Raw genomic sequence first — 72,089 nt, forward strand, 5'->3', positions numbered from 1 at the left:
ACGTGTGCTGGGTTGGTTTGTATAGGTGGGAGAGCATTTGAGGTGGGAAGGATGTAGAGGAAGTAGTAGGGTTTTTGTGTTGTTCATAAAGTAGTCGACGTCGTGCATTTATTCGATCCTTTTGTTGTGCATAAAGAATACGCCGCCGCTTGTTTTTGGCCGCAAGTTGATTGTTTGGTGGCATATCTAAACAAGTACAAGTAATAGTTGTTAGTTTTCGTAAACAAGTAGTGCATGTTTGGTATCTCATTTTATTGGGTGCACATCCATTGTGAAATTGGAACATTATATTTTGAACATAGATTTAAATGTTTCTTAGTTCAACATCGGTGAAGATAGGTAGATTAGGTAGAAGGGAAAACATGCAATTAGGAATGCAATATGTTATTTCAGTATCTATCATTGAGAGGAGAGAAACAAGAATCAAAATATTTCGTTCCCTTTACTTTAAAAAACTTTTGTTTCTTATGTTTGAGCGATAAAATGAATAGCTTAGCAAGCAAGGGATCAGTGTCTAGCATGTAGAGAACGAACGAGACACATAGTGACTCTTTACAAATGTTGATATTTATATTACGTAAAATGTAAATGGCAAACATACATATGTTGGAATGACTGGAAGAGAGTATTTGCAATGAAAACTACAGGTTTCATCATAATAACATGGGTGTGTAATTTACAAAGATGAGACAATTAGTTGTGTGGGAATGTTTCTTTATGTACAAACAGGCGTGGTAGATGAAGCCCTAATAAAAATTTCACATGCGGTGAACAATAGGAAGTTTTGAAGCGGATAGTGCTTGAATGTCAGTGAGCACTTCCTTGCATGGAGAGGCATATTGAATTTCCTCTGAATTGATCAGTATTGGTTGCAAGCGTTGAACACCGTTGAAGTAATCTGTTTTAATGGAAAGTGTTAGCTGGAAGCGATGCCCTGAAGTCCGGCCACAAATTTCTTGTAGATCAGTTGGTTTGATAGAAAGTAGGAACAAGTCTTTAGCCGTGATGCCCATGAGCTCGTTCCCTGCATCATTGAAAACTGTGACGTTCTGTAGATTCCCGGTGTGGTCATGTAGCTCAATTTTGAGTTTGTAACGGTAGTCGCATTCTGGGAAGTCACCGTTACATTTTGTACAATGCCAAATATTGTTAGAATGCTCCACAACCTTCTTCATGCATTGTTTGCCATTGAAATCTAGTGGACATGCTAGAAAGTAGAAGTCATCCATATGAAGAGCAGTAATTGTTGCTCGAACTGAAACCCAGACCGCTTTATCAGAGGGCTGCATGCAAGCAATTTCATGAAACGTCTTTCGTGGCAGGGCACGTTTCGAAGCAACACCATAGTTTCTACTCAAAGATGGAGAAGAAGAGCTATAGCCGGTTTCACGGAACCATGCATGTAGTTGTTGAGTTTCTTCAACCTGTGGATTTATTGTGAGAGTGCTCGTTGGTATTGTCCCTATTGTGGTGCCATTAAATTCAGACACGCGGCCTCCTTTGATTGCAAGAATTGGTGGGTTGTCAAAAGAGTAGAATTCAGAAAGATGTTGTCCAATATAGTCACAGTGGTCTCCCCATAATGTTACATCAATGCTAAAACCCGACATGTCCTTTAGTATGAGTGTTTTCATTAATGTCTCACTTCCATCTTTTCGTCGAATTGTTGATGCAGGTGACGTGGAAGTAACAACACCAATGACATCTACATTTGTATTTGGAGTTGCATTTCTTACTTCAGCAATATTATTGAAGTGAAAGATTTGGTAGGGAAACGTTGGATCATCTGTAGGACATGGATTGATAATGGAAGCAGCAGACAAGTAAATCTCCCATTTGTTCTTGAGATGGTTGTAGTTTGGATTTGCTTCTCTTACTGTGCCATTTGATACAATGTATAGTTGCCCAACCTGAATTAGATTGTAAAGGGATTCGGCCAGTTCAGCAAATGCAGAAAGGTGGATCTCTTCCTTATCACGGTTGATAAGGTCAAATCCGAAAACTTTTCCTGAGCCTCGCACATTGTTGTATGCCTTCAATGATGTCTTCGCAGATGCTCTACCTTGGATAGACCAATACTTTCGGTAAGGGTTGAGTGCCGTGAATGGAATTGTTGTAGTTGTTGCCGTAGGTGGTGGAGTAACTAAAGAGGGCAAGGTATCTTCAGCTGACAAAGAGCTAAATTGGGTTGAACCCGCCTGTGCATGTTGCAGCGTCGATGTGTCCTTCATCAACACTGCTCAGCACTTCACAACTTCAAGCTCGACGACTCAGATGGACCTTATGTAAACAAGTATGAAATGAATTAATAAAGATTGCATTTTCCTTCTTTTGTTGCAAAAAACGGCTAGGCGGGTAAAGTAAAAGAGGGTGATTTCAAATGGTGGGTCTTACGAGGAGTTTTGGAGCACTGTGCAAGCTGCTTTTTTGAGCAGAATTATTGATCCAATTTGGATGTCTCCAGAGACAACTTGTGGGCCATATGCGGATGGTAGCAAAGTCTTATGTTGATGTGCTCCATCAAATAGAGTAATGTGGAAGTGCGAGGATGTTGTTTTCAATGAGGTAACGGAACCTACATCGATTATCTGAAGTAGTGGTTGAATCTCGGTGCAACCATTCAGCAATAGAGGAATGGCATTCGGTGTCAAGGTTGTCTCCATAATAGAACAAGAGGTTTCTTTTTCTTGTGATAAGAGTACCTGCAATTCATCAATTTTACCACAATACAGAATTCTAGTCAAAGAAGATGTGACATGAATGCGGAATCTAATCTAAGAAGGCTAAATGTTGATGGGCAGTTTATATTTATTTGCAGCTTCGCCAACCCATCTAAATGCAGCGATCTGGAGAAGAGGAGTAAATCAATTCCCATTTTCTTTTTGTACAAAGTTAAAAAGAGGCAAATGGAGTATGATGTGAAAGGGGAAAGGATGTGGGCAGTTTCAATATAATTTTAGCCTTGCTAACTTATGTAATTTCATGCACTGAAATGAAGGGCTTCCGATGACCTCGCCTCCTACCTATCCTTAGGTGTGGACCATGGAAATTTGCTCTAAAAATGTGTGCTCACACCATGTTTTGTCTATTGGTGTTGTTAGTATGTCAGTTTCTTATGCACCACACATGCAGAATTCAGAGGTGAATGACATGTGTTGAAGAGAAATAGGGAGGAGCCTCAGCCCAATAAATAGATAGATCATGAGAACATGCCCCTACTACGGACTGTGTTCTCCTTGAAAACCAGCAAATGTTGATGTTGGAGACATGTTCACCACAGAGGAAAGTAGGGGTGAGGGAATAACAAATGCGCTGACAGAACAGGTGTTAAGTGAGGATGATATTGAAACTACTTAAAATCGTTTCAACTTAAGCCCCGTACTGTAAGGGGGAAAGTTGGAAGAAAAATCTCTTGGTTATCCATTTACAAATGTTGTCTGCCATTTGTGTTTGCATTGCGATACACCATATTTCTTAGGTGACCAAATTCTAGCCCTAGCTGTGCCCTGGAAAAACAGGAAAATATGCCTCTGAACAAAATAGGGAGCAGCCTGCAGGTAATGTTCAAAAAAATTTAAGCAGCTAGTACAGACCTCCCAAGCCATGGTGAGAACATATTGGTGCCTAATAAACATGGAATTACATCAACTTGATGTGAAAGTAAAAGTTCTAGCATGGCTGCAGGCATATACACTGGCAATCAAGGCACCATGGGTATTATTTTGTTGGTCCTAGTGACACCCGGAGTCCTCCAAATCAGCTCAACACATTACTTATAGCACAAGTGAAAACATATTCTCACCGATACAGAGCATTACATGCAAATTGCTTCCTCAAATAACTCTTAATTTCAAGGTAATAACTCTTAATTTCAAGGAACTTAGTTAAATTGCCACTATATGTGTTAGAATGATTTTCCTTGACTTTCGCTTTCTGCAAAGTGTTCATTGTTTTGCTTTCTTATGGAAAGTTCAACAGTTTCTACACAAAATTTATCCTCAACTGTTTTCTGACAAGTAACCTTTCATTTAAGAAGGCAGTGTCTACGCAAAATAGCTTCAAACCTAAATAGAACAGAAGGTGCAAATTTAGGAATGCAATACTGAGTCTGTCCTTTACATGCCTGCAAGGCGAATAGTACGAAGGTTTTCTTAAATATCTTAACCACAAAAAAGAGATCTAAAAAAGCTTCTACACAAAATTTTCAATGTTTAAAGTATATAGGTTATGATGGATATATGCCCATTTATTTTGTTTGTTTGGTCAACACTTTTATCTTGGTTTATGTATGCACATGATATATGTGATATACCTTATTTGCTTTTTCGATCAGTTTTTTTCCTGGTTTATGCATGCATGTCACAGAAGCAATAAATCTTTTGCATTAATTGTAGAGTGCACCTCATTTCTCTTAATGCAATTATGTTTTTTTGGAAAAACTCATAGAGAAACTTCAGGTACTTTCTCTTGCATTTTGCAGATGGTACATAATATAAATTCATCAAAATAAATTATAGTACCTGACCTGGTAGAATAAATTATAGTACCTGACCTGGTAGAGATATCAAGTGAGGCATGCAACAGAGACAGCCAAGCTGGGATCTACCCAAAAACTTTGTGCAAGAAGCTTAAAGCACTCAACCACTCAAATTAACCCATCTGACTAAATCACTCAATTATGAGAACACAATTTCAAAATTGCCTATTAAAAAATTTAATAAATCAGATTTAAAAAAACTGCAAAAACTTGCCAATATAAAAACCTGGAAATTGAAATAGATTTAAGTTGCACAAGACCAAAAAGACCAAAAAGAGGACTTCCATGACCACACAAAGAGTTGAAAAAATAATAGAACGGTTGTTGATAAAAACATAATCTACCATTTAGCTCAACCAGCTGCGGCCAATGTTGCTGGTAATTCAGTTAGCTCAAACCCCTCTGTATTTGGCACACGAGATGCCTTCCACAAATGTGGGGAAATATCTTTTGGGTTTCACACGACATATTATTTGGAAATTTTGGAAAAGAAAAGGCATAAATCTATCCTATGAAAGCCAACTAAATGAAAATTCAGAATTACGCCGCATCCAAATAAATGGAAAATCAGAACTGTAGTACACCCATATAAATGAAAATTCAGAATTAGATTGAGATTAAAGGTATTACTGCATGATCAGTTGGTAAAGGTACAAAGTTCAAATCACTCTTCCTGTTAAAGTGGGTATTGTCCTGTATTATGAAGTGGGGTTCATATCTCCTAGTGTCTTAAGCAAAAGCATACTTATCAAAAAACAAAAAAGATAAAAAGTGAGTACCTATTGTTGGGGCGACTGTGGCTGGTCAGCTCTGCGAATGAGCTTGTGCTGGTTGACAAGGTATCGGTAAAGATGTTGCCGCGACATTGTCATGATTTCTCTAGAGAGATTGTGCTTGTTGTTATGAAGCCAATCTTCGATCTCATTGTGCATGACATTCCTCCGCCTGGGCAATGTCATCAATCCTGCACGAGCTGCTTCCCACCCATCCTTCTTGATGTTACTATTGATCATTTTGGCTTCTTCTTAAGAAGCAGAAACAACCACATCTCCATCGTTATTATTATCACCACCAGCATCTCCTGGTTCTGCAAGAGGGCATGGAGCCTCAATGGCAGACGAGTCCGGGGCCTGTACATCCTTGTTCTCTTCCCTTGACATCATCATATGTTCTAGTGGGACTACAAGTTCAATCCCAACAAGTGGTGAAAATCTCTGTGACAATCTCGATCACCTAGATATCAAAAGGCCTGTGAGTGTTGTTTTCTTAAAGACTAGATTTCAAGGCTGGCCATACCCAAATACCCATATTAATTTCAAAGCAATTAGAAGCTTATTCTCGAATGCCCACATGGATTTCAGATGAAATTGAAACAAAGAAGGTAATATTAAAAGCACCCGAATCAATTTTCAGACGATGCCTTTGCGAGTTATCCACATGATAAGCCCATGTGCAGTTTGAGGGCCATGGGAGAAGTAAAGTTCCGACCTTCTATGTGCAAAGTGAACCGTAGGGGCAGGGTTCGTAATCACATTGAAAGCACTGGCGTATATAAATGGTAATTAAAGCATCCGACACTCCTAGGTAACTCTTAGGTGAATTTGACAGATTTTAACACTTTATCCACCCCACGAATTACAGTTTTATCGACCGCATAATTTTTTCAGTTCACATATTCACACTTATTGATTAAACAGTCCTTTTTAAAGTCTCCGTAATGTTTGGAAATAGAACCATGAAAGCAACAGCATAGGTTGAGAGAAAAATAGAAATAACCTAATTGTAAAAATAGGAGAACTTTCCATCTAATGCTTTGAGGAATCAGATTAAATCAATACATTATATAGTTTATTCTGGGTTTATTTCAGAATAGGTAAAGAAGCATCCGAGACAATAAAGCTTATGTAATCACCAAATTGGTCCAAAAACCATGGACAGGAACAATAGAAAGAAACACAGGCACGGCATTTGCGCTTAAGAGCACTAACCTGCAAGGCAAACAGAAGAATTCTGAGAAACTGGGAACTTGGGCGAACAATTTCTGAACCTGGAAACAGCTCTGTCCCTGCCAGTGAAAAACACAGAAGAGAACACTAAGAAAACACTCGAATAACAGAATTCTGAGAACAAGGCCATGGCTCTTCTGCAAACCAACATGTCAATGTACATCTCTTGGTAGATAAAGATTGAAACTTCTAATAAATGAGACAGATGTATAAACTTTTTTTGGTTTTAGTCTACAACGGAACATCCTGATTTACAGCGCTCTGGAAGTTAGGAGTCATAAAACATGAACATGTCACTGTAAATGAAGCTTTGAATTTTTTTGAAATAAAACGAAAGTTTTGGGGAAAAAATAAAATACTAAAAAGGAAAAAAATAAGATAACTACCTTCTATACTAAGAGAAGACATATGGATTCCACAGCTCATGTGTAGCAGCGCAGTAAATCAACATGTAAAAGGTCGTGTTTACCCAGAAACAAAAAAATTGAGCATAAAATAAATATATGTAGAGGGCATATCTTATGTTCATTCAAGTTTGGGAGCATCAATGGCTCTTACCCTTTTATCAACTATTCACTAAGCCTATTTCCTCTTCCATTTGCAGCAAACCATTAACTTACTGGTTACAAGTTCTTATTATTTTTTTTCCTCTGGAAGAGATTCTGACGCTTCCTTCCATAATTTGCCTCACAGAGTTTACGAAATTTTTTGGCCTTGCTTCAGCTATTTCATAGGTAAAATTATTACCTTTTCTTTATTATGCATTGCTAAAAATGGATCTTACCCTTTTATCTACTATTGACTAACCCTATTTCCTCTGACATTTGCAAGTTCGCTGCAAATGAATTTTTCAACTCTCTTTTGTGAGTTTTCCAAGTTCTCTTGCTAACCCATCCCCTTTTGTGACAGGTCCTATTGGCCATCAAACCATTAATTGGGGATTTCAACCAATTCAGCCACGTTATACAACACTTTCTTTTGTCTGTAATGGGAGTATGAGGGTTAGAGACTAAACCATTTTGGCTTATTTATTTTTCACGAAATTCCTAATCTCAGAGTTCAGCATTTAAACAGTGACTTCTATATAAGTATCAACATTCTTTGATCACGGCGCTACAAACTTATAGGCAATTTATTTAATATTTTGTCACCCAACCATTAAACAATGAATATAACAGCTGGGGTCAAAACCCTCTTCAACTGAATGGATTTAAAAGTTCTCATTCGGTTCCTGGATTCAAGAATTATATCAATATCGTTTTCATTATTTATTCTGCACTTATATGGTTGGAAATGTACGCAACAACCACCAAGTCATTTACTTTCAGTTCTCTATAGGGTTTTCACATATTTCTGCATCTGTAAATATTAACACCTGCTTATGCTAGTTTTTTGATTCAGTAGTTTTCTTTGTATAATGCAATTAGTAGACACCGACCATACACATATTTTATTGTCTGATCATTAACATTACAAATAGAAATTTTGTTTTAATGTTGTTACTCTCGTAAAGAACTATCCTGGCTTCCCTTTGATTTATAATTGGAAACCATTCTTAATTAAATTAGTGCAATTTGGTACAGGCTATTAATTCCTGCATACAAATTTCTTCTGTTTCCAGGTATTCTTGTTCTTAGAATAATGGATCTTTCCTTGCCACGTGAACTAATATTCACGTGGAGGTTATGGAATCTTCATTAAGGATAGATATTATTTCTGGTTTCATGATTTGTATTATGCAATTACAGAGTGTTAACACTGTTAATGTGTAGTGTATACGCAATCATGTACATTGGCATTTCAAAACGGCTTCGCAAGTAAACCCCCAAAATTACCAAGGGTTTAGGGTATAAATCAAACAAAGAAGAGCACAAAAAATTTGTGAAATCTGCCAAGAATCCTGTCCAACCCAGCAAAGAAGCAACGATGCCCATATGGACTTCTAAAAAATACCAAAGACCCAATTGCATAAACCACTCCCAAGAAACCAAAAATCAGCTCCGTTGCCCTAAAATCCGGAATATAAAATGTCCCCAACCCCCAAAAAAACCCGTTAAAAACCTATTTCAGATTCAGAGATTATGAAGCTAGACATTAAAAGGCAAAAACTACATACCTTGGATACCGGATATCGATGCAGTGAGACGTCTCAGGAGTTCAAATTTGCTGTGGCAGGCTTCAGGTCGAGGAGGAGCACAAAGATGCGGAGAAAATATGAAGTTTAATATCGCAGGGGATCATTTGTTGCTAGTTTGAACCAAACAAAGACGATCGGATTGGAACCGAATAGGGAAATACGAATAGGGATTTAATGGTAGCGGGGTGATGTCGCTTCTCTCCACGCCTCATCAATAAAGAAATGCTTTAAGGCGCCTCAAGGTGGCGTATGGAAGATGATAGTGCGAACGTGACAAGTGGTAACCGGGTGTTTTCTGTTCCGCCAGGCGCGGGCGCATCCTTCAACTATGCCAAGGCTCAGTCAGTGAGGCGGCGGCATCCATGAATACCTCCGCCCCTTCTTTGCAGAGAGGCCGATATGCAGGCCGATATTCAGGTAATGAGGTAGTCGTTTCCTGAACAAAGACGAAGAGCGCCAGGTGTCTGAGGTAGTCGTTTCCTGAACAAAGACGAAGTTCGCCAGGTGTTAGCGTCTAGTCGTTTCCTGAACAGAGACGAAGTTCGCCAGGTGTCAGCGTCAGAAGGAGTAGGACGACGAAAGGTCCCTTTCAAAGAAAGGCCTATCGCCCTAAATATGATTATTTTAATGATGGTTAATAAAACAAAACTTTTCAATTTAATATTTCTTTCTTATAATTGTATCATCGATTTGAATTTTCAATTTGATATTTCGTTCCTATCATTGTATTATCTATTTGAATTTGTACTTTTAGAAACCAGTTCTATGCGGTTATAAGCTTCGTCTTTTAATGCTGACATAGAACATAAGCTATCATTATTTCAGAATGGTTATACAACTAAATAATTTACCAATTAATTCATTACTAAAAAAATCTTCACTCATTAATTTATTCATGTTTGAGAATCTATCAATCTTTTAATTCGATGCAAGTCCATTATACTAGAAAGTACAACTATACTCCATCATAAGTTGGATTATAGTGTAGTATTCCATAAACGGAAATACTCCATCGTGAGCCTAACTATTAGAGTTACAAATTTTGGAAAAGATCCATGAAAAGAATTTCAATTCAATTAAACCACCTTCATTGAATTTCAACCTCATTCAAAGCTTGGAATCACACATTTGAGATCGTCTTTTTTAATGGATAATAAATATAAAATTAATTTTAAAAATAAATAATGTGAGGATTTTTTTTTGTACCATTCTATTTTTTTTAATTCCAAAATAAATTAGAGATGACTTTTGTACTTTTTAATGGTTTTTATAGTTATAGTTTTAGTACGCATTACATTAAAAATTTATTTTTAATATTTTTATTTTTCTAGAAGGGATGGGCGGCAGTTAGGTTTTTGTATTTCATTGATCAATACTGAAATCTAGTGATTCAAAGAAGAAATTTATTTTTATAGAAGGAATGGTAGCTCAAGTCTCCGTTTCGTATATTGCCACACTGAAATCTGGATCTATTCAATCAGTGGTTAAGAAGCTTATACCCTTAATGTTCATTTAAAAGAGGATGCTTTTAGCTGTGAAAAAATCTTTTCAGATCACGGTTGGGTCTGTATATTTAATGGGTTTTGGCCACGATTGAAGGATCTCCACAAATGGATCTTTGACATGTGGAAACCTCTTTTGATTGATGATCTGAATATTTACCCCTTGGCTCGAGTTTTTTCGTTGTGGTTTTTGATAATATTGAGAATAAGCAGAATATTTATGAATTTGGACCCTAATTTTGGGGCAATGCTAGCCTTTTCATACAACCCTGATCTCTCACCTTTGATTTGGGTTACGACATCAATCTCCACGACTCCTGTTTGAGTAAGGCTCTTGAACCTTCCCATGCATCTTTAAATCCTCCCAACATTATCATCCATTAGTAATGCATTGGGGAAGTTTAATTGTCGCAACCAAGAATCTGAAATTTTTTACTTGTGCTTGAATATTTGTTGATATGGATTTCAACAAGGGTTTTCCTATTGAGATTAACCTAACGGCTCTAGAATATGTGTGGGTACAAAAGATCGACTATGAAAATGTTTCATTTTGATGTTGAGCATGTTATGAAACAAGGCATGTAATAAAAAATGTCGTAGTTTAACTAGCAGGAGGAATTGCCTGGAAAGTTATGGAAATTCCAGTCATATTTAGAGAAATTTGGCAAGGATTTTTATAAATCCAAGTTATAGTTGTTAAACTCCAAAATTTTACGTGTCCTAGACGTTTTTGATGGTGTTGAATCCATTTCCACCATCAAAAACACGATTCAAACACTGTCTCTACAAAAAAAATTGAAATATTTTTACTCGGATTCCAACCACTTTTGGCTGTCCGAGAAACTCCTCCGCCTCGTTAGACGACTCCATAAAAAATTGTCCAAAGCATTTGCAGAATAACAGAGTCCAAAAAAATAACCAAAGGCCCAAATGGTGGGAAGGAGCTCAAATTGAACATTATATGGTATATAAAGAAGAAGAGACTCAAGGTAAGAAAGAAGAAAAGGAAAAATAGGAACAGGTTATGGTCAAAGATGATTCATCAAAGGAAACAAAAACTAGTTAGGAAGAAGTATATGAGGACCTTCCAGATTCAGCAATAGTGGAAGTGTAGCATACTCTAGTGAAAGTTGGACTCCCCTCTGAATCTTCAAGGGAAAAAGTTGGAAAAACAACTTCTTAGGCAAATCCAACAAATAAGGAAGAAATGAAGACAACAATGCTCACTCATTGAAGGGTGATCCATCGGACACATGAGAAAATGTGGTTTGGATTCAAGTGGAAAAGAAGGGAAAAAAGAAGGGCGGAAATATTTTGCCAAGGAAAACGAGAAGCCAGTTAAAAATAAATAAATAAAAAATAGTGAAAAATAGAATGTAAATGTATTTGGATCTTAGGAGTATTTTAGAAAAATATTAGATGGAACGGGACTGAAGTTTTTGTATCATGGGGTAATCACTTGAGGGATTGGATTGAGCCTTCATTTTTAATCTCAAAACAACAAGGAATATTGGTAATTTTGAAGAAATCTAACGGTTCTCAGTTGTATTCTAGCTTTATTTTTTAATAAAAACTCTCATTTGTTTCTTTGAAGAAAAACTATAGTTTTATTGTGTCAAGAAGCACTCTCGATTGCAGAATGGAAGAGATGTTGTAATGTAAACATTATGACTTGGTCAAATAAAAATAAAATAATAAAATAAAATTAATAATTTACCGTTAGCAGTTTTTGGGCTCCAAGTTTTGACAACCCATGATTTTTCTCATGGTATATGTCCATGGTATTTGTTATGATGAAGCATGATATTTAAAGTCTTGAGGAAACCCATTATGGAATGCAAGATTACTAGTGTAGATCCATCTTAACTCTAGAGTTGATCCCTCTCAGTGATTGGTAGATCTAGATTTAAGATGGATCTAAGTTGGCATTCTATAAAAATAGAAGTTAGCATTATTTAAGTGGTATTTACTATTTGTATAATTTACCATGTATTGTAAAATTTTATTATGAACTCTTTGTTAATATGTTTAAATTATATTTTAACGATATTTATTATTATTTTTGTTTAATATAATTTTTTTGTTAGTATTTTAATGATGTTTATTTTTATTTAATTAAATCAAATTTATTTTTTGCTAAGTTGTGTCTCATGAGAAGACTGTATGCTTAACCTTTGGCTTGAGAAACCACGATCCAGGGGCATCTAAGCCACCAAAATCACATGACCTAGGCTACACCGGCCCTTAACATCACTAAATTTTTTCCCTCAAAGTTTCAAACCAGTGACCTTCACATCACAGAGTGCCTTAACAATACACCCCATAACCGTCTATTCTACTCCACATGGGCTATTTAAATAAATCATTTATTATAAAAAAATTAGTGATTATATATATATATATGCACACACACATTATAGAACAATTTTTTAGAAGATTTACAAGTTAATTATGGATCTAATGTCTAAGTGTAACTTGAGAGGTGTAAATGAGCTAAATACCACAATAAAATTTTTGATAGGCATTTTAGGGACTCTGCGATATGAGGGTCACGAGCTAGTTTTTCCATGGGTCATATGGGGTGAGATTACCTTGGTATATATTTTCCCCAATCGCATAGCTTAAGCTTTCTCTTTGCTCCGATGAATGGTTCCCACTGCCCCTTTTCTTCAATTGTCATTTTATGAGCCTTTTACGGCCTCCCCTTGTCCATGTGATCCACAAAATGTACCTTTATGACTATGGATATGGAGGAGGATCATCTCAATTTTTATAACAACCCACATCACTCTCTGGATTTTCGATCCCAGATGATGTGTTACGCTCTAATGTGTTTTCCTTGATCTTGATGTTAGCCCTTGACATCTCTCTGAAGCATCCCTTGTAGTCTTTGAAGCAGCAGCGGTAAGGAGTGTATTATGTTCCTTTAGTTTCAAAGGTGAAGAAGGTGGGGGTCATTACAATGCATTTAATAAACCTAAGAGTGGATCTAGTACCTCCTTCTCCATCCTCCCTGGATGGATTACATTATTCCTTCCCTAATACATCTTCACCCCTAGCTGAAACCCATGAACTATCTCAAAAGAACTCAACCGCATTTTAGGCTAAAAACTCTAAAATTATCAAGGCCGAGTCTTCATTGATCTCAATGGTTGTCAAGTGTGATGTCATTCTAGAGGTCATCCCTCAAATCCTTGGTGAAACCCTAGTGGGTAGATTCTATAGAAACTATTTTACATAAAAGACACTTGTGGAATGAACTAAATCCAATTGGAAGTTGATTATGAGTTATTCTTTGTCATGTCACCTTTTGGTTCAAGGCTATATTGCTTTCATTTTTATGGTAGAGAGAAACTATGAAAATATGTTGGCATTGCTTTAGAATAGGGATCCTTCAGGGATTAATCCAATGCCCTCGACCATATATTTTAATCCATCAAGAAAGTGGATTTTTGTTCAAAAATTATAGTATATCCTCCTTGAGCTTCCCCTTGTCTTTTGGTTAGAAGAAACTATCATGGTCACGAGGGGTAAAATCAATTTGTTTCTCTAATTGGAATCAAAATGGGTAGAAAAAGTGGATCGAAGTTGGTTATGGATATAGGTGGAAGTGGATGTGAGTGATGGACTCATAGGAAAATTTAAGCTAAATTTTGAGTATATCTCATGGACTCAAAAAAATCATTGTTAACACCTTCCCTTCCAGTGTTTCATTTGTCACGAAACATGCCATTTGTAGGCCAATGCATAAAAATTGGTCCATCAACAAAAGGTTTTTAAAAAAATCTAAAGAAAAAAGGCCAAGTAGGGAAGAAAGGGATTTGATTCTCTAGATTCTCGACTAAGAACCTCTATGGCAGTTCTTTCTAAGTCAATTCCATCATCTCAAAAGGAAGACATTATTAGGACAATTTTCGACTTTGCATCCTCCCCTAGTAATACCCCTCATATTGATTTTCCTTGTCACCCAACTGTTAATTATGTTCGTGGTTTTATTTCTCCTTCTATCATTGGCTCCCTTAATTCTCCTCCTTTGGAAAGGGCAAGTGTCCCCCTCTCATCATTTGTTCCAAGGATTTACCCTCTTCCCCTCTCGAATATTGGTTCCTCACTTTTCAATCCTCCTTATCCTCCTGGTGTTCCTACCTCCATAGATGGCTCCACTTTGGTAGAAGAAACTTTTCCCAAGTTAAATGGCTTGGATAAGTCCTCCCCCCCAACCCAGCCTAAAACCCTTATATTTTTAGGCCATGCTCCAGGCCCAATGAGAGCCTCCTATTTGAAGGGGGTTTAACTTTACACCCAGTTTTATCCAATCCAATAGGGTGTAAATCCCACCTCCTAAAATATCAACAAAAGGTAGTTTTAGGCATCAGTAAAGGAAAGAATCAATGATTTTCATGGGCCTTACAACAAGTGATCCGGATCCTTTTAATTCAAACATGCATATCGAATTTCATATAAAAGAGCATGTAACCATGAAAGCATATCACATGAAAAAAATGCAACCATGATAAGTAAAGACACAACAGATTGGTAACGGAGTTCACCCAGCGTGGGCTATGTCTTTGGGCTCTGCTTAAAGTGGGGAGGCCTCTTTCATTAAATGGAAAAGAAAATAAATTACAATCAATTACATAAATGACCCTTATACCTCCATTTTCCCGAATTGCTTGAAAATGCAAATCTCAGTTACAGAAACAAACATCACTATTGAATTTGTGGCACGAAATCGTGTCAAACAACTATAAACTCGACCCCTTTCTAACACCGCCAAATCTAGACCCTCGAGAATCTCAAAAATTTCCCAAAGATTCCTTCTTGTTGGTTGATTAGAGCTATGCTGCCCATATCTGAACATTGATCACACCATCAAACTCTTGGCAAAATTATGGTTCGTTTGAGTATAAACTTGGTATGATTTTGTCACGGTGAATTTTTGCCTTCTAGGGAATCTTTTAGATTTTTCATTGATTATGCATTGAATATTATGTGGAATATTCCCTTGAAATATACTCGTCTCAAAAAACCCGCTCGTACCTAGTTTTGTTGTGTGGCTCTGCCTTTGTTCATCCTCTGTCCCACTCCCTCTCCCGTCAAAAAAATGGTTGAGGATTATATCTAGGTTCACGAGCGGACAGACTAAGGTGAGGTCGCTTGGGCCGTTAGAAAGTGGGCTTGTTTGATTATGGGTTTGTCGAGGGTCGAATCCCGCAACTCTTTATATTAGCGTGTTTTTATGGCAGTTGTTTTAGTCTTTGTGTTGTGGTGGAATGTGGGGCCACCTGTGGGCGGGTCGGTCAACCAGTCAGGTGGGCTCGAATCCCGCTGGCCCCATTTTATATGCATATGGTGGATGATTGGTTAAGCGGGTCCAATGTTGGGTGGCCCTCCCACCATATATAATACATATATGTCATTTGGTTGGCGGGGTTGGTGGCTCGCCAACCAATTTTTATAATTTTTTATTTTAAAAAAAACTATTCAAAATTTGTTTAGAAGATTTTTAGGGTTATTTGGAAAATTAAAGAGGCAAAAAATTTACCTGTTCCGGCGGTCGAAATCCATGCGTCGATAAATGCCAAATTGTTTCCTCATTAGTGGCTTCTACTGAGCCTAATTTGACCAACCATAACTTTTACATATGAAATTGGATTGAGGTTTCGTTCACATCATTAGAAAGCTCACATCGAGATATTTGATCTGACCCTAGTTCCACTTCAATCCAGTGACTTTGATTTTTGAGCTTTGCAAAGCCACTTCTGAATCTTGAGCATTTCTAGAGCCACCTAGAACATTACTCCCCATTGAGGAGCTTTTGGTCCTCCAAAAGGATGAACACATTCTGCATTCTACATGTGTCCTTGTCAAACCACACTTTCAACATCTGCATTCCATGCAAATCTATGGTACATTCTTTGCAATCAAATACAAAACCAAACATGACTCAAACAACCCCATACTTGCCAAGAGTTTATAACACACACTCTTTGGTCAATTTTACATCATAATAGAAACCAATACCCCGACTATCAACAAAAAGGCCAAAACATCATTGTTTCTTTAATAAGTGATGGAAAACACATCATCACTTTTACAATTATATCGCAACACATGATTTACAAAATGTGGCCATGACAAGCTACTATATCTAGTAAAACCATCTCTTACTCAACAAAGTGAATGGGTCATCTCATTGTGGCGGATTCACTTGTTTAACATCTTCACCAATCGGTTCCTTCATAGGTGCTTTCTGGGCATGGAGTATATGACCTGTGGCTCTCTGGTGTCAAACCTCGTTGTAGTGAATACAATGATTCTTTCTCCTCCAAACTTTCTGGATCGTCTTAGAACACTTACTCCTGGTGCACTCTCCTAAGTGCCCATGGAATCTTCACTATCGCTGGAATGTGAAGAGGTGCTCGCATCATATGTCATTGGTTCGTCACTAGCTACCTTAGAGCATTCCCCAACCTCCTTTCTAACATATCCAAGTCCTGCATATCGAGGCAATTCCTCCACTTTGATGGGATTCACAATGCCTTGGCCATTAATGTCGAGCCCTTTCCTTGATACCCAATTTTCTTTAAAAAAATTCATCCAATTGTTGTAGTATGTTTCTCAAAAGCAGTGAAATCATCATCATAAAAAGAGCATGATATTGAAGAATCACTTCTTACCTCAGGCTTGTTATGCTACAACTTTTCCAAGGCCTCGTCCCTGGCTTGTAACTGATGATGCACCCTTTGTTTCTCCTTCTCTACTTCTTGTAGGAGTCTCCTTAGTTCAGCATTCTTCGCCTAAATGATTTGGTTGATTTCTTTGAGTTCTTGGAGCCATGCAGCATTTGGTCCACTCTTCATTTTTGGCACAACATCTGCTGAAATATTTGTCTCATCACCCAAATCGGAACCCAAGTCAATAGGTCCATCTTCTTCAATCCCGAGAGTTGTGATCTTCATTTCATTACCTAAGTTCGATCCAAGGTCAACTGGTCCAACACCTGCAAATCTCGCAGTTGTGATCTTCTCATCATCCTTTGATTCGGATTCTTGATCTTGTTGCATAGTTGCAACTGTCTTCTGCTTCCATTTTCTGTCATTCCTTTTTGGCCTCAATTATGGATGTAATTTCCAGCAATGTTCCTCATCATGTCTTTCTTTCTCACAATGAGTGCAAGAGGGATTTGCTTCCTTTCTCTTAGCTATTGTTTTCCTCTTTGGGCAATCTTCTTGCTCATGCTTCCCCCTACACACTAGCTTCATCAAGAATTTTATGTTCAAATAATAGCAATGAATGACGTAGATAACTATGCAAAGAGCCAATATATTTCATCAACGTCTCAGACGTGTCTAGTGGAACATTCAATGTTAATGCTTGTTTCCTAAATTCCTCTGTAAAATTTTGAACACTCTGACCTTTACTTTGTTTCAAATGTTGTCATTCCATCATGGCCTTCTGTTTGTAACCCAGTTGGTGAAATTGTCCTCTTAAATCATAAACGAACTCAGACCAAGATTACAGAAGTTTACGGCTACTCTTACCACCTTTTTGTAGTTTGCCTTCCCACTAGATGAGAGCAGAGCCACTCAATCGAAGGAATGCTAGTTGGATCTTGGCTTCATCCTATTTGATTTGTTTTATGCGACAATACACTTCAACCTATTTGATCCAGTTATCTAGCTTGTCTGCATTAGATTCCCCACTAAACACGGGAAAATTAAACTTGACATCCAACTTAAAAAATGCCTTTTTAGATGCATTCCTATGATGCCTATTAGAATGACAAGAAGAGGAAAAAGAAGAACTTTCACTGGAGGATGGAGAGGAAGGGGGTTCTTCTCCTCCACCTTCATGATTTATCGAGGCATGATCATCTAGTTCTTTCTTTTCTTGCTTCATTATCTTAACCGAGCATCTTCATCTTCCATTTTCCCTCTTCGTGTTGCACGCCTCGCTTCTAGATCAAAATACTTAAGTTTTCCTTCACCTCTTTGGAGGTTTCTCCTGGCTATCATACACTTGCAATCCACATCAACAGAAGACCCACTCTGATACCAAACTGGATCTGGTTCATTTTACTTCAAAGATGCATAAAGAACTGCATATAAAAGAGCATGTAACCATGAAATCATATCACATGAAAAAAATGAAACCATGAGAAGTAAAGAAACAAGATATTTGTAATGAAGTTCACCTAGTGTCGGCTATGTCTCTGGGCTCTTCTCAAAGTGCAGAGGCCTCTTTCATTAAATGGCAGAAAAAATAAATTACAATTAATTACATAACTGGCCCTTATACCTCGATTTTCCCTAATGGTCTGAAAATGCAAAGCTTAGCTGCAAAAATGGACATCACCGTTGAATTCATGGTGCGAAATCGTGTCAAATGACTATTGTAACACCCTCCTCCCACATCTACCCAAGCAACCAGGCAGTAGGGGTCAACATGCGATGAGAGGCCATTATGATATGATTCAACCTCCTAAGTAATGTTAAGGAAGTGGAACCGATGGAAACACACCATACAAACATTCAACATCAACATTAGGACCCTCAGGAACCAATCCAACCTTTCTGCCAAATAGCCCCTAGAAACCACTGAGATTTTGGACCACTTGATATGGGCATGCTAGCGCCCAGGGACCTTTGGACGCTCTTAGGGGCCTGCAAGCCAGTGTCTAGGGCTATTTTGCAAAGTGTTGTGCCAGCATCCTCGGAATTTGAGCCACTTTTTCAAGCCCAGAGCCCAAGTCACTGCCCAGAATTGAATCATATCTTCATAACAGTAAAATAACAAGGAAATGACAGTGTAAATGAAATCATTAGAATGAGACCTTGACTGGACCCCTACTAGCCATGATAGGCATTTTGTCAAACATATCACGAATATGTAATCTATAGATGTAAATAATAGATCTAAGCATTGGGATCAAATACTTAGTTAAGAATTGCTAAGTAGCATTGATTCCTCAACACATCAACTTCCATTTCATCCATTAGGTCATAGATACATTGTCCATTCATTTACAAGTAAAAACATAATGGAAACCATACATAGCTATTGTCATAAACCACATACATAATTAGCATAATAGCAACAGAAATACCAATGAAATCATAGTTATATAAACCACATATAATCCAGTATAATGTTCATAGAAATATAAGGAGAAATAACCTCATATTGATGAAGAAAAACCCAAACCCGGGATGGGACTTCCACATTCCACCTGACTGTAGAATGGATGAGACAAATATCTCTCTTCTTGCAAGGTATATCATGTCAGCTGAACCAAATCACAATAAACCAACGTACCTTAGTATAGCTCAGGGAGGATACCTTATCTGCAAGATCAACAAATCAACGTGATACATGTATAACATAATCATGACAGCATATAGAAACATAGCACATAAGCATGTGACCATGAAACCATCATTCTATATAGGGTCCAATCATCAATGCATGACCTTAACAACAACACACATCACGACCTCATGCATGACAACAACCACTACATCATTGTACACTTGACCACATGCAAACATTAACATGCATAAGCAATGCGTAACCGACAACACACATGCATAAACGCATGTAGTCAAACATAAAATAACAATACTTGTAACCAACCTACCAGAATGATACATGCAACCAAGCATATAAGAATGTAACCAAACATGCAAGAATGTAACCAAGCGTACAATAATGATAAATGTAAGCAACATGTAACCAATCATATACTCATGACGATGCACTCCACAATAACAACATGGTGACATCACTACAACCACGATTAACATCATGCAAATGCAACAAGCACATTGAATGTAAGTGTAAGAGACGCACATGCAACTGACATGCATGCATGACCAACACATAGCCCATCCATTCCAAGGGGTGAACCATGCTCTAATACCACTTTGTAACACCCTCCTTCCACATCTACCCAAGCAACCGACAAGCCAGGGTGAACATGCGATGAGAGGCCACTATGATATGATTCGACCTCCCAAGTCATGTTAAGCAGAATTGAAGAAAACACACCATATAGACATTCAAAATGGGCATTAGGACCCTCAGGAACCAATCCAACCTTTCTACCAACCAGCGCCTGGGTCCCACTGAGCTTTTGGACCACTTGACCTCTAGATGCTCTCATGCTATGGGCATGCCAACATCGAGGGACCTTTGGACACTCTCACAGGATTGCAAGCCAGTGTCTAGGGACTATTTTTCACAGTGTTATGCCAGCATCCCCGGGATATGAACCACTTTTTCAGGCCTAGAGCCCAGGTCACTGCCCAAAATTGAATCATGTCTTCAGAACAGTAAAATAACAAGGATATGACAATGTAAATGAAATCATTAAAATGAGACCTTGACTGGTCCCCTACTAGCCATGATATTGAATTCATCAAACATATCACAAATATATAATCTACATGTGTAAATAACATATCTAAGCATAGGGGTCTCATACTTAGCTGAGAATCGCTAAATAGCATTGATGCCTCAACACATCAACTTCCATTTCATCCATTAGGTCATAGACACATTGTCCATTCATTTACAAGTAAAAACATGATGACATCCATACATAGCTACTGTCATAAACCACATACATAACCAACATAATAGCAACAGAAATACCAATGAAATCACAGCCATATAAACCACATACAATCCTGTATAATACCCATAGAAATAGAAGAAGAAATAACCTCATATTGATGAAGCAAAATCCAAACCTGGGATGGGACTTCCATGTTCCACCCAACCGTAAAATGGTTGAGCCAAATCTATCTTCAACCATTCACCCTCGTGCCATATTCCAAGCATGAATGTGGGATCTCATAGAACACATTAATCCAAACCATCTAGGGCTTCCAAAGGCCATACACCTCAACCCATCAAACAGTGATTCCACCTCACAGTCGGACATCACAAAAACATCATCAAATCAGCCTTTATTCAAGCCTTCCAGGGCTCCAAAGCATTTGTCCAACCAAGGCTCTAAGACTAGTAACACAACCCACAACTTTTACCGGGCTCCAGTTCATTTGTCCAACCAAGACTCTAGGACTAGTAACTCAACCCACCAAGGGCTCCAGAGCATTTTTCTAACCAAGGCTATGGGACTAGTAACTCAACCCAAGATGTTACAAGGCTCCAGAGCGTTTATCCAACCAAGGCTACGGGACTAGTAACTCAACCCAAGATGTTACAAGGCTCCATGGCGTTTGTCCGACCAAGGCTATGGGACTAATAACTCAACTCAAGCTAAGGAAACATGAGAAATAACCAAAAAAAAACAATAAAATAAACCCACAACCTCCATGGCTATCCCATAAATGGAAAGGTTAGGCAGTCCACTGTCAATCCCAACCATCCTCAATGCCAATGATAGATCACAACCAACAAACCACATGCATGCCAAAAATAGTGAGGAAAACATACATGCAACTCAGTACCTACAAGAAAATCCCATTGTACCTGTTGATCCTGATGTCCTCTTGTGCTTCTTACTCTTCCTTTGCCTTCTTGCTCCAAAATCCAAGTACGCCACACCCTCCACGAGTGCTCCAAGAAAACTCTAATTCTCCAAGAATATGAGAGAGAGAGGGGGAGAGAGAATAATGAGAGAGCTCCAAAACTGAACTAACAAAAGGTTACCAACTGATCCTCATAAGCCCTTTTATGAATAAGGCCTCTATTTTCTCCATTTTCCATTATTTTCCTTCATTTTCCTCCTCACATGCAACCTATGACCTTTCACCTCCCTTTTCTCCTAATTTCCATTATTTTCATAAATAAATGTGCTAAAAATACCATTTTTTCTTTTCAAATCCTTAGTCATTGCCTTTGCTAATTTCCTTAGCCATTAATAACCAAATGAACACCAACACTAAGATGTCTTTCCCAACATTCAACTTGGAATAAGTGTCCCATAAACTATGGTTATTATTTTGCCTTTTTTAAATTTTATTACATGGGATTTTCACCAAGGTTGTTACAACTATAAACTTAACGCATTTCTGACAATGCCAAAATCTGGACCCTCGAGAATATCAAAAATTCCCCAAAGATTCATTATCGCTGGTTGACTGGAGTTCTGCTGCTTAGATCTGAAAATTGATCACACCATCAAACTCCTAGAAAAATTCGAGTCCATTTGAGAATAAAATTGGTATGATTATGTCACTGTGAATTTTTTCCCTCCAAGGAATCTTTTAGATTTCTCACTGATTTTGCATGGAATATTCTAGGGAATATTCCATTGAAATATACTCATCTCAAAATATGCACCCACACCTAGTTCTATCATGTGACTTCGCCTATGTTCGTCCTTCGTCCCGCTCCATCTCCCTCCGAGCAAATGGTTGAGACTTATATCTAAGTTCTTTAGTGGACAAACCAAAGTGAGGCCGCTTGGGCATGCTGACCCTGCCGTGTACACCTACCTACAAGTCAGTGAGAAAAGCCTTCAACCCCATAAGGTGTGGTTGGTGGCAGGGAACTCAAAGAAGGGGTTGTCAAACTAATCCCGACTCTCTCCATTTGAGCTATCTCCTAGGTTAACTAAGGGGGGTGGTCCCTAATGAAAAGTTAAGTTTAAAAGGATGCAAGTTTCTAGAAGAATTATTAGAGTTAAATATATTATCTCTTTAAGATTTATAAGCAAAAGCCGATATGAGAAATAACCATCATAAGATAAGCATGAAATACATAAACAGCTAGTGCCTTCCAAGTATTGCTCTTTAAGAAATGAATTGTACTTGCTTAAAATCAAGTGAAATGCTTTCAAATGGAAAGCCAAAATGATCGTGAAAAGTGAAAGAATAAATTGCTAGCACAAGATATTATAAATGATTTCAAGATGAGTAAGTCTACAAATTAAAGCATGGAAACTATCTTGCTCAAAAAGATACAAAAAGAACTCAAATGTTAAACCAAGATGACAACATGCAATTAAGTTTGCAACCCAAAATAATAGTACTAGAAAGTGAAATCAACCATTCATGACAATATGCAATTAAACTAAAATATGAGTCAATTTCCAAGTACAAACAAATTAAACTTGTTGCAAAAAAGAGATTATAATGCTTGCATCCAAAGTGCCTCTTGAAATAAGATTTGCATGTGAGACTTTGAACCAAAGCAAATGTGATGGAATGTTCTTGGTTCATTTTATTTGATTAGTGCTAAGGCAAAGTTACAATTGAACTCTAGTCCTCAGGCCTCATCCTCACCCAAATATTTGGATCTTACAATGAGGAGTCAATAGAGGTAGAGGGTCCCTAGAATTCTATTCAGCCAACTTAAGTTGGAGGTTAGTTTTAGTGAGGCTTGGGGCCTTCCTATATTAAAATGCCTAGATGGAGTGAAAATTGTGTTAATTCTCCAAATTAAACTAATGCTTCATGAAAATGCTTCAAAGAGAAATAGTTTGAAAAACTTGAGAGCGTATGCATGTGGGAATTTAAATACAATATTAGTAAAATTTGCATGTGGAGTGAAATGTGTTGATTTTAAGCATGCAAAATATGAAATTAAAAGCTAGAAAACTAAGAAAAACTAAAAGTAATATAAGGCCACCCACAAGAATCCCTCCTCTAAATGAGGAAGGGGGATGCCATGGGAAAAATCCCAAGCTCCCTCCAACAATTATTTTTATCTTCTATTAGCGCTTAAATCTGGTAAAAATGCCTCTAAGAGGGAAGCCCACAATATGAGAAACATTTTTACAAAGATGGGACTCTAACAAAGCTATACTCTCTCCCCAAAAAATATAACAACAACAAACTTGAAGATGGAAAAAAAACTCTCTAAAAGAGATTCACAAGCCTCAAAATTCCCACGGCCTTGATGAGTTTGCAACTCTCTCCCAAGTGATTATGGCCTCCCTAGAAATCAATCTTTGGATAGCGTGAGGGGTCCCTACATACACACAAGTGAGTAGTTTTCCAAAGCTTCTCCTCAAGCTCCATGTTGCCTAATTCTCAAGCCTATGGGCTGTAAAACACCAAAAAAAAAACAATTGTCAGTGTGAAAACACGAAACTAAACTTAGAATTGAATATACAAAGTACTAGCTCAAGTAAAGGGAGTGAACCCCATACTTGCCTAGCTTTAGAAATGACTCTTGAATAAGAGATATAGCTTTGAAAGAACTAGAATCAAAGTAGTATTTTTTAATTTAAATGGATGATCAAGTAGATATAGACTAAGAAAACTCCCTTTTTCTCTTCATTGGATGGAAAATTTGGGGCGAAAAAATGGCTGAGTCTTGGATCATTATGACTCTATGAGTTGATCTAATTGAGATTTCTCCCACTTCCATATGGATTCCTGCACACAATACAAAGATCTTTCCTACACACTTGAACACGTGTTAGTTTTCACAAGTTTAAAGCAATATAATGAATAATATAAACCAAGCATTCCTCCTAAATGAATTAGCAAGCTTATCCTTAGAATACTACTCTAAATCAATTATATGTGCAAGATAGCTTGCACACATCAATCCAAGCAAGATGACAAGCATAAACTAATATTAATTCAACATGCGAAAGAAATTAAACACAATAGCAGTAGTATGAAATGACATTATCTCATAACACCAAGAGAACACCAACCAAATAGCCCCAAAGTCTTGATTGTATTAAGAAAGTATGCAAGTACAAAATGGTAGAGTTTCGTCAAGCCCAATAGTTTATTACATGATACAATATGACAGAATATAGCCTCATTATATAGAGATTCGGGAGCAAATCCAAAGGAAGAATTCATGTGAGAACTGAACTTGGAGAAAATCCCAAGAAAAGATAAGTCAAGTTCCATGTGGAGAAGATAGAGACATCAGAGAAAAATCAAATTCCATATGTGCACATCAAGGGAAATCGAATTCCATATATGGCATAGTAAACTCATCCATGAGTGAATCCAAGTACCATGATAACTCTAGTCAACAAATGAAAACCCAAACTAAGTGATGCCACATATGTAGATGATCCCCAGATAGCTTTGCATCATTCCTCCATGAACTACGTGATTCCTCCATGTGCAACTCGTAGTCTGGCCAAGTGAAACTTGTAATCCTCAAGAGTGGAGTGCTAAGAGTAGAAGAACTTGAGATCACTGTGAGATGAGGCCCCACCTAATCTTCAGTCCAAATATACCATGGAATATTCCTTCAGTGCATGAGCTCCTCTAATAAATTCGATTTTCCACATGTGCAATTGCTGCTTTATCTCTGGGAAATTCGATTTTATGAAATAATGGTGTATTTATGATGCAGTGTGCTCAATCATCTTCCACATGTCCATTGAATCAACTCTTTGACTTCGGATAATTTTCAAGTCATTCCCACGTCATTCTGTCACATGGACTAATTTATTTCTCTCTATTTTATTTAATTCTAGCCTAATTAAATGCCACAATTTTCACTAAACTTAGGAAATGTGGGTTTTGAGGGTCCAAAATACATTATTAATCCCTCAAAGTGTGTCATAGTAAAAATTTGAGGGTGAGAGATGTAATTTTGATTACTCATACCCCATACAACTTTTTTAGACTACACTTATTACAATTTAAATACAATTTTATTTGCAACTTTGGACTTGCAGGAAATCTAAAAAATTAAAAAATGACTACCTAAACCTAACCAAATTCCACAATTTTTTTTGTGTGATCTAGTATGGTAATATATGTCAACTCTAGACACTACAATGTGTTAAGGTTCAACCTTCAAACCGTCACCCCGATTTTGGGTAGAAAGTGAGTGAATAAACCTAGAAAATTATCTACCTCTGAAAAAGAAAGAATAATTAACCAAATAAAAAAAACGCTCCAAGGTGTACTCATTTTCTGATCGATTCCCAACATCCTAGGCTTGTTATAGACTCAAAAACTCATCATTACAAGTATCACTTATTACAATTCCCCGTAAAGTGTGGAATCTAGGTACGAGAAAGATGATGATAAGATAGAAATAGAGTTAAAAAACTTTGTTGACAAATGAAATATGATGGTACAACTATCTTCTAGATCATCTTTGGTCGTGGAGTCTTCATATAATCATCAGGTGCCACTCCAGTGGTCAACATTTGGCTCCATAAGGGGTTTTAAATTTTTAGTCGGCGAATATTTTGTATCATAGTACATTTTTACAAATCACCTCAAATAGCCCACCTTATTTTAAGGGAGAGGGTAAAAAAGGTAAATTTAGCCCTTGAAATTAGGACTTACAACCTTCCATTCGCCCATTTTCAAGAATAGGTTTTATTTAAGTGAATCCATTCGCCCATTTTCAAGAATAGGTTTTATTTAAGTGAATCCTATGGGCCAAATACCATATTTATAAAAGAGGTATGGTAAATAAATATAACATTTTTTATATTTACTCCATAAGTCACCTTATATACATGTAAGGCTGTAAACAAATAAAAATATAAGTAAAGTGGAGGTATGGTAAATAAATAAAATGTCTTTTTATACTTACTCAAAAGGTATGTTAAATAAATAAAAATATAAATAAACTAGACGTATCGTAAATAAATAAAACCTCTTTTTATATTTAGTCCATAACCCTCGTTCTATTTATGAAGGCTCAAGAAAGAGGTTTTATTTAAGTGAATCCTATGGGCCAAATACCATATTTGTAAAAGAGGTATGGTAAATTAATTAAAATATAAATAAACGAGAGGTATGGTAAACAAATAAAACATTTTTTTATATTTACTCCATAAGTCACCTTATATTTACGAACACTCAAAAAATGTGTTATATTTAGGTGAAACCTATGGCCAAAATACTATGGGACAAATACCATGGACTAGATTGTTATTAATACCATGCAAAAAACCATTATTAACCCTAATATTAGAATTAATAAAAATAAAAATAGCACATGGTATTGACCCATGGTATTCACCAAAATGGCACATGGTATTGACCCATGGTATTCACCTGGAATGTAGCCTATTTAAATGGGGGAATTAAACCAGCATGTAGCCTATGCTAAGATTCACTATGACTTTACAAAGTTTTATTATTTAGCGAAAGACTCGCCAATATCTTACAAGATTTTATAATTTAGTAAAATTTTCGCCATGTCTGGTGAGAGATTCACCAAAAAATTATATATACATATTATATTATTGATAAAATCGCCTTCCATTTTTCCTATATATCATGGAGATTCGCCCATTTATTATATTTATAAATTTAGGGGGGTTCTTAAAATTTTCCTTGTCCTCAACTCATAGGTAGTGTCAACCCCAAAAGCATCTAGATATGAGCATAAAAGAAATTCATCAGGAGGTTTAATAGTAGAAGACATGTTTTTTACTAATTCATTGAATCTCTTGTTAAACTCCTCCATGGTTTCATTCTCATTTTTCTTCATGTTGCTAATGGAATTGGTCAAATGCCTATTTTCCTTCTTTTCTCCAAAATTCTCTAAAAATGTAGTTAGAATGGCTTGTAAAGAGTTATATGAGTTAGCAGGTTGCTCAGTGAGCTAATCAAGAGCATTCTCTTCTAAAGATAAAACAAAAAGTCTCATCTTCACATCCTCATACTTAGCAGTGTTACTCCATTTAAAGATACAAACATTAAAGTTGTTCACGTGTGATGTAGCACTAATGGCATTGCTACCTTGAAAGGAAGGCAACTTTTCAATAATCTTGTCAGGAAAATTGTGAGGATAGCCATTTATGTTAGTGAAGTCACAAGGAGCAAAAGTTTTATTCATGATGATAGGCTCTACTTGTTCTTGAAAAAGCAAATGAATATCAGAAATAACCTCTTGCCCAAGACTAGCAAGAGCTCTACTACGAGAAAGTCTATTCAACCTTTGTCTAAAAACCCTTTCAAGATCAAGGGAGAGGCTAACTAGACCACTTGAATTTCTCCTAGTAGAGACTCTTGCAAAATTTGGATTAAGTGGAGTCGCCACTTGAGCAAGAATCTAAATCTAAAGTTCAAAAATGCTAAAACCAAAAGGTTAGTCGATTTCGCAGGTACAAGAAAGCTTGCCCCCGGCAACGGTGCCAAAGATGTTGACCCTGCTGCCTACACCTACCTACGAGTCAGTGAGAAAATCCTTCAACCCCACAAGGTGTGGTTAGTGGCAGGGAACTCACAAAAGGGGTTGTCAAACTAATCCTGACTCTCTCCGTTAAAGTTATCTCCTAGGTTAGCTAAGAGGGGTGGTCAATAATGAAAATTTAAGTTAAAAAAGATGTGAGTTTCTAGGAGAATTGTCAAAGTTAAATAAATTACCTTTTTAAGATTTATAAGCAAAAACTGATATGAACAATAATCATCATAAGATAAGCATGAAATACATAAACAACCAGTGCCTTCCAAGTATTACTATTTAAAAAATGAAATTGTATTTGCTTAAAATGAAGTGAAATGCTTCCAAATGGAAAGCCAAATAATCCTGAAAAGTGAAACAATAAATTGTTAGCACAAGATATTATAAATTCTTTCAAGATGAATAAGTCTACAAATCAAAGCATGGAAACTATATTGCTCAAAAAGATACAAAAAGAACTCAAATGTTAGACCAAGACGACAACATGCAATTAAGTTTGCAATCCAAAATAATAGTGCTTGAAAGTGAAATCAACCATTCATGACAATATGCAATTAAACTAAAATATGAGTCAATTTCCAAGTACAAGAAAATTAAACTTGTTGCAAAATTAAAAGAGATTACAATGCTTGCATCTAATGTTCCTCTTGAAATAATATTTGCATGTGAGACTTTAAATCAAAGCAAATGTGATGGAATGTTGTTCTTGGTTCATTTTATTTGATTAGTGCTAAGGCAAGGTTACAATTGAACTCTAGTCCCCAGGCCTCATCCTCGCCCAAATATTTGGATCTCATAATGAGGAGTCAATAGAGGTAGAGGGGCCCTAAAAGTCTATTCAACCAACTTAAGTTGAAGGTAAGTTTTAGTGAGGCTTGGGGCCTTCCTATATTAAAATTCCTAGATGAAGTGAAAATTGTGTTAATTCTCCAAATTAAACTAATGCTTCATGAAAATGCTTCAAAGAGAAATAGTTTGTAAAACTTGAGAGCATATGCATGTGGGAATTTAAATACAAGATTAGTAAAACTTTCATGTGGAGTGAAATGTGTTGATTTTAAGCTTGCACAATATGAAATTAAAAGCTAGAAAACTATGAAAAACTAAAAGAAATATTAGACCACCCACAAGAATCTTGATTTTAAGCATGCACAATATGAAATTAAAAGCAAAAAAGCTAAGAAAAACTAAAAGCAATATTAGGCCACCCACAAGAATCCCTCTTCTAAATGAGGAAGGGGGATGCCATGGGAAAAATCCCAAGCTCCATCCAACAATTTTTTTAATCTTTTATTAGCACTTAAAGAGGGTAAAAATGCTTCTAAGAGGGAAGCCCGCAATACGAGAAAGGTCTTTACAAAGATGGGACTCTAACAAAGCTTGACTCTCTCCCCAAAAAATATAACAACAACAAACTTGAAGATGGAAAAAAAACTCTCCAAAAGAGATTCACAAGGCTCAAAAGGCCCACGGCCTCGATGAGTTTGCAACTCTCTCCCAAGTGCTTATGGCCTCCCTAGAAATTAGTCTTTAGATAGCGTGAGGGGGTCCTGCATACACACAAGTGAGTAGTTATCCAAATCTTCTCCTTAAGCTCCATGTTGCCTAATGCTCAAGCCTATGGGCTACAAAACAAAACAAAAAAAACCAATTGTCAATGTGAAATTAGGAAAAAGAAACCAAAAATAAACTTCGAATTTAATATACAAAGTACTAGCTCAAGTAATGGGAGTGAACCCCATACTTGCCTAGCTTTGGAAATGACTCTTGAATAGGAGATATAACTTTGAAAGAACTAGAATCAAAGAAGTATTTTTGAATTTAAATGGATGATCAAGTAGCTATATACTAAGAAAACTCCCTTTTGCTCTTTGTTGGATGGAAAATTTGGAGCGAAAAAATGGCTGAGTCTTGGATCATTGTGACTCTAGGAGTGAGTTGATCTAATTGAGATTTCTCCCACTTCCAGATGGATTCCTACACACAATACAAAATATCTTTCCTATACACCTGAACACGTATTAGTTTTCACAAGATTAGCGAAATATAATGAATAATATAAACCAAGCATTCCTCCTAAAATGAATTGGCAAGCTTATCCCTAGAATACTACTCTAAATCAATTATATGTGCAAGATAGCTTGCACACATCAATCCAAGCAAGATGGCAAGCATAAACTAATATTAATTCAACATGCGAAAGAAATTAAATACAATAGTAGTAGTATGAGATAACATCACCTCATAACGCCAAGAGAACACCAGTGAGATAGCCCCAAAGTCTTGATTGTATTAAGAAACTATGCAAGTACAAAATGGCAGAGTTTCCTCAAGCCCAATAGTTTATCACATGATACAATATGAGAGCATATAGCCTCATTATATAGAGATTTGGGAGAAAATACAAAGGAAGAATTCATGTGAGAACTGAACTTGGAGCAAATCCCGAAGAAAGATAACTCAAGTTCCATGTGGAGAAGATAGATACATCATAGCAAAGTGAAATTCCATATGTGCACATCAAGGGAAATCGAATTCCATATATGGCATAGTAAACTCATCCATGAGTGAATCCAAGTACAATGATAACTCTAGTCAACAAATTCAAATTCGAACTAAGTGATGCCACATATGTAGATGATCTCTGGATAGCTCTACGTGATTCCTCCATGAACTGCGTGGTTCCTCCATGTGCAACTCGTAGTCTGGGCAAGTGAAACTTGTAATCCTCAAGCATGGAATGCTAAGAGTAGAAGAACTTGAGATAAGTGTGAGATGAGCCACCACCTAATCTTCAGTCCAAATATACCATGGAATATTCCTTCAGTGCATGAGCTCCTCTAATAAATTAGATTTTCCACAAGTGCAACTGCTACTTTATCTCTGGGAAATTCGATTTTATGAAATAATGGTGTATTTATGATGCAGTGTGCTCAGTCATCTTCCACATGTCCTTTGACTCACCTCTTTGACTTAGGATTATTTCCAAGTCATTTCCACCTCATTTTGTCACATGGAATAATTTATTTCTCTCTATTTTATTTAATTCTAGCCTCATTAAATGCCACAATTTCCACTAAACTTAGGAAATGTAGGTTTTGAGGGTCTAAAACACATTATTAACCCATAAACATGTGTCATAGTAGAAATTTTAGGGTGAGAGGTGTAATTTTGATTACTCATACCCCATACAACTTCTCTAAACTACACTTATTACAATTTAAATACAAGTTTATTTACAATTTTTTACATGCGAGAAATCTAAAAAAATTAAAAAATGACTACCTAGACCTAACCAAATTCCACAAAATTTTTTGTGTGATCTAGTATGGTAATATACATCAACTCTAGACACTGATATGTGTTAGGGGCTCAACCTTCAAACCGTCACCCCGGCTTTGGGGTAAAAAGTGAATGAAAAAACCCAAAAAATTATCCGCCTTTGAAAAAGAAGGGATAATTAAATAGATAAAAAAACACTCCAAGGTGTACTCATTTGTTGTTCAAGTCTCAACATCCTAGGCCTATTACAAACTCAAAAACTCATCATTTCTAGTATCACTTATTATAATTCCCCACAGGGTGTGGAATCTGGGTACAAGAAAGATGATGAGAAGATAGAAGTAGAGTTAAAAGACTTTGTTGACTGATGAAATATGATGGTGCAAATGTCTTTTGGATCATCCTTAGGGGTGGAGTCTTCACATAATCATCAGGTGCCACTCCAATGGTCAAAATGGCCATTGGAAGGTGGGTTTGTTTGGTTACGGTCTGCCTAGGATCGAATTCCGTGGCGCCTTATATTAGTGCATTTTTACGGCAGTTGTTTTATTTTTTGTGTTGTGGTGGAGTGTGGAACCGCCCGTGGGTGGGCCAGCCAGTAGGTCAGGCGAGTTCGAATCTCGTCGGCCTCGTTTGATATGCATATGATGGATGGTTGGTTGGGTGAGTCCACCGGTGGGTTGCTCTCCCATCATATATAATACATATATGACATTCGGTTGGCTAGGTCGATGACCCTCCAACCAATTTTTATATTTTTTTATTATTTTCAAAACGATTATTCAAAATTCGTTTGACGGATTTTTAGGGTTATTGGCAAAATTAAAGAGATGACAAATTCGCCCATTTTGGAACCGAAATCCAGGCGTCGATAAATTCCTCGTTAGTGGCTGCGACTGAGGCTAATTTGACCAGAATTATGACGACCATAACTTTCACATATGAACTTGGATTGAGGTTTCATTCACGCCGTTGGAAATCTCACATTGAGATATTCGATCCGACCCTAGTTCCACTTCAATCCAATGACCTTGATTTTTGAGCTTTTCCAAAGCCACTTCTAAATATTGAGCATTTCTAGAGCCAATGGACCAGCAACATGGACCTAAAATCCCCTCGATCATGATTTATCTCGCTTTCAATGCCAAATGGTTAGGGGTGCCCCAGAAAATATAACCCTCAAATGTCACATCAAATCTCACAATCTGAGTATTATTCTCATTCTAGAAATAATGGTAGAAGGGGACATAACAAAAGTGATGGCAAAGTTTTGGCTAAAAAAATGGTCATTTGTTGCACTTGATGTAATGGGGCTCTCTGGACGTCTACTCATTGATTGGAGTCCAATGTTAATGGAAGTTGATTCTTTGGTCCATAAGTTGGCATTTTTTGTTTGTTTGAAGGGAAAGGAGCTTGCCATCGAAATATTGGTCCTCAACATTTATGACCCATATTCAAATATGAATCCTTTTTGTGAAGGTCTCACCAACACATGAGTGCTAATAGGTCTAGATCTCATCTTAGGAGGAGATTTAAATATTTCCCTTTTTTAAAAGGAGGTATGGAGGTCAAACCTATGACTAGGTCCCCGAAATGAATTTTTCTTGACACTCTTCATGCATCACCACCTAGTGGACCCTAGGCCTATCAAAATCTCCCCAACTTGAGAAAATTTTCATGTAAATGATGATGTTGAGTCTAAGAGGTTGGATAGGTTTATGGTATCTATTAACCTAATTAATTCCTAGATATCGATTATATCATGGTTGTCCATTGGAGGTCGTTCTGATCACCTCCCAATTCTCCTTTGTATGGTTCTAGATATGGATATGCCTTTTGTGATGCCCCTTTCTAATCCATAGTAACAGGGAGTTTGACTTAATAACTTATCATGATCCTCATAGATTATAGTCGGGGAAAAAACGGATCAACCAACTAATTATCAGATATTATTTTAATTAGTAAATAAAAGGTGGTATATCACTTAAGAAAATAAAGTGACCCATGGTATTGATAGCCACCCATGGTATGTTGAATAGGAAAATGTTATAAAATAAGGATGAGGCTTGAGGAAAAGGGTGTGTGAGATTTGATTTGTGGATTTACTTGGAGCTCAAGCAGCTTATGGAGCGAGGGGAAACCCTTGTGCAGTGACCAGCTTCGGTGTTGAAACTATACACCATAGCTGGTGTCGATTAGCTTTGGTGGTGAAATATCCACCTTAGCTAGTCTAGTGAATCGCCATCTTCAAGAGGAGGTCGAATTGCTTATTCAAGGAGGTCGATTATCATCCTTAGGAGGAGGCTAAATCGTTTCCTTCAACAAAGGTCAAATTATCAAACTCGGGAGACCAATTTTTTATTTTTCCATATGAGATCAAATTTGAGGAGGCCAAACTGTTATTTCTTATAGGAGGCCGAATTGATCAATTATGGAGGTCGAATCGCTAGCTTTAGGAGGAGGTTGAATTTATATTCTAGGAGGGTCAAATTATTGTTTACATGAGAGGTTGAATTGAAATTTCCAACAGGTTCGAATTCCCATTCTTAGGAAATATGAATTATATTCTATAAGAGGGCTAAATTGTTACTTCCAGGTGAGCAAAATTAATATCTCCAAGAGGGCAAAATTGTTAATTGTTGGTAGATCAAGTTACAAGAGAACCAACGAATGGTTGAGGGAATATCCAACCAAGTATTTTAAGATGATTTATCCATCAGGTTTTCCTCAAATTAAATTGATGTAATTTTCCTCTCATAATTATAAATAAAATAGTTGGGGTTTTGTAGTAGAATTATTTACAAGCTTTGTTATTGATAGTTCCATGATTTGTTTAAATTGGCTGAAATTATTGGAAAAAAAATTATTTTTCTTTTTAGGGAAATTTATTGAAAATCTCTAGGAATTTAAATAAATGAATAGAGGGGATATTACACATCCTTTGTCACTTATATTCAACCACTCTTGGTTCTAGAAAGTTGATTTTTAAAAACTGTGGAGGATTATTGGGCACATTTTCGTTCTTCTCATCTTTATTTGATCATGGTAAAATTTGCAGAAAACATTTCTAGGCTAAAGGTAGGCACAAAACATTAGTCCATTTGTTTCAATGAAAGACAACTAGCTCATCTTAATGATGTGGAACAAGGATTTAAATCCCTCTAAGAAACCAATTCAAGTAGTATATTATATGAAGAAAACATAACCAATTTCTATTCTCTGGAATATTAAACTTGGCAATCTCCTTTGGAAAAGGAGGAAAGTGAATGAAGATTCAAAAGTAGAGCCATATGGATTAAGGAGGGAAAGAATAACACCAAATTCTTCCATAAGTTTGCTTCTTATCAAAAGAACAAAAATGTTATTTGGGAAATCTACAAGAATGATGATTCTTTGGATCTTTCTTTTACGAATAAACCTATCGAAGAGGTTGGACATTTTGAGTCCTTAGTGTGGGTTGCCACATTCATAAAAATTGTGAACTGGTTTCCAAATTTAACCCTATTTTCACAAAGGAAATGAATTAAGAATTGGAGGAATAAGTTAAAGAAAAAAGGTAAAGGACTTTATTTTCTCCATGCAAAAGGGGAAAGTCCAAGTCAGGATGGTCTTCTAGTAGAATTTTGTATGGCTTTCTATGACTTTCTCAGAGATGACATTCTTAAAGTAGTTTTGGAATCTCAACACTCTTGGAAGGTGTTGGGGGATTTTAACCAGAGAAAAATTTAGGGACAAAATTTCACAAATGGGCTATTTTTTGGACATTTTTTGAAAAAAATAAATAAATAAATAAATAAATAAACAAATAAATAAACTCGTCAATTTGGTTAAAAATATGCCTATTATTTACATATATATGATTAAATGGATGATATTCGCCAAAAATTTACCAATTTTAATAGTAAATTACATGTTTTTTATTGAATATTTATCTACATTCTATATGCATGATTTTTCAAATTAGAATAGTCGCCTACAATACTATATATAAGAAAAAAATTAAATCCTTAAAAGGTACCTTGATTTTAACTCAAACTTTCTTGTACTTATTCTTAAAAAACAAGATGGGGCATCATTTGAAGATATTAGGCCAATCTCATGTTACAACACAATCTACAAGATAATTTCCAAATTTTAAGCATATCAAATCAAATCGATTTTCAGCGACATTATATATAATGAGCAATTCGATTTTTTGCATGGTAGAAAGATCCATGATGCAATATCATTAGCTTAGGAAGATACTCATTACATTAAGTGTTGAACATTCCTGAAGTTGCTCTTAAGTTGGACTTATCCAAATCCTATGATAAGGTTAGTTGGACTTTCCTTCATTTGGTTTTGATAAAACTAGTTATGGATCTTGCCACTATTAACTGGATGATGGGTTGCTTATAGTCAACTTCTTTCATTATCCTCATTCATGGGGCTCCTTCCCCTTTCTCTAAGACATCTCACAGGTTGTGGAAAGGATACCTACTCCCCCCCTTTTCTTATTTTGTTGGTAGTAGAAGTCCTTATCAAATTAATCCATGAGGAAAAATATAAGGGAGCTTTTAAAGGAATTGAAATGGTCGAAAATCAACTTCTCTCACACCTCCTATTTTTTTTTTCCCCTGGGAAAAAGTCGTAATTTCTATTAAGTTGAGAAATTACATTTTGCACATGCCGAAGCATTCAAGAAGAGGCAGCAGTGCCTATCGAGTTCTGTCTGTAAACTGTTTAATCAAAAATAAACATCATTCTCCACGCAGGGAGCTGTCCAAAATAGATACTGTAAAGTATAACAAAATTTGTGTCTGATGCTCTTCGCAGAGAGCCATATAGATCTATAAATATTTACAGCAAAATTACAAAATTATGAAACTGTAAATGGGCCTTAGCGCCCGATTTCCATCTGGTCATCAAAGGGCCTATGGTAATACTGGTAGAATGACCCTTCTCTCACCTCCTGAATCAGCCAATTGTCTCCTTGCCTGTGCGCTGCCTCTTTGGAGAGATGGTCAGCATCAGTGTTTTGTTCCCTGTAGATATGAAGACAAGTAAATGAGTCAAAAGAAGTTATCAGCCTCTTTGCCTCATCAAGAATGTGCCTTAATGTAAATGCATGACAATGTGATGCACCAGACAGCCAATTGCATACAATTTTGGAATCACCAAATAACTGGAGATGTCTACAGTTTTTAAGAATGGCAAAATGAATGAGGTGTTTTGCAGTGCATAGTTCAGAGAAGTTATTGGTTCCTCTGCCAAGATAGATTTGTATCTTATAGCTGTGTGATTCATTAAGGTGAAGTATGGCTCCTCCCCCACACCCCACCTCCTGAGCTGAACCATCAAAAAAACCCCAAGGTTTTGATTTGTCAATGTCCAGTTGTCTCAATATGCGGATAGGACCAGTATGTTCTTCGTCCGGGATTAAGTTATACTCTGCAATGGTATGAAGAAGGATAGATTGCCAGTGAGGGACCTTCAGGTTGAATATGGCCTGGTTCCGGGCAATCCAGATAGCCCAGCAAGCAAGAGGCGGTAAATTAATAGCTTTCCCCGAATGTTCTGAATTCCAGTTTTCCCATGCTTCCATAATACTGCTTCCATGCCAATGTTTCAGATGCGAGAAATGAGAGATGAGGTCATTCCAGAAGCGAACAGTGATCCTGCAGGTCAGAAATAGATGTAATGTGCTTTCTTCGTCCTGGTGGCAGAGGTGGCACCGGAATGGTCCGTGGAAGGAGCGCTTCATCAAATTAGTGCCTGTGGGTACTTTGTCGAAGATGATATTCCACAAGAGCAGTCTAGTACGCGGGGCAGACTTGAGTTTCCATAATGACCTCCAAGTTGGCTGAATGACGGGAGGTATGTGAGTCTCCATGAGCTTTAAATAGCCGAGTTTCGGGGTATAATATCCATGTTTAGAAAAAGCCCAAATGATTTCGTCGGGGCCATCTGTAAGTCTGATGTGGGCTTGAGAAAGTGCATCCGTAAATACAGTCCATTCATCGTGCCATTGCGCCGGAATGTCAAGTGCTTGAGCACTGGTCCAAGCTTGATGAAGAAATGATGAGTTGGCCTGATCCCCAATGTGCATGATGTGAGTTATGCCCCTGTCATTAAGGTGTTGGATGATGCCTGCAGAGAGTCTGTGAGTATTTCCACATCCAACCCAGGGATCCAGGCCAATACGTACAGCATTTCCAGCCTTGATGCGCCAAGTTAAACTTTCTCGGAGTAAAGGAAGGGTACCAATGACAGCTTTCCAGATGGAGGATATGTTATGATGCACTCTTCGTTCACTACATATCCAGTCCATCACATTCAAAGGCCATATGTATTTTGCGCTTGCAACTTTGGTCCAGAGACTTTCTGAGGTGAGTAGCTGCCAACCAAGTTTGGCAGCCAGAGCTCTAGAGAAGAGGTCAAGTCGCTTGATACCCCATCCCCCCCAGCGCTTAGGTCTTGCAATAGTGTCCCATTTCACCCATGCAAATATCCTACCCGGCTGGTGACCCTTCCAAAGAAACCTGCTACAAATATGCTGTAATCTGTTGAGAATACCCTTCGGTATCCAAGTCAGGGCCATCCAATAAACTGGAGTGGCCTCAATCACTGCCTTGATAAGAATGAGCCTGCCTGCACGGGAAAGATAACGGTGATACCAAACTTGTAATCTCTTTTCCACTTTGGCAATCAGCCACAACCAGTCAGCGATCCTGTAACCATTAGGCTTCAATCGGAAGCCAAGATATTTAATACCATCTGCCAGGGTCAGGTTATTATAAGGAAATCGCTGATTTGCAAATGCAACTTCATTGACAGAGCATCCATATGAGGTGATGGAGGATTTCTATACATTGATCATCATTCCAGTAGCATGTTGAAAAAAATGAAATGAGTTATGGAGGGTGGTAGAGTCTCCAATGCCGCCATTGAGAAAGATAAGGATATCGTCAACAAAAAGAAGGTGTGTGAGGATGAGATGATCAGTAATCTTGATACCAGTAAGTAGTTGTCTATCACGAGCAGAAGAAAGTATTCTACTCAGCCCTTCCATGATGAGTAAAAACAACAGGGGGGAGAGAGGGCAACCCTGTCTAAGTCCTCTCTCAGAAGTAAAGAAGGAGGAGGCTTCCCCATTTAGAAGTACACTGTAAGAGACATCAGTGATACAGCTCATGGTCCATTTGATGAACTCATAGGGGAAGCCCAGATGAGTAAGCAGCAGCCTCAGATAAAGCCAATTGGTACGATCAAATGCTTTGGAAAGATCAACCTTAAGGATCATACCTTTCTGTTTTTTGATATGCATGGTATGCAGCAGTTCTTGAGCGGAAGCGATGGCCTCATGGATCTGGCGATGGTGAAGGAATGCAAACTGTTCTGCAGAGATGTGCTGAGAAAGTATAGGCTTGAGTCGGTTGGCAATGGTTTTAGCAATGATCTTGTAAAGGCAATTGCAGAGTGATATAGGCCGGAAGTCATCAAAAGTGCAAGGGGCGCTTGACTTGGGAATAAGAGCTATGAAGGTAGATTTAATGGCAGAGGAAATGCGACCTCTTTTTCTGCTATCTTCAACTACATTCAGGAGGTCTTGGCCTATGAGATCAAAGAAAGCAAGATAGAATTCTATAGTCCATCCGTCAGGTCCAGGACTCTTGTCTTTCTTGAACCATTTCAATGTAGCTTCTAATTCTGCCATCGTCACTTCCTTCTGCAGTTCGTCTGCATCTTCCTGCTCGATGTATCTGGGAAAAAGTTCGGCCACTCTCATAATTTCCATGATATTTGCCTGTGCAGGTGCTCTATAGATGCCTCTGAAATGTTCGGTGGCTAATCTGGTCAGGTTCCGTTGTGAAGTGACAGAGTCCCCTTGTGCATTCCTTAGTTCCCAGATAGTATTGATTACTTTACGCCCATTTGCAAACTTATGATAAAATTTAGTGTTTGCATCTCCTTCAGTGAGCCATATAGCTCTGCTTCTGAGTCTCCATCCTTCTTCTCTTTCTTTCAGAATTTGAGTGCGCTTAGCAATCAGGGCAATGTAATTCTCCTTACAAGCCGCTGAGGGGAAAGTCCCATCAGAGGATTCCTCAAATTCAGCAATGACCTTTTCAGCTTCCTTGAGAATTAAATTATCCTGAATTCGCTTGTGGTGAGCCCAATTCTTGGTGAGTTGCTTAAGTTCCTTGAGTTTCCTCACGAAACCCTCTGAGATATCCTCATCATCTCTGATAGCGTTGGTTCGCCAAAAGTTATGCACCAGATGTATAAATGAGGGATCTTGTAGCCAAGCTGCATTGAACTTATAGGGGCTCTTAATCTTGTGGGCAATATCTTCAGCTTCTAAGAAGATAGGACGGTGATCAGATATGCCCCCTGTGCCAACCCATTGCCGGACTCTGGGAAGTACATTGACTAGGGCTTCCTTAATGAGGAATCTATCTAGCCGCCTAGCAAGGCTCTGATCACCACTCCTGTTATTGGTCCATGTGTATTGGAGCTTGGCAGACGGTATGTCGACCCAGTGATGGTCCTCCAGTAAGCTGGAAATAGTATCAGAAAGAGAGTCGATCTGAGCAGAGTGTCCCCATGATTCACTATAACCAATAGAGAAGTTAAGGTCCCCTCCAAGTATAATATTGTCTGCCTGAAACAGCTCCGAAGTAAGAAGGTTACTCCAATAATTAGCTCGGTCAGAACAGGGACCATATACATTGATTATCCTGATGTCATTAACAGCTGTATGAGTGCAGATGTCCATTCCAATAAACCCTCTCCCTCCAAAAGTGTTCTTGATCTCCACAACTTTATTATTGACCCCAATTGCCAAACCCCCTGATCTTCCAGACGCATCCAAAGCATGGAAGGTCCAGGAAGGAAGCCAGCCAGAGAGAGTTCGAATGAGGGGGTCAGCATGACAGAGAGTCTCTTGTAGGAAAACGAAGTCCATCTGTGATGTAAGGAGAAGTCTCCTGAGGGCTAGTTTTTTGGCTGAACTAGCAAACCCCCGGCAGTTGAAAGACAAAAATTTCATTAGGGAATGGGTGCAGGGCCATTCCTCGCTCTAAGGGCCCGAATGATGGTTTGCTGTCGCCCCAGGGCGACCTCAGAGTCAGCAGTGTGTCTAGCCTTGGATATACGGGAGGGTCTGCCCCTGGAGGCCTTGTGAAATGGAGTTTGACTGAGATCAAATCCAACAGCATCAGGTCCTCGGTCTTTAGAGCGGGGCCGGAGGGAGTAGCGGGGCGGAGATGGAGATGTGATTCGAGAGGGGGAGGCCAGCGACGAAGAGATTCTGGATGGAGGAGCCACCGGTGAGGGCTGTGGAATGGTGCATGAGAGAGAGGAATGCGAGTGATTATGTATGGGATGGGGCGCATGTGGAGAAGAAGGATATATTGAAATGCCGGATGCAGGTGCAGATAAATGAGAAGATATGCCCAAAGTCATACATGAAGTAGGATTGGACAGAGAAAAGTAAGGTGACTTACCCGAAAGCGTCAGATCCTCTTGTCCAATGGTCGTCTGCAGATCAGACGGGACCGGCTGCGGATCAGAGGGTACCCCTGCATCTCCATCAGTTCCAGCTTTCTCAGGTTCTTCCTCGATCGGAGGGGGTACCGGTGCCTCAGTGTTCTGATCAGGCTGGTTCTCAGGTTGGGTGTCCCGCGGCTGAGGAGCTGCATCTTCAGAGCCGAATGTACCAGATTTCTTGAGGAGTGGGCAGTCTCTGTATAGGTGGCCCACCTTGTGGCAACGGCGACATCTATATGGAACTCCTTCATAGTCGATGATCTGCCTGCGTTCAGTATCCCTCCATTGGATCGTAATGTATTCCAGCAGGCCCCCTCTCGTGTCCAGATTAATGAGAATCCTGGCGTATGCCATCATTCCAGTCTGCAGATAGGATTTATCATATCCCATATAAACACCGATAGCATTCCCAATCCTCTTAAAGATGTCCTCTGACCAGTACTGGAGTGGTAGACCAGGTAGCCTAATCCATACTGGTCCAATGCCAATTTGCTCCGTCTCAGGGTCGAAGAGAGGAGTCCATCTTTTCAGAAGCACCGGTGCATGGTCAAAATGCCAGTATGATGAGAGTACCCAGTTAGTATGGTCTGCACGCGCGAAACGGAGTGCGAACCATCCCCGCACGAAGGTCTGCACAAATGGGATATCAACCAGATGGTGACCCCAAACATCCGCTGCCCACTGCTTCAATCGTGCAGCCGAGTAACTACGGCCACGGATGCGACCGACCAAGACACGGTCCGCAAAATCCATGGTCTCACCCCAACGAATGTCTTCTTCTAACCGGAGAAAAACGTCCTCCTCCCTGGATTTAAAACACTTATATTTCCGCTTAGGGCCCCTGGGGGGGGGATGACGAAGGGGATGGGTAGGCAGAGGCGGGTTCTCCGACTGTAAATCCGGGTGCCGAGTCGGATGGGGGTGACCAAGTGGGTCAGAAGACGATGGTGCTCCAGTGAGAGGAGGAACTACGGTAAAACTGCCAGACGAGATCTCGAAAGAGACAGGGATGCCAATGGAAGGTCCCGGGAGGGAAGGGTTGTGGTAATGAAGGGGGATAGAGTTCGAAACCAGGGGAAATGAACCAGGGTTAGGGTTTATACCGCTCGAAACAAACCCTAGGTTAGCCGGAGAGTGCGGGGGAGTGGTAAGAGCGGGCCAGGAAGGCGGGTCGTCCGGGAGAATAACAGGAGGAATTGAATGCGGTTCAGAGAACGGAAACGGCGGAAATGGAGCAGAATAATCCGAGCTGTACATACCTCCAGATGCGTCAAGGGGGGTGCGCCAAATGGAGACCCCTTCCAATGGGTCCGCAGAGTAATCGACGGCTTCAATGTCTTCCATTGCCAGCTGCTCCTAGGATCTGCAGACACCTCGAAACGGAAAGTAGCCGGGGGAAAACGACAGTTGAGAAGAGGCCGTCCCGAGCAGTAGAGGATGTTCCGTCGCAGTTACGCCGTTAGTCGTGATGCGGGCTCAGACCACCATGAAGTTACCAGCAGGTGAAACGGCGAAGCGGTTAGGGTAAACAGTCACAGCGGAGAGCGGAACGGAGACGGGAAGGTGGTTCATGCACGGTCTGCAGGGTCCAGGAAGACCTAACCATAGCCCTTGCAAACCCTAGATCGTCCGTACTCCATCCTCCCCCCCTTCATACTTCATAATAAGATATGGCTTCCCTCACACCTCCTATTTGTGGATGACATCCTTGTTTTTTTGGCAGTATATTTGTGGAATTTGTCAACCTTAAAAATCATTATTGAATTTTTCTATTTAGCCATAAGTATGGGTGTTAGCATGGAACTGGGTCGCACTTGTTGGCAAGGGAGGGCACATTTAGGTGAAAAAAAGAGAGCTCAATTGAGCATCTTAAGCGCTCGATTGGGCCATTTTAAAGTGTTCAAACGAGCTCCTTAAGCACTAAAAAAATAGCTCGTTCGAGTGTTTAAAAGAAACCCTCGATTGAGCATTATTGCTCGGTTGAGAATTATTGCTCAATCGAGCTCTAATCCTCAATCAAGACCTAAGGCTCAATCGAGCGTTTATTTTCTATTAAAATGTGTCCATAGTTTGCACGGTCATTTTTGCACAAACCACGGGATAAACAAGAGCTCAACCGAGGTATTGGAGCTTTATCGAGTGATTGGACCATGGAGAAACCCAATCGACTTCGCCAATAACCCCTCCAACATCCCAAAGGCTCAATCCAAGGTAGGTTTCCTATCATTTTTGTCTTTTTTTTTTTCTTTTTTCTTACAAAATTAAATAAATTAATTTGAAAAAAAAAACAACTTACCATACAAAAACCATCAAAAAAACTCTTCAGATCAACTTGGAAAACCTCAAAACAACCTAGAAAACCACAAAAAAACAACCTGAAAAACCACAAAAAACCACCAAGAAAATGCTTCGAAACCACCAAAATAACTATAATTTAGGTTTAAATTTTTTTCTTATTTGCAATTTGGTAGCATGTTTATTATGAATATTTTCTAATTTTGAATGGTAAAACATTATTTTAGGTTTTAAAGTTTTTCATTAGGAATTTAGTGAAATAAATTTTCAAAAAAAAAAAAAATCATTTTAAATGCATTTTAAATTTCGATGAAATTTGACCGAAAATATACCCCCAAAAACTCCAAAACATAAAATAACCAAATTATAACAAATAAATAAATAAATTAGGAACTTGAGATTGATAGAATGAATATAGTTTCTTATGATGAACCTCTATTTATTAAATAAGAAATTATATATATATATATATATATATATATATATATATATATATATATATATATATATATATATAATTACTTAAATAAAATATTAATCTTTAAAAAAAATGTGTTTTATATATATATATATAGATAACATTTAACATAACTATATTTAACTATAACATCGTGTAGCTCCATATTATAGTTTTATATATAAAACATAACATAAAATAGTTCTATAACTATTTAACATAACATAAAGTTATTCAACATACACACATATATAACATAGCATGTAACATAACTATAACTATAGTCCATAACATAACATAGTTTTATAACTATTTAACATTATTATTATTATATATACATATATATAAGTTCAAGTTTCAACAATGCATCATTAATAATACATTAAATCTATCATGAAAAATGGGTTTAAAGTGAATAAAGGCATTTTGACTCTTTTCTAATTTGTACCATATTGTTTCATCATGTAGTGTGTTGTAAAATAAATATTGTCTTCATGTGCTTGCACCTAGTACATGTCATGTCTCAAATTCAAACATTATAAGAACTTAAAGTCTATTAAAGTATTTGATTGACATGAAATTTTATTAGTTTTGCAAATAGGTTTATTTCAATTTTTTACATATATATTTACATATTTATGCCTATGAATAAAATGCATTATTTAGAAATGGGAAAAAATGTGAAGGTCGATTTGATCACTTTTTTCGATTATGTTTACATGGAATTCAATACTTTGGTTGATAAATTATCAAAAAATGGAATCTAAAGTTTAGGACTTCACGCTATATTATTCTACTTTAGTTTAGAAATGGTTTTCTTGTCAACATTCTTTCTGAGCCAACATTTTTTTTCTTGGATTAGTTTATATGTAATATATGTATTAGTTTAGTCAACATTTTTGTATTAGATTAGTTTTTATGTATTATATGTAATATGCATAGGCATCTCATATATGCCCCCTAGCCACAGCCCATCGGAGTGTGGAGGAATCTACTATACATAGTCGAGCTTGTGATAGATCACGTGGCCCACACAAAGTGCATGTTCCACTCATAGATCCTGCCTCTGACATCAGTCGAAGTGTCAAAGGCAGTGTTTCTGTCTCTCGTGGTGATCATGCTACCAATAGTGGACCTTCTTCACCTATTTCAGGTACACCTCCTATGTTTTTAAATCATATTTAAACTTTAAATGTGTTTGTGTCTTGAAATTGTCTTTAATTTTTAAATTGTCTTCAATTGGCGTGTTTGAATTTAATGTATATGTTATTATGCTTATAGTTTGTTAAATATATATGTTAAATTATGCTTATTATTTGCAAACCCTCAACGAGGCGAAGTTGAATATCACAGTGCATTATCGATCCCTCTGTGGGACAATGCTATAACTAGTATCACATTGGAAGAAGTTACGACCCAACATACGGGTCACACAAGAGTTGGGTAACATCCCTGTCAATTCACCTACTAGGAATAGTTTGTCTTTGATGTTGGAAAGCATCAATAAGTTGATCGAGACTTACTGAGGTCAGGCCCACAGAGCCACCCCCTTCATTCCATACAGAGGATTAAGAGGCATGAGGTTAAAGGCCCATATACTTGGGAGGTGGTGAAAGAGGCCACCAAGAACATTGATGTTCGTGGGTTGTCGTTCAACATACCTCCAGATTGCAATGTTAAACATAAAGGTATGATTCCACTCAAATATTTTAATAATGTTGATGCAGACGCTTTTGTATATGATTGATTCATTGAAGCTTGGGGCTAGTTCCCCCACCATGACTAGGTTTCCCTTTATTTTTCCAAGCATATATATGCAGAGTTCGTGTTACATATGAGGTCGAATTACACAAATACGAAATCTCATTATTATGGCGCTAGTTTAGGATGCACATATGATCGCAAGAGGGCTCGTAGGGACCTTGGGCATGTACCACCACCTTTGAGATTGTTGCCACTAACATCTCGGAGCGTGATATTGTCAACGGAGTTAGAGGAGTCGTCACAACTCGATGTTGAGACCAAGGATGCCATTGCATATAACATGTGGACGCCATTATTCAATGTGTGTGTTGCATTGCATGGAGAGGTTAGCAAACTTCCACCACTGCCTAGTGCGCCACCAGTTCCTTTACATGATGATTCAGTTCTCGTGAGTTTACTCGTTGACCAGATTTTGTCAATTGCATGTATGTGTCGTGATGCCATCCGTGAGACTTGGAGGGTGCACGACCTGCATAACACAAACCAAGTACATATATATGCGAAATTGTTTACTCATATCGTCAAATAATGCATAATTATTTATATTAATTCAGTTTGTATTAGATTACATTTATATTAATAAGATCATGATAACATATAAACAGAGGGCTCCAACTACATGGATGAGCTTATAACATCATCTGAGGGGGCAATTGATCAGTGAGGCCATCCTCCATGAGTGCATGTTTCCATGGATTCTCCTCCACCTCCACCTCATAACACTCATGTGGAGGAAATTCATTATGTATAACCACATGGACCAGTAGTTGAGGTAAAAAAATGTATTCCTAAGATTTCAACATTTTTTTTTAAGTTACACGCATGCTAATTAATTCATAGACTAATTACTATTTGTCCTTGCCATTGTGTACACGAGCCCATATGCAGAGTGTTGTCGACATCAAGGTTATGTGGATGCATGAGTAGTATGATGGGTATAGAGGCATTGATGATGTGGGTCCATCAATGCAGACCCAAATCTTTGAGCCATATGCAGGGGAGCACCAAACCCAGATTCATCAAACCCCCATCCTATCTTACTTGCATTTGGAGTTTAGGGAGGTTAGTAGATTCATATATGTAATTAAAAATGTGGTTCAAAATCATTTATTTCCATATTGTTTATTTGGTACAAATAATGATCTAATTAGTTTGAATTTGAATGTGTTATATTGCAGTACCATATTATGGACACTTACTTTACACAGTGAAACTCACATAAGAGTTCTAGTGGTACTTAGAGTGGATATTTTTTATATTTCCAGACACATTTCGTAGGGCACATTCACATGTGATACCGAATTTGTATATTTTCATACATGGACAGTTTATGGATGTACATGGACATTATTTCAGTTTATGGATGCGTATTATTTCAATTTATGGATGTTCATGTGATATTTGTAATTTATATATATATTCATATGGATATTTTATTGTTTCATTCACTATTTCAATTTATGGATTTGTATTAATCTTATTTATGGATGTTCATTAATTTTTTAAGTTTATGGATCTTTTGAAAAAGTTCTATATACTATAACTTTTGTTAAAAAAATATAACGTTTTTGATTTCTAGTTTCATAGACTAATAAAATAAGTCTGATCTTAAGTTATGATGCAAGTCACTTTGATACTTAAAATGAACTAAAATATATGATGGTTGAATTAAAAAACACAAATAGGATTGAAATGAGTTTTAAATTCAATTTTAAAAGATATCTGGTAACAAAAAATAAGTTTTATTCAATTTTATTTATTTTGAGGTCATCTACAAGAGCTTAGTCATAATGTTCATGATATTTAAGTCATATGCATTGGAATTTAATATAACCAAAAAAATAACTAGCAATTGAACAAAATGTTGCAAAGGAGACGCCGTAAGGCATAAATTCTAGAATCCTCACATATAAAAAATTCAATGCAAACAAAAATTTAAAAAATAAAAGACATACTTAACATTTTATCATTAGAAATATCTTTTGCATTCTACATGTCCATTCTTTACCCTTTTACATTACAAAGTTATCAAATTTATCTTAAACATTTTCTAACATGAATCATATCCCATAATATAAAAGAAATTTAAAATAGAAGAAAAAATTAAAAATGGACAAATTTAGCCATCATTCTATTTTTATTGTTAATATAATTTATTATTATTATAAATAAATAAAATTTTAACTCTTTTGAAAATTATTGCGAGTGTGAAATAATTTATACTTCATTCTAGAATCTTGACATATAAAAAAATTCAATGCAAACAAAAATTTAAAAAATAAAAGACATACTTAACATTTTATCATTAGAAATATCTTATGCATTCTACATGTCCATTATTAACCCTTTTACATTACAAAGTTATCAAATTTATCTTAAACATTTTCTAACGTGAATCATATCACATAATATAAAAGAAATTTAAAATAGAAGAAAAATAAAAAATAAAAATGGACAAATTTAGCCATCCTTCTATTTTTATTGTTAATATAATTTATTATTATTAAAAAAATTTAACTCTTTTGAAAATTATTGTGAGTGTGAAATAATTTATACTTCATTCAAAATCCATTTTCAATGCAAAGGAGTGAATTTATTATTTTATCATTTTTTTATGAAAAACATGTCATTGAATTTTGAATTGGATGAACAATGTCACATATTAAAAAAAATTATAAAAATAATGAAATGATTGGTAAGTATTACATTGAAATTATCATTTGAACCAAATTATGCAAAGGAGTGAATTTATTATTTTATCAATTTTTTATGAAGAACATGTCATTGAATTTTGAATTGTTGAACCAAATTAAACCATTTTTCATATTAGATTTTGAAATGATCATGATATTAAGTAATATTGGAAGATAAAACATTATCACCAATGGAAAATAAACAATTTTCTAGTGTAAATTACCATTTGTAGATGAGTGGACCATGTGACATCTATTTGTGGGAAATATGAAGAGTTTCAAAATCCATTTTCAATGCAAAGGAGTGAATTTATTATTTTATCAATTTTTTATGAAGAACATGTCATATTGAATTACATATAATTTTTCATATAAAAATAAGGAAATGATTGGTAAGTATTACATTAAAATCATTATTTGAACCATAGTTACCAAATTCGAATTCGAATTTGATTCGAATTTGATTCGATACGGAATAAAATAAACTATGTAAAATTTAATACGAGAAAAAATCGAGAATATGCATCTTATAAAGATTAACATAATGTTATTTTTTCAACAAAAAAAAAAGGATTTTTTTTCACCAGGATACCTATTTATTTATTTTAAGCATGAACTTTTTCTATCTATAATCTAGAAAGAGTGAAAAACAAAATGTATCAAATTTATTGGTATTGCAAATTAAGAAAACATGCAAATCAAATCTAATAATATGAATAACAAAAACTCAAACTTGAATTCAATGTAAAGAAATTAGATATTAAATATTAAAAGTAAACTTCAAGTAATTAGAAAATACTAAAAAAACCTCAATCACTATACTTTTAAGATCTAAATTTATTCAACAATAAATCTAAAGATTAATTTTTGTAATAAATCACAGAAAATGAACCGCTTTTTCTTTAATTTAAATTCCAGACCAACAATTTCTTAAACAACTATCGTCCTATCTCATAATGGCTATCATCAAAATGGAAAAAATATTTTAAAGTTTTTGGAAATTCTAAATATGTAACTTACCCTCCTCTGTAACTTTTAATACTAAACATACTATTTTTTGTAATTGCATATTATTAAATAGAAAATTTCTAATCTCTATAACAATTTTTAATACATAAATCATTGTTTTTTCAATTTTTGATTTATTAATAAACCCAAACTTATAAAGTCATCCTGAAACAAGTCATTCTGAAAGCGGTGAATGCCCCGCGAGATGGATGTTTTCGTGTACCTATTTTACCCTAACTACTTGTGAATCGATCAGAGTAAACTCAGGAATTATTCCGGAGCGCTCTGCCCTTTGCTAAGCCAGTGGTTGTTCCAAAAATAAAAATCACAAAACCATGCACTCTTAACATAAATGGATGGCATAACCAAACATTACGTACCGTATTAAAAATAATGTATTATCACCAGAAACATACCGTATTGGATTTTGAAATGATCATGATATTAAGTAATGTTGGAAGATAAAACTTTATCACCAATGGAAAATAAACAATTTTATTGTTTCTGAGAATGGTGTGATATACTTCATGTTTTAGTATTATTAAAACAATTGAAATTGAAGACCATTGGACAAAGTTATAGAACTTCTAGATTGGAAAGTTACGAGATTATAGATCCTGAAGGTTAATGTCCTGGGTAAACTCAATGCAATAAACTGTCATTTATGGTTCTGTCACTAGTTATGGAACGGGTCCAACTTAATCATCTGCGGCAAGTGAAATTCGAGAGTTCTTAAATCAAAAGGAAAATGAGGTACACAATCTGTCAACTAACAAATATATGCCATGTATAGTTTTGTCACTCCAACAGCTTCTGCCTCAGAATATGGGGATTGCAAAAAAACTAGGGTTGCTTATCACTGCACGTGATCAAAGGCTTATGGTCGAGTGAAAACAACGATCCATTCTATATACCCGCATCAAAACTCGATTTGATGTGTAAATCTTTAAGAGTTCTTACACTTGGACCCTTGACAGATGTAGAGGGAAAATGTAAAAGAATATTTGAAAAGCTGGTTATTTTCAGTGCGCAAATTTCCCATCTTCCTTTTGATGTGTCAACATTAAAGGGCTTCAAGGAGTTGAGACATTTATGTTTCCAACCTGCAGATTTACAAAATCTAAGTCAGGGAAGTTTACATCAAGAACATGCTAACAGTCAAGAACATCAAGCTCTCAGTTCAAAGATTGTATGTTCCTATTTGGGGTCTGTCTAAAACAGGGGGCTCTTCTTACAGTTTATGGCAATTCCTTGCTCCTAGTCAAGAATAAGGAGCGACTTATAGAATAAAGGAAGGTCAGAGTGGGTGGACCTGCGTGGGTGGACATACCTGCGTGATAAATTGAGTGGATGGATATCGAGCCTCCCTACCATCAGGTAGATCCCCCTGCCCATCAAGAAACATCATGCACAGTCAAAATATTTCTATGGTTTAACCATTAACAATGGTATCTACACTAAAATAAATTAAACTGGATGTAGCACGAAACACTCACTCTAAAGATGGTTCCAAAACCGCCTTCGCCAAGCTTTCTCTGTGCCTGAAAATTAGACGTGGCTCCTCTCAAAGTCTGGTTTTTGAAAATAAGTTCTGGATTTGCTATAGTCGTTGAACAAGCTAATTTCTCCTTGCACAAGAAATCTCAAATGATTTGCACAAGGAAGCTAAGAAATCACCAAAATAAAATCTTTACAAAACCCCCATGATATTTCTGATAATTATAAACTATGAGAAAGAAGATACCTGTTACTCGAGGGCTTTCTGTCGGCGAGGGCGACGGTGAGATAATCAGAAGATTGAAAAATGGATAAACCTCGGAACGCGGGTAGCAGTTCACAGATCCGAATTTTGATCCAAGAGCTCCAACAATGCAATTGTAATATATTTGCGACAACGCAAACTGTAGGTACGCCTCCCACTCTTCTGTGGACAAAGCTCTCCAACACTGCACCAAGCTATAGGTCTGCTCTGTCGAACTATAAGGGGCAACATCTTGCTCCCCAGCAAAGAGACTGGGACTCTTCACAGTTTTATAGAGAATATTGGGGAGGCACTCTCACTGAAATTTGTGGAAAAACTATGACAGGTAACGTAAATGCAGTTCTTTTCAGAGGGAAACCGGCGTAACTTGAATAACATCGTAACTGATTAATAACTGTCGAAAATCAATCTAATGGTCTAGACTATTTTAATCGTCTAACATTCAGATCAACAGTTCATGAAGGTACAGGTGGCCTGGGAGGAGAGTTACTTTCAGAGGGAACGCCTTACGGCATAATTAATGATATATGGTTCTATAATTTTATATATAATTAAATATGAACTTTGCTAAATTTACTTGATTATCTCGAGGTTTAATTAAAAAACACAAATGAATTTGAAATAAGTTTTATTCAATTTAAAAAGATGTCTTGTAAACAACAAATACGTTTTATTCAATTTTATTTCTTTTAAGGCCAACTACAAGAGCTTATTCATAATATGCTATAAGTACAATCTTATTATGATGCAAGTGACTTTGATACTTAAAATCAACTAAAATATATCATGTATCAATTTAATATTGAACCTAAAAAGTGTTACAACAATCGTGCTTCACATTGGCTTGTAGAAAGTGTTTTTTAGCTATTATATAGTCCAATATTAAAAATAAATTATTTGAATTCTAAAGTCATCCATATTATAATAAAAAATCTATATATGAAATTTTTTGTGCCCCACGCATATACCATTGCATGGTCAAATTTTTTAAGTATTTCAATCAATTTCTTAAATCTCAAGGTTCAATTAAAAAACACAAATAGGATTGCAATAAGTTTATTCAATTTTAAAAGATGTTATGTAAACAACAAATAAGTTTTATTCAATATTATTTATTTTGAGATTATCTATAAGAGATTACTTATAACATGATATAAGTCATTCATATTGGAATCTAATATAGGTCCAAAAACAATATATGATAACATTTCTATAATTTTATATAATGTTATCAACTTTCCTAAATTTACTAAGTTATCCTTATGATTGAAATAAGTTTTATTCAATTTTAAAAGATGGGGAGATGTGGATAGAAGTATAAGCAAGGTAGGAGAGGAGGATGAAGAAGGACGCAGGTCTATCCGGTGAATGGGGTTAGGGCATCGAGCCCGGTGAGCGACCCTGGTTCAGAACTCGAAGCAGCCCGGAAGGTGCCTCCATTTCTGCTCACGGTTTTATCACGGCACCAACTTAAGGTTTTCCTATAACTGCTTGCGGTTTGTGCCGGTAAGTTTTTGGTCCACCCTAGACGGTTTTGCATTACACCTCTGACAGACCTGCAGGCAGCTGTCAGCTCGGTTTTTTGACAGATATGGAGGACAAAACCATTTTTTCCGCGATTCCGATGGAAAACCTTCCGATATGGTCACAGGCCGGGACCACTGTGGAGGACTTTTTAGATTTCGACCATGAACTTACAGCAAACGTTGATGCCCTTCCAACTCTCTCTCGACAGCTCAATCCCTCCATTTCGGTTCCTATAGATGCGGCTGCTATCCGAGACTACATAGGCCCTCCGCTCATTATTGATTCTCTGTCGGAGGCCGAACGTTGGAGAATCCCGGAAGCACAAACCTTAGGGCAAGATCTGGGTTCAATTCCTGCGGGGGTCGGGGCTGATAAACCCTTGGAGGTTTGACCTACAGTTCAAGTTAGTCGACAGCAAGTTCAATCTTCTCCACCAGTCTCGGGGAACCCTCCCCCAGGAAATTTCAAGGGTATAGGAATCATTTCAAGGCATTTTGACAACCTCAAGGCTAAAGGACCTTTGACGGGGAAGGACCCAGTCACACTTGAGGCTATATAGGTGGAAAATTTGGCAGTTGGCACGAGCAGCAAGTAGAAAGGGACATCTAAAAGGAAGAAACGCCTCCCACTGTGCAGTAACCAAATCTTCCTCAAGCTTGTTGAGGACACTACTTTCTGCGAAGCCATGGATTCGGCTAAAAAGGTACTAGTAGGTCGTGTGAGGGGTAGACATTACAGTGTGGAGAGGCTCCAAAAATAGACAATGGAGGTATGGGGACATCATCTGTCGGAACATCCAAGGGTATAGACGTTTGTTCGAGGGTGGTTCGCATTGAGATTCAAATGTCTCGCCCACACTAATTGGGTCCTCTCCACAATATGGCACATAGATCAAGCTCCTTTCCTCCTCCGAAGGTGGACGCCAATGTTTGACCCTGAACTAGAGAGAGCGGGGGCAAGACAAATTTGGGTTTGGCTGTCGGGCCTTCCCTGTCACTTCTAGACAAAGCAGATTTTCAGGCAAATAAGGGATGCCATAGGCACGTTCCTTACCTTTGATGACTCATTTAACACCATGGGGAGGGTGGAATTCGTCAGGATATTAGTTCACATGGACCTCACTGATGGGTTGTCGAAGTATATTAACATACAGTGGAGGAACATTACGAGGAGGCAATTGTTGGATTATGAGGGAGTACCCTTCAGATGTCGACGCTGCCACAAGGTAGGGCACTTATTAAAAGACTACCCTCTAAACAAGTGGAGTTACAGGAAGTATGCGAGTCATTCTCCTCTAGATGCACCTGAGCAGGAGGTGCAGTCACACGAAGACCCTAACAGAGAGGAACAGCCATGTGCATCTGAGGATTTTCACAGGATTGCTACTCCACGATCTGGAGGTACTACCACATTTTCGAGCCCTGGTTTGAGATCTTCGAAACCTACCCAGAGCGCTCTAAGGAAGCGTGGACGACCGCCCCATCAACCCCCACCTCTTGTACCTGGTTCGGTTGCTACTGCTTTGGGGGACTCTAATACTTTAGGTATGCATTCCACCCACTTACCCCTCACTCAATGCTTTTCTGATATTCATAATTCAATATCTGAGCAGTTATTGGTTCTGGGTACTGTTATCTCATTTGAGACCCATGTACATTGTGTTTGTGATATTAAACCCCCCCCTCACCACTCTCCCTCCCACACCCCCTGCCCTTTTCTGCACCCCTCCCCCACAACCCTCGGCATCCATGTCATCAGCCTTGGTTCCTCGATACAATACTCGGTCTCAATCGAGGAACTTGAACCCTGACCATGTGGGACTTGATATCCTCCACCCCCCACCCTCTCACAAGGCATCTCAAGGCCGCCCCTTTGATCTCAAGAATGCCCAAGCCCAAGCTGATGTTGACATTGCTTTGGGAAAAAAATCTACCATTCCTGGGGTTCTTAGAGCAAGAACAACCCCCTCTAAACCCCCTCCATGAAGATTCTATCCTACAATTGCAGAGGGCTAGCTAGGCCCGATAAAAAACTAGCTCTTCAGCGATTACTCTCTGCCGAAGCACTGGACATTATTTTCCTCCAGGAGACCTTGGGTCTAGCTAATGACATTACTCATACTCTAGAACAATCCTTGCCAAGGTGGAGATTTACAGATTTAGATGCCCATGGCCGATCTGGAGGTATTGCTTTGGGCATAAACTCTCACACTATGTGGGGTGGTCAGGGCTACATTGGTGCTGACATACTTTCAGCCGAGCTGGGGTTGCCCTTCAGGATTATCAATATTTATGGGCCTTGCCAGAACCGTCCCGATTTCTTGGACCGCCTGCTCAATCTGGAACTTCTTTCGGCTAAGAATCTAATTGTAGGAGGGGACCTAAATTTTTATATAGGACATGTGGAATCTTGGGGTCACCGTGCACAAAGGGATTCCCTCTCAGACTACTTCTCTTCCATATTGGAACAGCACCATCTGATCGACATTCCTGCTGCAAAGATTCAAGCCACTTGGAGGAACAATAGAGTGGGAGATAATGGACTTGCTAGAAGACTAGACAGGTTCCTTGTCAAGGAATGGGTCATGGACCTGGGGCTTAATATCAGGCAATGGGTTGGCACGGGAGGACTCTCAGATCACCTTCCTATTTATATGGAATTGGATAATGGTAGAGGCAGGCCGAAGGGACCTTTCAAATTCAGTACTACCTGGCTTAAGGATGCTTCATACATCAGCATGATCAGTGAGTTCTAGAAAAGAAACCCACCAAGGGTTAGAGGATCAGAAACGGTTGGTTTTATCCACAACCTAGCTGAGCTGAAAAACATGTCCAAAATCTGGGCTCATCAAAAAAGATTACAAGATGACCAAGCACTGAGATAGATTGAAATTGAGCTTGAGGTTTTTGAAAAAGAACTTGGTGGACTTTATAGATCAGAGGAGCACAAGCACAACATCACATCCCTCTACTCGACTCGTGGTAATATCCTCAAGGATATAGAAGAAAAATGGAGATTGAGCAGCAGGGCCATCTGGATACAAGAGGGGGATGCTAATACAAAAGTTTATCAAAATTTTGCTAATGGAAGGAAAGTTATAAATACTATTTGGCAAATGCAGAATGGTCATGGTGGAATAGCAAACACTTTCCCTCAGCTAGCTTCACTTGCAAACTCACACTTTAAAAGCGCCTACAGTGACCCCAGGGAGACTAATTTAGTAGAAATTATTAGAGTTGCCCAGCTTTTCCCTAGATACATGGATCTAGGGGATGAGGAGGATCTGGTTCGGGAAGTCACTTTGGAGGAGCTGGAGGCCACATTAAAATGGTTCGGCAAAGACAAAAGTCTTGGACCGGATGGTTGGTCTGTTGAATTTTATTTGACATTTTTTTATTTGATTGGGTTGAATCTTCTCAGTGTTGTGGACGAGTCTCGGACTTCGTGACGTTTGGAAGCTGCCATTACCTCCACATTCATTGCCCTCATTCCGAAGACAAACAACCCGTCCTCATTTGATGAATTTCGTCCCATTTTGCTATATAATTGTTTGTACAAGATTATAGCTAAAATTATAGCAAACAGATTGAAGCCCATCTTATCTAAGCACATCCTTCCTAAACAATTTGCATTCCTAAAGGACAAGCAAATTCATGAGGTGATTGGGACTGTATAGGAAGTATTACACACACTCCACTACAAAAAAGGCAAAGTTATGATAATGAAGGTGGATTTATCTAAAGCTTTTGAAAGGGTAAATTGGTTATACCTGAGAATGCTTCTAACCCACCTTGGTTTCCCTTTCTCTTTCATTAAATGGATTATGGGATGCATCACTAACATTCCTTTCAGTTGTTCTGGTAAATGGAAGTGCTACCTCTTTTTTCACCTCGGCTAGAGGTCTACGGCAGGGGTGTCCACTCTCTCCACTACTTTTTCTCCTGGTCATGGAAGGGCTCAGTATGATCATTTTGGAGGAACACAGGCATGGTAGACTCAGTGGTATTAAGATCACAGATAATTTCACTCTTACATGCCTCCTATTTGTGGATGATGTGTTGGTCTTTCTCAATGGTAGCATTGGGGATCTAACTTCGACCAGAGAAATTTTTTCTTTATTTCAGAAGGCCACAGGAATGATCATTAATGATGGAAAATCTACATTGACGACCACAGCTTGCACACAGCATGAAATGCATTATGCTCTCCACAGATTCCACTTCACACAGTTGGAACTAGATGAGGGATTGAAATATTTGGGGTACAAATTAAAGCCAATTGGGTACAAGATTGTGGATTGGACTTGGCTCATAGCAAAGTTGGAGAAAAGGCTAAGTATATGGTACTTAATATTTCTATCTCATATTGGCCATTTGACACTCATCAAGAGTGTCCTTGAAGCGACCCCAATTTACTGGATGTCTCTGGCCTGGATTCCTCGTGGCATTCTGACCATGATTCAAAATATGTGCAGCAGATTCTTATGGAGGGGTAAATAGCCTGGGAGAATATTTACATGGACTAAGTGGGAAACACTCAAACTTCCTAAAAAATGGGGGGGCTGGGGTCTCAAAAAGTTGGATGATTTTTCCTCTGCATTGGCAGCGAAACTAGGATGGCAAATGGTTGCTTCGGACAGTTTATGGACAAGGGTGGCCTACTCGAAATATATTGCCCCTACATAGGTGTTGGACTAGATCCGCAGACTGGTAGGACCCTATATAAGTATTTCGATAATTTGGAAGGTTGTTCTGAAAGCATTGGATCCCATCTGCTCTGGCATTACATGGAGGATACACTCGGGGAACAGGGTTCGCATTGGGATAGACTAGTGGATAGGTTGTGGGAACATGCACAGATTACCACTGGCTCTCATATCACACTTAATGGAGCATAATATTACACACCTATCTCATATTGCAAACGAGCACAACTCCTCTTTCCTACAACAAGCTTGGAAAACTGAAAATCAACTCAACATCCCTCCTCAATGGAGACAGCTCTGGAGGGACTATATACAGGCCCTAATGGAGGCACATATCTGAATTACAGATGGGGAGGACGAGATAATCTAGGCTCTGGCGAAATCAGGGAGATATACACCAAAGGAGGGTTATATTGTTCTGGCAAATCCGCGAAAGCCCCAGGTCATTCAACAGTGGTGGAAACTCCTCTGGAAACTTAAGGCGCCTCCTAGATCCAGAGTACTTATGTGGTGCATTTTGAAAAATAAAATCCCCACGGGGGATAACCTGATGAAGAGATATTTTTATGGCCCACACTGGTGTCACTTTTGTAACATGGATGGTGAATCTGCTTCCCACATTTTCTTGCATTGCCATGTTGTTCGTAATGCATGGAATCTTGTGTCTGTTGTTGTCCCCTCTAATAGTATTTGGCTTTCAGACTCTCTGGTTGATGCTTGGAACCTTTGGTTTCATTCAGTCTCGCCTCACAAGTTGAGAAACCTTCCATTGTTGTTCTGTTGGGCTATATGGATAGCTCACAATCATTTGATTTTCCACAACACCCCTCACAAGTTGAGAAACCTTCCACTGTTGTTCTGTTGGGCTATATGGATAGCTCACAATCATTTGATTTTCCACAACACCCCCACTAGAAGGTCTAGTATATCTACCATGATCAAAGCGGATTATGATCTTATCCCTGATGACCCTCCACCCCCTTACACTCGCATTATCTCCCTGGAACAGTTTGACCGCAACAGACCCTGGGCATACTTTGATGGGGCTACACAAGAAGACGGCTATGGTGGGGGTGCTATCCTGCACATAACTGAGAGACATTCTTACAGCCTGTCTATGGGCTTTAGAAGGGGCACGAATAACTTTGCAGAGCTATCTGTAGCTTTTCATATCTTTCAATTTGCTTTGGAGAAGAACTGCCATGCATTACAATTGTTTGGTGACTCTAAGATTGTCTGCGATTAGTTGAAGAGAGTATCTACTTGCTGGTCTTTCTCATTGAGACACATTCTTGATGAGGCATTAAGATTGATATCCAATTTTGACTATTTTTCATGTAAACATATATACAGGGAGCGGAACTCAGAGGCTGACCGTCTTTCCAAAGAAGGCGCGATCCGGGAGCAGGGCATCTGGCTGATCAGCGAACAGATTGATGGCGAACTCTACCAGTACTATCATAGGCCTTTTATGGACATTTTGAATTAATGTTTGGACTCTGATATTATAATTATTGTACATATTTCTTTTTTTGTTTATGATCTGATTTGCAGCCATATTATGACTGGCACAGTACATATTTTTGGTATTATCTCCTCGTGTGGAACATGATAATATTCATACTGCTGGTTTTTTGTTATATTTTTGGACTCTTTTACAGACTCTGTCTGGACTACTACCTCCCTGCGTGGACTCAAGTAGTTGGTTTTGCTGCTTCTTCGGAAGTTATGACCATCGATAGAAATATCGGAATATGCTTATGCATCTACAAAATGTAATTTCTTACACTAATGAAATTGTGAATTTTCCATGGGAAAAAAAAAAAAAAAAGATGTGGAGATGTAAAAGTTACAAATAAGTTTTATTTGATTTTATTTCGTTTGAGGTTATCTACAAGAGCTTAGCCATATGTGTGTGTGTGTGTGCGTGTGTGTGTTTTGCACTTTTTACAATCCAATGTGAAGCATGGAAAATGAGAATAATAAGAATGTAGTTAATTACAAATAGTTTACAATTTCAAGAAGAAAACATTTAAATTAAGTGACTATTTTATTTGAGATGAAAATTCAAGTATTTTATTTATGGTTCAATTACTATAACATAGAAATAAATGCATGTTGTCAATAATTTTTTTGTGCTTCTACTAAAATCGATGCATAATGTTAATCTAATTACCTTGAAATTAATGTACACCATACGTCTAGTTACATCAAATCATAAATCAACATCTTCACTGAAATCAATGCATCTAATGCAAGCAGCCAAATAGGATAGGAAGTCAAAATATACATTGAAATCAATGCATCTAATGCAAACAATCAAACAGGGTTAGAAACCAACATCTACACTGAAATCAATGCATCTAATGCAAGCAATCAAATAGGATTAGAAATCAACATCTACTGGAATCAATGCATCTAGTGCTAGCAATGAATTAGGATTAGGAACCAACATCTACATTGAAATCAATACATCTAATGCAAACAATCAAACAAGATTAGAAATTAACATTTAAGTTCATGAAATCAATGCATCTTGTAACACCCTCCTCCCATATCTACCCAAGCAACCGGCCAGTCGAGGTAAACATGCGACAAGAGGCCACTATGATATGATTTGACCTCCTAAGTCACGTTAAGGAAGTGGAACCAATGAAACACACCATACAGACATTCAACATCATCTATAGGACCCTCAGGAACCAATTCAATACTTAGACAACTTGCCCTTGGGTCCCACTAAACTTTTGGACAACTTAAGCCTCGGTCTCTCTCATGCTATAGGCATGACAATGTCCAAAAACCCAAAGTTGCTCTCACATGCTTGCTTGCTTGTGTCTAAAGACTCAATTTGTCAGTGCTATGCCAGTGTCCCCAGGATTTGAGCCACATTTTCAGGCCCAGAGCCCAGGTCACTGCCCAAAATTGAACCATATCTTCATAACAGTAAAATAACATGGAAATAACAATACTAAAGTAAATGCTTGAATGAACCTTGATTGGACCCCTACTAGCCATGACAGGCATTTTGTCAAACATATCACGAATATGTAATCTACAAGTGAAAATAACATTTCGGAGCATAGGTATCTCATACTTCGTTGAGAATTGCTAAGAACCATTGATATCTCAACACATCAATTACCATTCCATCCATTAGGTCATAGATACATTGATCATTCAATTACAAGTAAAAACATGATGAAAACCATACATGGTTGTTGTCATAAAACAAATACATAACCAGCATAATAGCAACAGAAATACTCATGAAAGTATAGCCATATAGACCACATATATTCCATCAAAATTCTCATAGAATACAAGGAGAAATAACCTTTAATTATGATGCAAAATCCAAACCCAGGATGGGACTTCCATGTTCCACCCGACCATAGAATGGTTGAGCCAAATATCTCTTCATCCATTCACCCTTGTGCCATATTCCAAGCATGAATGTGAGATCTCATAGAACACATCAATAAAAAACCATCTAGGGCTTCCAGAGGTCGTCCACCTCAACCCATTAAAAAGTGATTCCACCTCACGGTCAAACATCACAAAACCATCATCAAGTCGGTCTCTTTCCAAGCCTTCCAGGGCTCCAGAGCGTTTTTCCAACCAAGGCTCTAGGACTAGTAACTCAACCCACAACTTTTATCGGGCTCCATAACATTTGTCCAACCAAGGCTTTAGGACTAGTAACTCAACCCACCAAGGGCTCCAGAGCATTTGTCCAATCATGGTTCCAGGACCAGCAACTCAACCCAAGTTGTTCCAGGGCTCCAAAGTGTTTATCCAACCAAGGCTCCAGGACTAGTAACTCAACCCAAGTTAAGGAAACATGACAACCAACCAAAAACACAATAATGAAAATAAACCCACAATCACCATGACTATCCAGCAAATGGCAAGGCCAGGCAATCCACTGTCAACCCCATGCATCCTCCATGCCAATGACAAATCACAACCAAAAATACACATGCATATGTCATGCATGCCAAAAATAATGAAGGAAACATACATGCAACTCAGTACCTGCAAGAAAATCTGATGTAGTTACTGATCTTGATGCCCTTTTGGGCTTTCCTGCTCTTCCTTTTCCTTCTTGCTCAAAAATCAAAGTATGACACACCCTCCAAGAGTGCTCCAAGAAAGAGAGAATAATGAGAGAGCTCCAAAACCGAACTGACAAAAGGTTATGAATTGGTCCTTAGAAGCCTTTTTATGAATGAGGCCTCTATTTTCTTCATTTCCATTATTTTTCTTCATTTTCACCCTCACATGTAACCTATGACCTTTCACCTCCCTTTTCTCCTAATTTTCATTATTTTCATAAATAAATTTGTCAAAAATGTCATTTTTCCTTTCCAAAGCCTTAGCCATTTCCTTTGCCAATTTCCTTATCCATAAACAATCACAAGTGATCCCCATCACCAGGATTTTTCCCAGTATTCATCTTGGAATAAGTGTCCCATCATCTGTGGTATTTTGTCGTTATTTACTTTTATTACATGGAATTTTCACCAGGGTTGTTACAGAACCCTCCCCCTTGGGGGAACACCATCCTCGGTGTTCAACAACACCTATAACCACAAAATTGTTGTAAGCAAAATATATTGCTGATGGATCTTTATAACTTAGCTCGATGCAATATTTACAATGATCAACCTGCTAAGAAGCAACCAACATGAAAACATAACAACATAACATCATAATGACACGACACCCATACCGCTTATTGGAGATTTATAACATAGCTCATGGTGGTATTTACATCCATATACATATGTACATAAACCAACATCACCAAACATATATCAAAACATATACCAAAACACCAAGCCAAAATTGTTTTGCCTCAACTAGCAAACAAGGAAGGATACATAGCCCGCATCTGATCCGTCATCTCCCATGTAGCTTCATCGGGCCCAAAGTGCTTCCATTGCACTTTAACTTGCTCGATTGCTTGGTTCCAGAGCATGAGCACCTTTTTCTGCAATATACACTAAGGCTTCGGCTAGAATTATCCATCTGGTTCCACCTGCAATACAGACCAGTCAATCACATGATCAACATCTTTAACATACTTCTTAAGTAAGGACACATGGAAAGCATCATGGAATTTCATTGTCGGAGGCAGTTCAAGTTGATAGGCTATTGCCCCAATCCTCTCAATTATATTGAAGGGTCCACAAAACCGTGCTGCCAACTTGGCACATGATCCAATCCGTAAGGATCTCTTCTTCGATTTGATGCGCAAATACACCTGTTCCCCAACATGGAACTCCTTGAACAACTTGTTCCTTTATGCATAGCTCTTCTACCTATCATGTGTTTCCTTTATATTCTTCTTTATAACCTACATTTCGTGTTCCACATCTTCCAACATGGCTAGTCCAATCAACACCCTGTTAACCTGACCACTCCAATTGATAGGAGTGTTGTAACCCTACTCATACAATGCCTCAAAAGGAATCATCCTCAAAGATTCTTGACACCCATTGTTGTACACGAACTCAACCAGTGGAATATATTCTTCCCACTTTCATTGTTAATGCATCACTTGCATCCTCAACATGTCCTCCAATATCATGTTGACCCTCTCTGTCTGCAGATGATAAGTTGTACTGAAGGCCAACTCTGTGCCCAAACTTGAAAAAAAATCCTTCCAAAACTTGGAAGTGAACTTTGCATCCTTGTCTGGCACAATATTCTTTGGAACATCATGCAGTCTAACCACATCTCTCATAAATAGTTGTGCTACATCGGTAGCTAAGAATGTAGACTTCACCATATTAAAGTGTGCAACCTTTGTCAACCTGTCCACAATACCCATGATGGAATCATGTTGTCTCACTGCCTTTGAAAAATATATGATGAAGTCCACGGAAATGACTTCCCATTTCCACTCTAGAATCACGATCGTCTGTAGAAGTCCACCTAGATGCTTACACTCTGCCTTCACATGTTGACAATCAAAACATCTAGCCACAAACTTTGCTACATCTGTCTTCAAATTTGGCCAATAGTAAAATATCTTCACTGTTGTTAGTGTCTTGTGATAACCTGGGTGACCTAAATATGGTTTTGACATAAAACTCTCTCAAGATCATCTTCTTGAGTGCATTTCATCTGGCACATATATCCTATCTCTGAATCAGACCAATTCATCTGTCATAAGACAATAATCCATATCCTGTGAACCTGCACCTCTACCTGTACCTAAACCACTACCTGTACCTTTACCTTTACCTGTACCTGTACCATCACATGTACCTATACCTATATTATCACATGTACCTGTGCCTATACCATCACATGTATATGTACCTATACTATCACATGTGCTTGTACCTATACCATCACCTGTACCTATATCTGTGCTCTGCTACGACCTGTGCACAATATCCATATATCTGACATCCTGCTAACTTGCCCGTAAGATCCTATCTTGTAGATCTATCCCATATGAGTTCATAGCTGCTAAGTGATTTACCTATACCCACATGCTAAGAGAATCTGCCACTCTGTTCTCTTTACCTTTGATATATCGGATCTCGAAAACAAACCCACTTATCGTAGCCAACCACCGAGTCTGCTTACCATTCAGATTTGGTTGGTCAAATAGATATCGTAAACCATTATGATCACTCATCAATGTAAATATTCTACCCAAAAGATAGTGTCTCCACATCTTCAACGCATGTATAATCATTGCTAGCTCAATATCATGTGTGGGATAGTTCTGCTCGTGCTCGTTCAGTTTCTGTGACTTGTAGCATATAACCTATCCATCCTGCATAAGGACTCCACCAAGTCCTCTCTTGCAAGCATTTGTGCACACTACAAATTATTTCTCTGGGTCTACAATCTTTAACACAGGTTGATGTGTCAACAACTGCTTGAGCTGCTCAAAACTAGCCTCACACTCCTATGTCCATTCGAACTTCTTACCTTTCCTCTGCAATGATGTGATAGGATAAGAAATATGTGAGAAGTTCCTGATGAACCTCCTATAGTAGCCTGTCAAACCCATGAAAGATCTCACCTCATCCACATTCTTAGGAGCTAACCACTTCATGATGGCCCTTATCTTTTCTGGATCTACTGCAATGCCCTCCTTGGAGAAAACATGTCGCAAGTAGTGTACCTTAGTCTGAAAAAAACTACACTTGTTGAGCTTAGGATACAATTGGTGCTCTCTCAACAACCTCAACACTATTGTTAAATGCTTGGCATGTTCTTCCTCACTTTTAGAATATACCAGTATATCATCAATGAACACACTAACAAAATTATCCAAGTACAGACGCAACACACTATTCATCAAACACATAAATGTAGTTGGAGCATTAGTTAAGCCAAATGGAACTACAAAAAGCTCATAATACCCATATTTGGTCGTGAATGTGGTCTTGTAAATTTCCTCCTCTTTGATGTGTACTTGATGATATCTGGATCTCAAGTCGATCTAAGAGAACACTTCTGCTTCCTTCAACTGATCGAACAAGTCATCAATCCTCGGCAATGGGTACCTATTCTCGATGGTCACCTTGTTCAACTGCATGTAGTCAATGCATAATCTTAGAGTACCATCTTTCTTTTTCACAAACATTACCAGTGCACCCCATGTTGATACACTCGGCCTAATGTATCCCTTATCCAACATTTCCTTCAGTTACAACTTTAACTCAACTAACTCAGGTGTGCTCATCTTGTTAGGTGCTTTTGATGTTGGAGTTGCCCCTGGCACTAACACAATAGAAAATTCTACCTCCCTGTGAGGTGGAAACTCTGGAATCTCCTCAGGAAATACATCCTTAAATTTCTATAAAATTGGGTACCTGCTCAACACATCTTTATCCTCAACTTCCTTACCCTTATCACTAGAAATGTGCACTACAAATAGCTTGCACCCTTTCATGTGGCTATGCTTCACTTGCATAGTTGTCACCATCCTAACCAATCTGGATTTCTTCTTTCCTTGTAAGACTCTTGGTTCTCCATTGTCATCAACACACTCAATGGTTTTGTCATAACAGTCTACCTCGGTTCTATGAAGATACAACCAATCCATGCCCAACAACATATTGTATGAACCCAACGGTAATACATTCAAATGTGTTGTTGTAGGCATACCATTCAAATCAAATGCACAAGCTCTTATCCAATGATGAACTCACTTCTTCGTACCTATAGCCAACTGCACTAACCAAGACTCTGTATGTGATTCCTTGCTCAAACCACACTTATCCACCAAGTCAGGACTAACATAGCTATAATTAGATCAAGGGTCAATCAAAATAGAAATAAGTTGATCACAAAGCTTTTTGTCCATCTCAATAATAGATGCTTTATGCTTTTCCTGTTTGTTATCCAATGCTGCATAGATACGCAGATTACTCTGACCAACATCCCCAATAGTCTGTGCCTCCTATGCATTGTATATCTTAAGCCTTTCACTCTGGTACTATGGAAAATCTCTCCTGCGATGATCTCCTCCACAAATCCAACATCACATGGGCTCCTTATTATGCTCCTCAGATATGTGTCATTGTCCTTTATTTGAAGCATTGAACCTCTTAGGTTACCTGAATCCTGTGGTCTTACTCTCTTCTTGTCCCATTTTCCTTTGTTCTTTGCATTACTTCCAATCTGGTTTTGTCTCAGTTCTGCGCTTCAATTGTTCATAGCAATGCTTCAACTTCCAAATGGCCTACTCCAATGATCTAGGTTCATAGAACTCGATCCTATCTATGAATGCAACCAGAAACCCACTAAAAAATCTCTAAATCTTAGCCTTCTCCTCCTTGAGGTAAGGCACATACCTTAGCAACTCCAAGAATCTGCTAGTGTACTCATAATTTATCATGGATCCCATCTTTAGCTCATAAAATTATTTTGCCCTATCATCCAAGTATCTTTCTGACAAATACTACTTCCTGAATACCCACTCAAACTCACTCAAATTCAAGTCTTCCTCATTTATACCCCTAACATTCTTCACGTCTTCCCACCAAATGTCTACTTTTCCTTTGAGACTGAATGTAGCCACTCTAGCTTTCATGTTCATTGAATAGTCATGCAATCCGAAGAGTTTATTCATGCCTAGCAACCATGCCTCTGCATCTTGGTATTTCTTTACCTCTCCATCAAAAGTAGGTGGCTTTTCTTTCTTAAACTCATATGGAAAATACCCCTTATCACTCCTCCTGTAAGGATGATACTGATGACGATCATAGTGCTTATCTGAATCAGAACTAGAATCATACCTATGTCTATCCCCTCTCCTATCCGAAGTATCCAACAATCTACCATCTCTGATTGTGTCATCTCTGTATGATCTGTGACCACCATGTGATCTACAACTATATGCCCCATTAGTTCTATCCTCCTACTCATGGTTGGTCTGAAGCGGTCCTTGTCACTACAAATCTGACAAGCTCTAAAATATGACTGCATTTACCTATGTTAAATTTTCCTGTGCTTATACGATTCTGCCATTATCTACCTTACAACTCCGTTTTTATTCCTTTAAACTTCTCAGTGTCACTGCCAAGTCAGAAGAGTTCCCAACACCATATTGTTCTTTTGATTCATAGGGAGAGTCTTTGCAGTCAACCATCTTGCTAGCCTTTTGATATTTCTTCCTGCAAGGTACATCATGTCAGCTAAACCAAATCACAATAAACCAACGTACCTTAGTATAGATCAGGGAGGATATCTTGTCTGCAAGATCAACAAATCAGCTTGATACATGTATAACATAATAATGACGGCATATAGAAACATGAAACATAAGCATATGACCATGCAACCCCCAGTCTAGCTAGGGTCTAGTCATCAATGCATGACCTCAAAAACAACACACACCACAACTTCATGCATGACAACCACCATCATTATGTCATTATACACTTGACTACATGCAAACATGAACATGCATAAACGATGTATAACCATCCACACATATGCATAAACACATATGATCAAGCATGAATGGAGAATACTTGAAATCCAACTTGCAAGAATGATACATGCAACCAAAAATACAAGAATCTAACCAACAAGAAAGATTGCAACCAAACATACTACAACAATAAATGTAAGTGACATAAGTCGACATGTAACCAGTCATACACTCACAACGATTCATCTGATAGTAAAACACATCAACTCTACATGACGACATCACTACAACAAGGATCCACATTATGTAAATGCAAAAAACACATGAAATTCAAGTGTGAGACACGCACATGTAACTAAAATGCATGCATGACCAAAACATAGCCCACCCAATCTGAGGGTTGAACCATGCTCTGATACCACTCTGTAACACCCCCCTCCCACATATACCCAAGCAACTGGCCAACAGGGGTAAACATGCAACGAGAGGCCACTATGATATGATTCGACCTCCTAAGTCACGTTAATGAAGTGGAACCGACATAAACACACCATAAAGAAATTCAACATCATCGAAAAGACCCTCGAGAACCAATCCAATACTTTAGAAAACTTGCCCTTGGGTCCCACTGAACTTTTGGACAACTTAAGCCTCAGTTGCTCTCATGCTATAGGCATGACAGTGTCCAAAAACCCAAAGTCGCTCTCACAGGCTTGCCTACCAGTGTCCAGAGACTAAATTTGTCAGTGCTATGACAGTATCCCCTGGATTTGAACCACTTTTTCAGGCCCTGAGCCCAGGTCACTGCCCAGAATTGAACCATCTCTTCAGAACAGTAAAATAACATGGAAATAACAATATTAAAGAAAATGTTTGAATGAAACCTTCACTGGACCCCTACTAGCCATGACAGGCATTTCCTCAAACATATCACGAATATGTAGTCTACTAGAGTAAATAATAGTTCTAAGCATAGGGGTCTCATACTTAGCTGAGAATCGTTAAGAACCATTGATGTATCAACACATCAACGGCCATTACATCCATTAGGTCATAGATACATTGATCATTCAATTACAAGTAAAAACATGATGAAAGCCATACATGGTTGTTGTCATAAAACACATACATAACCAGCATAATAGCAACAAAAATACTCATGAAAGTATAGCCATATAGACCACATAATCCATCAAAATACTCATAGAAATACAAGGAGAAATAAATTGTCATTAATGATGCAAAATCCAAACCTGGGATGGGACCTCCATGTTCCATCCGACCGTACAATGGCTGAGCCAAATCTCTCTTCATCCATTCACCCCTGTGCCATATTCCAAGCATGAATGTGGAATCTCAAAGAAGACATCAATCAAAAACCATCTAGGGCTTCTAGAGGCATCCACCTCAACCCATCAAATAGTGATTCCACCTCACGGTCAGACACCACAAAACCATCATCAGACCGATCTTTGTCCAAGCCTTCCAGGGCTCTAGAGCGTTTGTCCAACCAAGGCTCTAGGACTAGTAACTCAACCCACAACTTGTACTGGGGTCCAAAGTGTTTGTCCAACAAAGGCTCCAAGACTAGTAAATTAACCCACCAAGGGCTCCAGAGCATTTGTCCAACCAAGGCTCCAGGACTAGTATCTCAACCCAAGATGTTCCAGGGCTCCAAAGCGTTTGTCCAACCAAGGCTCCAAGACTAGTAACTCAGCCCAAGCTAAGGAAAGATGAGAACCAACCAAAAACACAAAAATGAAAATAAACCCACAATCACCATGGATATCCAAGAAATGGTGAGGCTAGGCAATCCACTGTCAATCCCGACCATTCTCCGTGCCAATGACAGATCACAATCAAATATCTGCATGCGTATACCATGCATGCCAAAACTAGTGAAGGAAACATACATGCAACTCGGTACCTGCAAGAAAATCTAATGTAGCTATTGATCCTGATGCCCTCTTGCACTTTCCTGCTCTTCTTTTGCCTTCTTGCTCCAAAATCCAAGTATGCCACACCCTCCAAGAGTGCTCCAAGAAAACTCTAAGTCTCCAAGAGTATGATAGAAAGAGAGAATAATGAGAGAGATCCAAAACTAAAGTGACAAAAGGTTATCAACTGATCCTCATAAACATTTTTATGAACGAGTCCTCTATTTTCTTTATTTTCCATTATTTTCCTTCATTTTCCTCCTCACATGCCACTTGTGACCTTTCACCTCCCTTTTTTCCTAATTTCCATTATTTTCATAAATAGATGTGCCAAAAATGCCATTTTTCCTTTCCAAAGCCTTAGCCATTTCCTTTGCCAATTTTCTTAGCCATAAACGATCACAAGTGGTCCCCATCACTAGGATTTTGCCCAACCTTCAGCTTGGAATAAGTGTCCCATCATCCGTGGTTATTATTTTGCCTTTATTTACTTTTATTACATGGAATTTTCACCAAGGTTGTTACACGTCTAATGCAAGCAATCAAATAAAATTTGAAATTAACATCTACACAAAAACCAATGCATCTAATGCAAGAAATCAAATAGGATTAGAAATAAACATCTACATTTAAATCAATGCATCTAGTGCAAACAATTTCCTTTCCTTTTTGTTTCCCCTCCATCTATATTTATATCTCCCTCCATCTATCCTTATTTGTCTCTCTATCTCACCCCCCAAACACACATGCTCTCTCTCTTCATATCTATATATCTCTCCCTCCCTCCCTCTCTCTATCTCTCTCTTCTTCCCTCTCTCCCCCTTCCATCTATATCTCTATATCTCTCTTTGTCTCTCCTTATTCATCTCTCTATATCACCCCACAAACATACACATTATTTCTCTATATCTATCTATATGTCCCTCCCTATTCCTCTCCCTCCCTCTCCTCTCCCTCTCTCTCCATCTCCCTTGTCACTCCCTCTCTCTCTCTCCACCTTTCTCTCTCTATGTATTTCTTCTTACCTCCCTCTCTCTCCCCCTCCAACTCCATCTCTCTCTCTATCTCTTCCTTCATATTTCTCCCTTTCTATCCCACTTCCCTCTGTCTCTCCCCCTCATCACTCTCTCTCTCTCTCTCTCTCTCTCTCTTTGTCCTCTGACTCTGTCACTATCTCGAACCTCCCTATCTCATTCTCTCTCCCCCTTCTCTCTGTATCTCCTTCTTTGACTTTCTATCTCACCCCCAAACATACACACTCTCTCTCCATCTCTCCTTCTTTGTCTTTCTATCTCACCCCAAACATACAGTCTCTCTCCATCTCTCCTTCTTTGTATTTCTATCTCAGCCCAAACATACACACTCTCTCTCCATCTCTCCCTCGTCACTCTCCATCTCTCTCTCCACCTTTCTTTCTGTATATGTATTTCTTCTTCCTTCCCTATATTTTCCTCCAACTCCATCTCTATCCACCTCTCTTTCTCCTCCTCTCCCTCTCTCCATATTTGTGTCCCCCTCTCTCTCTCTCATCCTTCTCTCCCTCTCTGTTTCACTCCTCTTCTCTCTCCCTCACTTTATCTCCATCTCTCCCTTGTCACTCCCTCTATGTCTCTACCTCTATCACTCTAGGTCTTTGTTCTTCCCTCCCATATATATTTGGAGCTAATATACATCCTAATATATTAATATATATTATAATATAACAAAATTTATATTATATTAATCCAAAATTAATAAATTTAATAATATTAATAGTATTTAATATTAATATCAAATTTCATAATTTAATATTAATAGTAATAATAGTTTTTTAATATTAATATCATAATTAATAAGGTTTCTACACGACATGATAGCTAAAATTATAATAAAATTTGGAATTTTAATGTGGTAAAAACTTTTATGCGAAGTAAATTTAGGATCCGTTCAAATTCAAGGTATATGATAAGGTATATTTTGAGCATGGACATACATACTTATACCTTGCATCTGTACTGGGTTGTAGAATGCACCTCTCGGCACAATAACATAAAAATAAATTAATTCATTCATTAATTAAAAATAATTAAAATTTATAATATTGTTCATAACCTAGATCCGGTTGAATTATCATTTTTAGTAAAATAATATCATATCAACTTTGTTAAATTATTAATGAATTAAATTTTATATCTTTATTGATTCTAAAATCGAAATTATGGGATACTTTGTCTTAATGTCTTTCCTTGTCCCATAGACTGAACTGATATGTTTGTAGTGATGATAGCATTGCTAATCTGAAGCCTATAGCAGGTTCATCACTAGCCTATAATAGATCTAGTAATAGATATGAGAGTCTATTTGCTTGATTGTTTATTTGAGAGTGATATGTGTTTTAGGGGTGAAGTAATGATGAGTGAACAAGAGTTTTGAAAAAAAAATTATAGAGGCTCGATCGAGCTTAATAGCTCAATTGAGCTCCATAGCTTGATCAATCCATATAGCTCGATCAAGCCCTTGGTCAACCTCGTAAACGAGATCGAGCTATTTGAATTTAAAATTCAAGCGCTCGATCGAGCTTTTGAGGTCCTAAAAACCACAATTTTAGCACCCCTTTTGCAAATTTTTCTACAACACCATTTTATAACCTAGCAGACATAGGGAAAAATTTGTCTGTAAGTGGCATAGTTGATCATGTTAGATTCATGAAGGAATCCTCTATCCAATGGAAAATGAATTTGACATTGTCGAGTTCATATGATATTTTTCATCTAATTTTTTTTAAACATAATGTTTGAATTTTTTTTGGACAATCTTAAAGAGGCTGAATAAAAAATCAATAACATAAAATAAACATAATGAAAAAATTTCAAAAAATACCACTATATTCGCTTACAAGTCCTCTTCAAAATGGTGCTCTTTGTTTTTTCAATTTATTTAGTTGGA

At 37.8% G+C, this 72,089-nt stretch overlaps 2 protein-coding genes across 2 annotated transcripts; both read right to left on the minus strand.

Moving 5' to 3' along the window:
- Positions 1-758: 758 nt before the first annotated feature.
- LOC149239312 (replication protein A 70 kDa DNA-binding subunit A-like) lies at positions 759-2,231 on the minus strand. The gene is made up of 2 exons (XM_089369824.1): positions 1,167-2,231; positions 759-1,049 (listed from the first exon to the last, which is right to left on the minus strand). Exons 1-2 carry the CDS (start codon positions 2,229-2,231, stop codon positions 759-761), a joined length of 1,356 nt encoding a protein of 451 aa, XP_089225950.1.
- Positions 2,232-5,562: 3,331 nt separating this feature from the next.
- LOC149239313 (uncharacterized) lies at positions 5,563-40,519 on the minus strand. Its single transcript, XM_089369825.1, has 6 exons — positions 38,717-40,519; positions 36,888-38,416; positions 36,521-36,596; positions 36,323-36,401; positions 6,526-6,602; positions 5,563-5,751 (listed from the first exon to the last, which is right to left on the minus strand). Exons 1-6 carry the CDS (start codon positions 40,517-40,519, stop codon positions 5,563-5,565), a joined length of 3,753 nt encoding a protein of 1,250 aa, XP_089225951.1.
- Positions 40,520-72,089: the final 31,570 nt, after the last annotated feature.

The sequence above is a fragment of the Pinus tabuliformis genome, chromosome 8, assembly GCF_031772625.1.
Source record: "Pinus tabuliformis cultivar Carrire ecotype Pingquan chromosome 8, CPIR1, whole genome shotgun sequence".
Classification (NCBI taxonomy): domain Eukaryota; kingdom Viridiplantae; phylum Streptophyta; class Pinopsida; order Pinales; family Pinaceae; genus Pinus; species Pinus tabuliformis.

Coding starts and splice junctions, on each gene's coding strand:
- LOC149239312 (XM_089369824.1), bottom strand. CDS start 2,231: ATGAAGGACACATCGACGCTGCAACATGCACAGGCGGGTTCAACCCAA. Junction 1,050..1,166: donor GCAAACAATGCATGAAGAAG/GTTGTGGAGCAT, acceptor GGGAATCTACAG/AACGTCACAGTTTTCAATGA.
- LOC149239313 (XM_089369825.1), bottom strand. CDS start 40,519: ATGGACTTCGTTTTCCTACAAGAGACTCTCTGTCATGCTGACCCCCTC. Junction 36,597..36,887: donor GGTTCAGCTCAGGAGGTGGG/GTGTGGGGGAGG, acceptor TCATATCTACAG/GGAACAAAACACTGATGCTG. Junction 5,752..6,525: donor TTCTTCTGTTTGCCTTGCAG/GTTAGTGCTCTT, acceptor AGATTGTCACAG/AGATTTTCACCACTTGTTGG.